Raw genomic sequence first — 72,089 nt, 5'->3', positions numbered from 1 at the left:
ACCTGCAGTCACTTATCAGCCTCATACACACGTGGACAAAATTGTTGGTACCCCTCAGTTAAAGAAGGAAAAACCCACAATTCTCACTGAAATCACTTGAAACTCACAAAAGTAACAATAAATAAAAATGTATTGAAAATTAAATAATCAAAATCAGCCATCACTTTTGAATTGTTGATTAACATAATTATTTAAAAAAACAAACTAATGAAATAGGGCTGGACAAAAATGATGGTACCCATAACTTAATATTTTGTTGCACAACCTTTTGAGGCAATCACTGCAATTAAACGATTTCTGTATTTGTCAATGAGCGTTCTGCAGCTGTCAACAGGTATTTTGGCCCACTCCTCATGAGCAAACAGCTCCAGTTGTCTCAGGTTTGATGGGTGTCTTCTCCAAATGGCATGTTTCAGCTCCTTCCACATATGTTCAATGGGATTCAGATCTGGGCTCATAGAAGGCCACTTTAGAATAGTCCAACGCTTTTCTCTCAGCCATTCTTGGGTGTTTTTGGCTGTGTGTTTTGGATCGTTGTCCTGTTGGAAGACCCATGACCTGCGACTGAGACCAAGCTTTCTGACACTAGGCAGCACATTTCTCTCCAGAATGCCTTGATAGTCTTCAGATTTCATCGTACCTTGCACACTTTCAAGACACCCTGTGCCAGATGCAGCAAAGCAGCCCCAAAACATTACTGAGCCTCCTCCATGTTTCACCGTAGGGACAGTGTTCTTTTCTTCGTATGCTTGGTTTTTGAGTCTACGAACATAGAGTTGATGTGCCTTACCAAAAAGCTCCAGTTTGGTCTCCTCTGTCCAAAGGACATTCTCCCAGAAGCTTTGTGGCTTGTCAACATGCATTTTTGCAAATTCCAGTCTGGCTTTTTTATGAGTTTTTTTCAGCAGTGGTGTCCTCCTTGGTCGTCTCCCATGAAGTCCACTTTGGCTCAAACGACGACGAATGGTGCGATCTGACACTGATGTACCTTGGCCTTGGAGTTCACCTTTAATTTCTTTGGAGGTTGCTCTGGGCTCTTTGGATACAATTCCAACGATCCGTCTCTTCAATTTGTCATCAATTTTCCTCTTGCGGCCACGTCCAGGGAGGTTGGCTACTGTCTCGTGGGTCTTGAACTTCTGAATAATATGAGCCACTGTTGTCACAGGAACTTCAAGCTGTTTAGAGATGGTCTTATAGCCTTTACCTTTAAGATGTTTGTCTATAATTTTTTTTCGGATGTCCTGGGACAATTCTCTCCTTCGCTTTCTGTTGTCCATGTTCAGTGTGGTACACACCTTTTCACCAAACAGCAGGGTGACTACTTGTCTCCCTTTAAATAGGCAGACTGACTGATTATGAGTTTGGAAACACCTGTGATGTCAATTAAATGACACACCTGAGTTAATCATGTCACTCTGGTCAAATAGTTTTCAATCTTTTATAGAGGTACCATCATTTTTGTCCAGGCCTGTTTCATTAGTTTGTTTTTTTAAATAATTATGTTAATCAACAATTCAAAAGTAATGGCTGTTTTTGATTATTTAATTTTCAATAAATTTTTATTTATTGTTACTTTTGTGAGTTTTGAGTGATTTCAGTGAGAATTGTGGGTTTTTCCTTCTTTAACTGAGGGGTACCAACAATTTTGTCCACGTGTGTATGACCCGAACAGGCTCCGTGTTGTTCACCTGTTTCTGGGCTGTTAGCCGCCGTTAGCATGAGGATGCTGTTAGCCATATGCTTACAGCTGCAGCAGCGTACAGGCGGACGGGAAAACGTATTTTACTAAATTTACCAAGGCTGCAAACTCGATGATAGTAACATTATACACCCATCGAAAGCTTAGATTCTCATGAATCCGCCGGTATAAACCACTTTCAGATGTGATTACCACAGCGGGTAATATAAACACATTTGTCCAACAAACAGTAAATAACGTAAACAGCACAACTCACCTTTGAAGGCTCAAAACTAGTCACAGATGAAAATATTCAACTAAAAACGGCCATAATCCAACCTTGGACATCCAGACAATACAAGCCAGTAAATTATTTTGTCCAAAACGTGTCTTAAAATCAGTAAACAATCCATAGTTTACGTGAATGTCCACCTCGCGCTGCGCGTCCCATATTGAGTGAATGGAAACAAAATGGCTTCAAATCCCCAGTTGTCGCCACTCTCATTATATAGGCACTCTACATGTAGTGAGACACCCTGAAAGACAGAGCCGACGGAGCAGCCTTTTATTCTTTTCCCCTGCCGTCTCTGGCCACCACAGCTGCGCTCCCCAGGAGAAGAGCGCGGGCGCGAGCCTTCCCCACCCCCGACTGCTCCAATTGATTCAGCCGGCCCGCTCTATGAGGCAAGAGTACTGCCACGGCGTCCACCTGGCTGCAGCTGCAGCGCTCCCCCAAGTGCAGTATTGTATAATAACTGTAAAAAATAAAGCTGACAACTTCACGGATTTCGCCTATCGCGGGTTCTTTTTGGAACGTAACCCCCGCGATAAACGAGGGTTCACTGTACCAAAAAAGTCTGGCAGCTCTCCTCTTGTCCCACCCCTTGATGACCAAACTGAATTTCAAATAAAACAGCTAAAATTAAATTTGATTGTTTTAACCGGTATTATTTTTTCGTTGATGTCTCTTGTAATTGTGGGAACGTTTGCGGAAAAAAATGAATCAATGTAGTGTTTTAATTAATTCCTATTATGCATGGAACATGTGTCCCACAGCATGTTAGCATAACCTTTTTAGCTGGTAAAGAAGTTCTGGTGAAATCCTTACAGTCTACCTGGTCTGTGTGCAAGTGTTATGTGTGAGCAAGTTTTAAAGTTGTTAATTTTATTTGTTTACTGTTTTTAATGTGACTATGCGACTATGCTGCTGCCTTCTTGGCCAGGTCTCCCTTGTAAAGGAGATCTCTGATCTCAATGAGACTAACCTGGTTAAATAAATGCTAAATATATAATAAATAAGAAGAAAACAGTGATCAAGATCAAGAAATCTTTAATGTCCCCGTGGGGCAATTTTTGGTGCAGCCAGCAGCAAACAACAGACAAAACACAGTAAAATGCGATACGCAACAGTAAAAACAACAATAACAATAATAAATTAAATTCAATAGAACAAGATAAATAAAAACCAAAGGAAAGTTAAAATGACCACCGAGCGGACTGCCTTATAAAGGCGTTAAAAAACGTTCTTTGTTAAGAAGGCCAATGGCCAGTGGGACCCATGATTTTTTAAATCTAACTGTCCTACATATAGGCACTCGAAACCTGCGTCTAGAAGGAAGCACCCTGAATTCAGAAGCTAGAGGGTGGCTAGGGTCGAACCGGACGAGATTTGCCTTTTTTAAGGATCTAGTCTTATGTCTTAGTCGAGTGCCAACGATTTTGCTGCACATTCTGACAATACCTTGGAGTCTGTTTTGGTTTTTAAGGTTGACTAAGCCAAACCAGCAGATAAAAGCAAATGTTAGGACAGACTCGATAAAACTTGAGTAAAACATATACATAAACTTAGTTTCAACCTTTATATTCCTGAGCTTCCTAAGGAAATACAAGCGCTGGTTGGCTTTCTTACACACAGCATCAACCTGATGCTCGAACGACAGCCTGTCATCAATTATCGTCCCAAGGTATCAATACTGCTGAACTAATTCCACAGTTTGACCGTTAATCGACGAAGGAACGATGACTGAACAGGACTTCCTAAAATCAATCGTCATTTCCTTGGTTTTCTGAACATTAATAGTGAGGAAGGACGACTTGCACCACTGAATGAAGTCCTCAACTACAGGGCCAGGCACAGGGTCATCATGGCTGAGAAGGGACACAATCACAGAGTCATCGGCGAACTTCACAATATGACGCTTCTCATATGAGCTCCGACATGTGTTCGTGTATAACACAAAAAGAAGGGGCGACAGAACGCATCCCTGGGGGAAGCCAGTGGAAGAAAAGAGAACGTCTGATAGAACGCCATTGACCCTGACCCGTTGTGATCTAACGGTTAAGAAATCCATGTAGCGTTTCATGTGACTGAATCACATGAAACGCTGGAATGAACATCATCAAGCAGTTTTCTTTAAGAATGGATGGAGCAAAGCTATGTTCTCTCTTCTATTTTTCAGATTTTCATAGCATTTTCCATCAGTCAGTTTGTCCTCTTGGTCAGCAGTAACGGCTAGCTAAATATCTACCTTCTACTCCTGAGAAAAGGCTAACATTAGCATGGATTAGCAACCCTGTTACTGTGATTAGAGTAGGGTTAGCAAACAACAAATAAAACATAGAATAAAAATGGCACCATTGATGTGTAAGCTGAGCCAATCAAGCCTTTGATAGTTTATTATCACTTATTGATCAATGTGTATATGAAAATTGAAAAAGAGAAGGGTATTTTTTTCAAAAATTTTGAAGCTTAAATGTCCTCCAATTCTGGAATGACCCAAAACTATTTTAGATGCACTTCATCAGACTTAATTTTGATAAGCAGTGTTTACATTGCTCGATGCCAGCATGGTAAGAAAGTAACAAGTTCAACTTGACTCTCAGAGTGCATATTAGAGACCCGTCTCACCGTCTCACAGCTTCAGGATGCAGTGCTTTTCTAACAGCATCTGAAACTCTCTGTGGAAAATCATTTTAATTTTGTCTTAGAGTCACTTTGCCATTAGAATAATGGTGTAAATTGCTTCAGTTGTGAAATAATTTTACGCTTAACACCCTAGTATTTCATTCTGCAAACCTGTGTGTGCATAAAAAGTGAGGAGGAAAGAGACAGGAGGAGAAATAGACGCAGAGCATGTGTGTGTAGGCAGTGTTTGGTGTGTGTGTGTGTGTGTGTGTGTGTGTGTGTGTGTGTGTGTGTGTGTGTGTGTGTGTGTGTGTGTGTGTGTGTGTGTGTGTGTGTGTGTGTGTGTGTAATTTTATGTAAAACTTGGTTGTCTATTCAGTGAAAAGAATGATCTGTTTTCTGCCAGGCTGCCTCCTCCACACTCTCAGTTCCTTGCAGATCACAGATACTCCTCTTCAGCTTGCCATAAAATAAATGTTCTTCATTCTCTCTTCCTCGGATATATGCTCTAATGCCTGTCATATGCCGTTTTCCATATGCTTTGGGGTGCAACAAATAAAGATGAGACTGTAATTCTTGTGTGTGTTGTGTATTTGCAATGTCACACACAGCTTTATGATACATGAGAGATACCGTGGCACAGTTAGATTGTTGGTGACTACTGCAACATGTTGTGTTACCTTTTTATTGCACATGTGAACATTGCAGAGGCTGTGTTATGTAACATTTTTTCTTTGCACAGATGCATGCTATAGTGACCCAGAGGACACTTCAAAAGAAAATCTTTTACACTGATTAGGTGAAGACTGTTCTTCGGAGATAAAAATGGTAGACTTTCATATGCAGCTTTGTGAGCAACTCACCATTTATGTGAGATAGAGTATATAGCAATGTCTGCAGGTACAGTCAAGGTCTGTGCTTTAAGAGACTAAAATATATAGTATTATGCAAAAGTAGTCTGCATTTTAGCTGTTTGGATTCTGACACTATTATACAAAGCCATCCCTGAGGCATTTGATCTCAGATTCATTGTTCAGCATAGCACCAACCCCAGAATATCTTCAGCAACAAGAAAAACAAAGAGTCCTGCAGCAGATGGGATGGCCCCCACAATACCCTGATCTCATTGTGAAGCCGGTCTGGGATTACATAAAGAGACAGAAAATCCACAGAGCTGTCTTCTATTTACTGCGCTTATTTTGATAATTAAAACATGTTTTTAGGATTATCTATGAAAGCATCATCACTTTGCTTTTAGTAATAACAGGTATTGCATCACATTCTATGTCATTACAGGAGGTCTTTGGTTTACGATGTCCTCGACTTACGTTGTTTCGACGTTATGTCAGAACTGATTACGGTCCGGTCCTCAGTTAAACGTAAGCAATTTCGTCGCTACATCAGAACTTGTTCTGTGGAGTTGGCGAGTGGACCGGATGAATATGCCATCACGCAGCGAGCGGAGCAGATGAATACTGTTTGTACAGTAGTCAAAAGATGGCTTTTTTTATATTTGCCACCACATTGGATTATGCTACATTTGTTAACTTCATTATGGCTCCCAAACTGAAGTCAGACTCTTCTGACGCTTCAAAAGAAAAGAATGCTGCTCCAAGTTTTATACTATGTTTTCCTATCAAGTTGTGTTTCAGTGTGAGCTAATGACTGTTTTCATTACTGTAGATGTACAAATATGTAAACTGATCGATATTTGTGATGCATGTAATGGCTTTGCTCACATTTTCACCGGAATTCCAACTTACGGCGAAGATTGACTTAGGTCTCACCGTAGGAATGGAACTCCGACTTAAGTCGAGGACCTCCTGTATATTGCACATCCTTCATTGTTCACTATATCAAAACAAGAAAAGCGCTCAGAGAGTACAGTACTCTGCCAAGGCTGCTCAGTCATTGTATCGTTTCTGACGGATGAGTCTTTAATAAAAAAATTACCCTGTGGTGAACACAAGCATATGTACATTGTGTAACGATACCAAATTGCTCAAGCTAAATATGTAGGAATTGATGGCACTCGGAAACACACCCACAGTTGTTCCTTGTATCGTTTCTGACAGACAAGTTCTGATAAGTCCGCAGCAGTGGATTTGCCCTAGGATTGCAATCATGTGATCTTCAGCAGACAGCTGAAGTAGTGTTCACTTGTTGTCATAGTTACAGTGATACCATGCTGCTATCTCGCAATGATGCAAAAATCTTTAACAAATCCATGGATCCAGACTATAAGCTGCATCACGGCCTATATTTAATCATTTGGTCCTTGTGTCATTTCTGGCCTTCCCTGAAAATTTCATCAAAATCCGTTTGTCCGTTCTTGAATAATGCTATGAACAGACAGACAGACAAACATACGCTGATCGTCACAGAAATGCATCGCTTTCGTTTAGTGGAGTGAAATTTGCCCGTTAACTTTCTAGTTATCTAAAGTTGAAAAATGTGAAAACTTATTTTGTTTAGTTTTAAAATGGTCAAAATGTAATAATAATTAATGTCAGTTTAAAAAAAAAAATCATTCAAAAACTGTATTAAAGACAAATGTGTTATCTAATCACTTCTGGGTCATTTTGAAGATTTGAGGCAGATTGTTTTTTCTCCAAAATCTAAACTGCTGCCTTCAGCAGCCTCAGTTCAGACCTCTTCATCCACCCACAGCTCCCCTCCTGCACGACACATTTACGCTTCCATCTCTTCAAACATCACATCACCGAACAGCACTTCTCCACTTCACAGATGTGCTCGGGGTTGTCCTTGGAGATTTCCCTGTGCAAACAAAGCTCTCTCCCCCCTCTTTCTCTCTCTGATTCCACCCCCTCTGCCTCTGTCTCTCCCCATCTCGACTGCTCTCTCCCCCCACGATTTCACACCAATGAGCATGCCGCGTGTAGCTCCCACTCACTGGCATCAGAAACACTAGATAGCTTCAGTCCTGAGCTGTCCAATTTCATACGAATACAAACCAGCATTGGCTAGACGGAGGCTGCGTTCTGCCAAAACGCACATTGGGGATAGGCAGTGATAAAAAAAAGAAGGGGAGAAAGAGTCCTGCAGCTCTCTCACACACCGGACTCAAGGTAAAGGATCCATATTAATTTATTGGATGACAGAGTGTTATGTAATTCTGCTGTGGACACTGAGCTACAGGCATTATGCAGGTCTTTGTTATTCTTAATGGTTCCCAGAGATGATTATTATGTGCAGAATTGAATGAAAGCTTACTGGCAAATCAGGGTAAACACTGTTGATGTAGTGATGCGACGTCTTTGTGGCTAACACTGGAAACAGCAATGCAACAATTACAGGAGAGAAATGCGAGCTTCACATAGGAATGTTCTCCTGTCAGCTGTCATCCACCTAATTTTATGCTGTTTGTGTAGACTGCATGTCCAAATTTCTCCCTAAGTGGTTGCTTATTCACGCATCCTTTCAGTACCATTTCCTGTCAGAAGTATTGAAAATCAGTTCACACCCTCCCACCTTCCCTCCCTTGATGCTGTTGCTCTGAGGGCTTTTCAGTCAGGTAAATGTCACTCAGCAGAGCTATCAAAGTTGAAGTAGGGCTTTGAAGCCCACACAAGTACTACCTCAGGATGAGGTGTATCCAAACCCTTTCCATACCACTTGTGTTTCAGTGTTGGCCCCTTCTTACCCTTCCACCCATATCCTTGTCCATGACTAACCATGATACTTGAAGGTTTAATTCAAACAAATTACAAAACTACACTGTGTTCATGTCTGTGGTAAATATGGTAAGTAGGTTGGTGGGAACTTTATTGATCCTGAGGGAAATTCAAGAGACTCATTAAACGTACAGAATATACAGAAATACGAGGAATGCACACAGGGATACTCAGAGATATCAAAATTAAAAAGGCATAATTATTTCTAGAATGTATATATTAAAGCTAAAAACTGTGTAGATGTTGTGCAAGTAGGAAGACAAATGAAAATCAAATAGAACTGTATGAATTAACATAAATACCAGAGAGAGGCAGACACATCTGACTCAGTCTACAGTCACAAAATGAATCTACTATCCCCTATAAAGCTGATCAATAATCACATATTATAGTCATAAAGTTTTAGTTATTGAGCTCTAGAGGTGCTGTTATAACTATTGTTTACCTTTAGAAAGGGCTAGGCTAGCTGCAGTAGCTTCATATATTTGAAGAGTTCATTTGCAAAAGCAGATAAATTTTCAGAAAACTTTTTTATTGTTTACTTGAGATAATATCAATCAAACTGAAGTTGAGTGGATTTTACTCAGTAGAAAAATACATTACAAAATAGAGAAAAATAAATTATTAGTGTTATTATTATTATTATCTAAAGTAAACAATAAAAACATGAGCTTTCTGAAAACGGAGTTACCTGTTTTTGCAAATTAACTCTTCATTTACTCTACAAACATGAAACCAACAGCATGAAAACATCCATCCATCATCTGTACACCGCTTAATCCTTTTTTAATGTTGTGGGGGGCTGGAGTCTATCCCAGCTGACTTAGGGTGAAGGCAGAGGACACCCTGGACAGGTCACCAAGTCTATCACAGGGCTACATAAACAGACAAAACAATCACACTCATATTCACGTCTATGGACAATTTAATATCACGTATTAAACTCAGCATGTTTTTGGACTGTGGGAGGAAGCCGGAGAACCTGGAGAAAACTCACACATGCATAAGAATAACATGCAAATTCCATACAGAAGGATCCCAGGCCTATTCCGGGACGCTGCAAGGCGATGGTACTAACCACCAACTCACTGTGCAGCCCAGCAAGAAAGCAAAAACTTTTTATTTTCTCAAAATGTGCTTTTAATTCCCTAAACATCTGTTTAGAAAAATAAAATGTAACTCATGTAGAAACAAGGAAAATAATTAAAACACACAAAGAGTGAGTATTTTGCAGATACATTCAATGTACATACAGTACGTGGTGTTGATGGGAGCAGTTTGCACACACATGTAAAATGTGTTACCTGGTTATGTGGATAAACTTTAATCCTGGAGTGCCCTTGTGCACCAGTGGGCTAAGATGAATATTATGCAATGCACCCATTCAAGCTACAGATTGTTGTTGCATGTCATTCCCTCTGATCTCTCCTCATGTTTTCCACCTATTTCATCAATTAGAGCTCAGAAAGACAAAAAACAATGTCAGCTGAAAAGAGCATAATCCAAGGCGCATTACATCTCCAGCTAAATTTATTTGCTAATGTAGTAGTTGTAAATTGATATGATTGAAATGTTTTCTCTGACTCCAGGCAAGTACATTACAATAGAGGTAATGCAGTTTTTGTAATCTGCAGAACACTATATCAGCTCCGTTTTCATCATGGTACGTTTTGTTTGGTAAAAATTGATTCTGTGGAGATCTTTGACATCCAGGTCTGAAGATTAACCAGAAAAACCAGAACACTGACTCTAGACCAGGGGTCGGCAACCTTTAACACTCAAAGAGCCATTTCGACCCGTTTCCCACAGAAAAGAAAACACCGGGAGCCGCAAAATCCTTTTGGCATTTAAAATGAAAACACTGCATATATCGCTTTTTACCTCTATGCCCTCAGTCGTGATTAATTAATTGCAAAGTCTCTAATTAGATTCTTTTTTTTTAAATTGTGTCCTACCACGAATTTCTTACTTGGTTAATGTCATTTTTGCTCTTGGACCTCATATGTTACGTAATGTTAGATGGAAATCAATAATTTGCGAATGTCTATTTAACTTGTAAAATCTATTTATCTTAAGCTAATAACTTTTCTCCGGTAAGTCGCTGCCCCATTTTCCAAGACAACACTCCTGGACGTGACATCGAGCCATGCTCTCGTGAGCAACATCATATTAACCTGACATCAAAGAGTAGATACTGAGCAAGACAATTATCCGTAGTTTACCTTAGTACTCAGGAGTACCCGACACAATGCAGGATTCTGCTGTGAAGGCGGAGATGTGCAGCGGTGGTGTATTTGCGACAATTAAAAAAGAAATTTGAAGGAGCGACGGCTAGGATTTAGGAATGATGACCCACCACTGCTGAATGAATGTAGAGCAAACACTGGGATCCGAAGATCAACAAGACTCCAGATGAATACACGCAGGGCGGTGAGTGTCGGAGATTGAGGGCTGGAACGCATATTTTGACAGATAAAAAATTAAGACGTTTTATTTTGATGTCACAAGATCACCATAATTTTCAAATTTAGAATTACATTTTTAAAATTAACAATCTAAAATAAAAGAAAATTTAATTAAATAGCCTGTTGATTATTTATTTTTGGGGCTGCTCAGTGGGGTAGTGATTAGCACTTTCGCCTTGCAGCAAGAAGATCCCTGGTTCGAATCCTGGTCTGGGCCTGGGATCTTTCTGCATGGAGTTTGCATGTTCTCCCTGAGCTTGCGTGGGTTTTCTCCGGGCACTCCGGCTTCCTCCCACGGTCCAAAACCATGCTGAGGTTCACTGAGTACTCTAAATTGTCCGTAGGTGTGAATGCGAGTGTGATTGTTCGTCTGTGTATGTAGCCCTGTGACAGACTGGCGACCTGTCCTGGGTGTCCCCTGCCTTCGCCCGAGTCAGCTGGGATAGGCTCCAGCACCCCCCGCGACCCTAATGAGGATAAAGCGGTGTATAGAGGATGGATGGATGGATGGAGGATGGATTATTTATTTTCCAAAGTTACAGGGAGCCACAACAGAGGGATGAAAGAGCCGCATGCAGCTCCGGAGCTGCGGGTTGCCGACCCCTGCTCTAGGGACACAAGTTCCTGTTGATGTTTTTCAAATGTAGTGAACATTTTTGACAAAACAAATACTAATACTACGGATTACAACAACAGCATATAAATCCTGTTGTAAAGTGTTTGAGAGACAAAGGATTGTAGGTCTACTGTCATGGTACGCAGCAGTATTGTCACCACATGCAGCAGTTCAAATAAGTGAGGAAGTGCACCAGTGTAGCTCAGCGGTACAAGTCAGGGTGCGCTTGTTACAACAGCAGTTTAAAATCCCACAGAGGAGAAATGCTTTCAGCAGACACAGTGACGAGCCTCAGAGTGAAGCCTTTTTCTGCAATTCAAAATAAATCCCTGGAACAAACTGATTACATAAATGGCTAAAGGCGGGATGAGCGATAAGAGACATGCACTCAGTCTGTAGCGCTGAGCGGCTAAAGCTGAAAGGAACAAAGCGCTTTAGCACCCTGACCAACAGGCTCAGGTAAAATAAAAAATAAAAAAATCACTAAAGCTAAACCTCCATCACAGGGTTTGTTACACAAGGTGGTGAGGGTGACTGGTTGCATGTCCTAATCCAATGCAATATTCATGGTGTTTACAAACATGTTGCAGCCGTTTCACTGTTCTTCAGGCAGCCACAGAAATGACAGATTGTTTTTAATGCTTCCTCCACCTCATCAGAACTCTGTCACTGCTCTGAAAATTTTGCCTCCAGTTCAAAATATCAAAAAGCTTATTTTTCTTTGCTTCATTGCACCAGTGTGTCGAACTCATTCCAAAATCATAATAATGACACAGTAATGAATTCTTCCCATCCACAGGCTAACACTACCCCAAAAGGGAAATTTAGCAAGGCACACATGAAAGTCCTTTCAGTCCAGTCACATCTCATCGTGTCTGGATTTAGCCTACAGTAGATGACAAGCTCTAATTTTATCACCAGGCAAAATGTTCTCCAGAAGCTAATGAAAGTCAGTGGTGTGCCCTTATCATCTTCAACACGCATGTGCTTTTAATAGAGCTGTCCAGCCACTGGCAGGCAGATTTACTTGAGCGTAATCTGACATAGTTGTGAGTCATATACATGGCCGTAAAGTGGAAGCCTTGATTGCCCTCCCTGTATGCCTGAGATGGGTGACAGCAGTTTGGGCTTCAGGCTGTCACTTTTGAGAACTGTGCCAAGTAAAAGCAGAGATGTGTAAAAGAATATTCAGATGCAGAGTATCAGGATGTTAAGAGTTATGCCATATTGTCACAGTAAGTGTAAAAACAGCTGTTCTCCACTGTTCTGTGCTGAAACAAAGAGAATCGTTTTGTGTCCGATTGTGGTTGATTTTGAGTATTTAGCTGGAAGTTACAATAATGATTTTATATTTCGAAACAATAAATTAAATGGCTGCCACTAAGAAGCCTTATCAACTTTATGAATCCAAAACATGGTTCTAAGCAGCTACAAATCTTGATCGCTGCCTTAACTATCGACATTTCTTCTTGTTACTCATCAGCTGGCCAGACAGATGCTTTTGCAACTGACACCACAGAGGGCTAGCTTCAGGCTCAGGATAAATCCGCCCTGTGATTGGTTGTCAGGACATCTGATCTATCAATTAAATCAGATACATGAGAGTTTAAAATCTAACATTTTTATTGACCTTTCTACAGTAATAAATGGATGTTGTTTGCAGAAACAACACATTTGAATGCAGTTGATTAGCTTTGCGGATGACGTTCCCAGTAGGGATGGTGGACTTTATTTAGCTGTTTTTCTCTTTATATTGTAATTTATATTGTTTACACGCTACCATTCAAAAGTCTGCCGTCACTCAGGCAATTTCATGTTTTCCATGAAAACTCACATTTTTATTCATGTGCTAGCATAACTGCAAAAGGGTTTTCTATTCATCAATTAGTCTTTCAACACCCCCAATGAAACATTAGAACAGAGGAGTGATGGCTGCTGCAAATGTTCCTCTGTACCTCTATGTAGATATTCCATTAAAATCAGCTGTTTCCAGCTAGAATAGTCATTTACCACAGTAACAATGTCTAGACTGTATTTATGATTAATGTTATTTTCATTGGGAAAAAAATGCATTTCTTTCAAAAATAAGGACATTTCTAAGTGACCTCGAATTTTTTGAATGGTTGTGTACATCTGCTAAGCTTTTACACCTCACTGGACCTGACTGTATTGTAGTGTAGAACGCTGCTGAATACCTCAATTTCTTTCAAGATTAATAAAGTATATTTTGATTTCATTTGATGTGATTTAATTTTATTTCATTTGATTTGGTTGATTACAAGCAATAACAACTGTTAAAGTGAAGACATAATTTAAATGTCATGTTTAAATTCAGTCATTCATATATTAAGACAAATCAATGATGAATTAAAAATCAGTGCTAAGTCCTGTCAGCTGATATTCTGCAGTGGACAAGAGATGTTGTTTTACATCGTATGCAGCGTGTGGACAACAAAAGTGACAACAGCAAACCACCTTCCAGCAGGACATTGATCAAAATGACTTTACCGTGGTAGAAGAGAAGACAGTTATCAACATTTGTAGAGCAAATGGGAAATATTTTTAGGTTTCCAAACAAGCTGCACTGACTGATTATGTACAGTGTCGTAAGGACTGTGGAGTGCATTTGTATTCTTTGAGAGATTAAATTATAAGCTGCTGGCGTTTGTGAAGTGGACACAGATTATGCTGATGCACAATAAATAGATGAGAAGCAGGGGGGCTACATTATTTTAAGCACACATGAATGTACCTTTCTGAGGAGACAGTGGATGGAAATAGTACCTGTGCATTATATGCTGAAAAGCTCCTGGACAGCTTTATCCCAGATTGACTCTTGCAGTGAAAAATGTGTTCAGGTGTCCTCACAGGAAGTCTCAGAGGACTGACGAACAGTGAGGTTATGGAACATGATTCATCAAATAAGGAACATGACTCACTGGACAAAGTTTTTAAATCCTTGACTAAAGTGATTTTTAATCATCCGTGTCTGAGCTCATTGCTTCCGTTTATTTTTAAAAGCAGTTTTTAAAAGAAAACTGACTGGAATATTATGTAACTAGTTCTAAATGTCACGGTGGAAAATGTATGGAAAAAAATGTAAATAAGTCTCTGGAGCATTTTGAACATTCACCATTTTCTAATTTGATTTTGTGACAAATAATGAAAGTCTGTGCAGACTTCTGACAAAACAAAGACAAAGCAGTATATATATATTGTTCTTGTTCAAATAATGCCATGTAGAATTAGATGCACATCCTTAATCCCCTTATTTTGCGTGTCAGTACTGCTGCACTGCTCATTATTCTGTCCCGTCAATAAAAAGAACAGCAGACAAATGCAATTCTGCTGATTTTGCTACATCAGCAAGGACCCAGCAAAGTCAAAAACGGCTCTGTGTGCAGCTGCTAGTCACAACCAGGATTCTTAATTCATCTCAAGTACCTGCTTTCATTGTGGTCCAGTTTTCATTAAGAAAAAAAGTTATCCGAACAGATGCTACAAGCTGCTTGAGAATATTTGCACAATTAAATGAAAAGATGACTCCAATGTCAATAAAAACAATACAAAAAACCATACAATGCAAAAGTAGTTACTAAACTTAAATGCACCTTTGACTCATGTCATCGTTTACAGCTGACACAAGGTCTTTTGTATTTTTTTTAATCTACTGTGTATTCCCAGGAGCGTTTTCTGAGCTGCCGTTGACTCGGCAGGACTGTTTGCTGTAAACAGCGATGGTCAGGATCCTCTGGCTCTTGGAAAATACACACAGCAAGAACCAAAAGTTTTAGCCAGTCTACTTCATTTAAAAGATCTGATAACCTCTAATGAAAGCTCATCATTTAACTGTTTTATTCGTAACTGCCTTCTTGACACCCAAGGATGCCTTTACAAGAAAAAGAAATGCCAACAGAGGCAGGCAAAAACGATACATTTGCACTTTTACAAATTTTCTTTCTCATTTCTGGCTTTTTTTTTTTATTGGGTAGAAGGTAGGAGCCATGCTATTTGGGCTGCAGGTGTTGCTGGATCTCCTAGTTGTGCGTGCACACACATCACATCTCCAAGTGACAGAAATAAACCCCAATCAGCTATGACTTCTCCTTCTGTCGTTGCAAAGGCTGCAAACACATCGGAGGCTGACAACGTACTTCTGTGGGCAGTTGGACTTCCGCTGTCAGGGAAGAGCACACTACACAAATACACACAGGCAAACACACAAGTGCAAGACCACAGTTTTGCTCCTGTGACTCAAGTCCCAAATCTGACAATTTGGCGGTCGAGAGGAAGGAGACATGGACAGTTTGCCAAAACTCAACTGCTGTTCATTCACCCATGATCATCTGAATCACAGAACATTTTAATTAGCCTGAAACAGCCAAACCGGACTCTGGGAATGAATGGAGAGGAAAATGTAGACAATTCATTTCATTACTTCTTGAAACATTTGGCAGCAATTACAACAAAAACTGAGAGATAGCCAGTGCTTTGGGGGATTTAGACAACCACGTCTTCTGCTTGCCTTTGTTGCATTTCAGCTATGATAATCTGAGCATTTAATAAGCTAATGCTTTTCTCTTTTGTTTCTTTTACACTCTCTCTTATGAATATAAAACAACAGTAGTAGATTTTTTATCTGCTGTAGCATATTCAAAGATACTGTTGAATGTTTTTCTGCAAAACCGTGTAATTATTTGCCACAGTCAGCATTTAGAAAATACCTCCTGAGGAACTTGATGATTCCCTGTGTATCATTTGTTTGAGCTTCTTTGACCCCTCATTCTCCAAGGAGCAAGAACTCCACACAGCAAGGTTACACAGTGTCATTGAGACAAAGCGGCCAACGCAGCTCAATGCTTCTGCAGAGATAAGACGAGCGAATTACTCTGCGAAGAAAAGTGGAGGGGGAGCAGAGAGTGAGTGAGTTAATTAACAAGCCTGTGGATTCATTAATTAACGGATGTGTGAGGCTCTGGGGAGGCAGGAGGAGTCGGCGATACTGGGATGCCTCAAAGGGAAGTCAGAAGGAATATATAAAGAATATTGGCAAAAAATATGCTGAGGTTAAAGGATAATTCTAAATTTTCTGTGAGTGTGATTGTTTGTCTCCATGTATAGTCCTGTTGACAGACTGGTGACCTGTCCAGGGTGTCACTACCTACACCCTAAGTCAGTGGATAGACTCCAGTCTCCCGCTACCCTAAAGAGGATTTTGAACTTTCTGTTAATGGTAGTAAGGAACCAATACAATTTTATTGGCCTGTAACTATAACTGTCTGTAACTATAATTTGGTAAGTGTCTTTTTTTTCTCATGAAATATAAGCTTTGTTTCAGATTTTGGCACAGTTGTAACACACTACAGTGCTATATATAAACAGTATGAGGCATGTGGAGATTGGTCTGAAGTAAAAGGGAAAAACGTGTTGGTATATTTGGGCACAGCCAAATGTCTAAAACTTTGACTTGACAAGTTGCCTGTTTTTACTTGCGCTCTGCCAGGAATGAGAGCAGGGATGTGACCTGTACTTTAGATGCTCTTTTAGAACTTGGGAGAGGACCTGTCACACACACGTGCCCTCTGCTTTTAACGTCAACACCAACGTCACTGCAGATATGTTGCACCTGAGCAATCCGTGCGCACTGAGTCGTGCCATATATAAGGTCGTCTTTTAACTGACACTGTCCACTTACTGAAACCTAGCAAATGTGTTTCACCATTTTCAAGCAGTAGGATTCTACAGAGCATGTTAATGTCAATTTGACTTGTGTAAATCAGTGTAAGCCATTCATTATTGCTTTTGTTTCAAACCCCCCTTTGCAGTGTGTGAGCATAATACAAAAATCTACTTTATAGAACTGCAGTCTCTTGTCAGCACCCAGAAATGAGGACATGGAGGCAGAAGACATCTAAAAACCTGCATTGCACCAAGTTAGTAACATCAAACAAGACATCCATACACACACACATAGACACAACTTCCATGATCTAGATTTTAACTCTTAATCCAACAACCCCACCAGGCCATCTTACATTCTCAAGGTCTGGCGGATGTTGCCCGCTACTTGAGATTCATGATGCGTACTGGTATATTGAGACGTTAGAGTGCTGTTGCTGTTTTTAGCCTCTTTCCTCCAGGAGTCGGCCTTGCTGCATGGCTGAATAGAACATGCACTTGCTTCCTCCTGACTACATGGATTTGTCAGAGATTTTTATAAATAGCTCAGCAACAGCACGTGTCTCCAGCATACTGCAGACAAAGAATGTAGCTCACAACGCAACGGAGACAGAGATTTGTCAAAACAGAGGAGAGACGAGCAGAGAAGACATGATAGCAGCAGGAAGAGCTATTGTCATGGTATTGACAGATTAGCACACATTTAAACAGACCTATCAATATGGCCACGTCTCCTGTCACTGACTTCACATGACAACTTTCACCTGCTGAAAATGGCACATAATTGCCACACATACAAATGTGGCCATTAAAATGTGTTAAAGGCTGGTTTCCATTTCCAGCACTAATGGATTAAATCTACTAAATAACGTGGCAGAATTTTCATTTAATTTCCATGTTTCAATGCCGAATAAGAATTCATGACCAGATGTGTTTGCTTTACATCAAATGCAATCTACACAATCTAGCTTTTACTCATTATCACTCATGGAAGGGGATGCCTACATGAAGGCACTGTTTTGTAGGGAAAACCAGCTTAATTTAAGCTGAGCATAGTTTAATTGTTTGACAATGACAAGGATAAGACCACACAAGCTCAGATTACTCTTCACTGGTGCAGTTTCAGTACCAAAGCAATTCTTTAGCTTTACATTTGGGCATTAAGACAAGATATATCAAACATACACTGCCACTCAAAACTTTGGAGTCACATAAATATGTTCTTTTGAAAAGAAACAAAAAACAACATTTTTCAATGAAGATAACATTAAATGAACCACAAATCCAGCCTAGACATTGTTAATGTGGTAAATGACTATTCTAGCTGGAAACGGCTGATTTTTAATGGAATATCTACATAAATGTACAGAGGCCCATTTCTAGCAACCATCACTCCTGTGTCTAATGCTACATTGTGTTAGCTATGGTGTTGAAAGGCCTAATTGATGAGTAGAAAACCCTTGTGCAGTTATGTGAGCACATGAATAAAAGTGTGTTTTCATGAAAAACATGAAATTGACCCCACTCTTTTGAACAGTAGTGTACATACAAATATAAGGCAATGTGATATATTTACCACAAAAAGACAAGATCTGAAATGGACAAACGAATAAAGCACATCAGACAAAGGAACAGAAATGCCCATCCAATTACAGTGCAGTACAAGATATGAAGAGTTATGAATGGTGAGTCAGTCTGTCCATCTATTAGTTCAATACAGACTAAGATATCTCTGTTTCTACAAGCTAGTAGGCCATGAAATGTGGGTACAGATATTCATGGTCCTCAGAGAACGACTCACATCATAGACGATTCATTTCTGGAGCTTCTCTCAGTCGTTCTCAGACGATATTGTGAATTATATGCTGGTTGATTGTGATCCACTGAGGATGATTGTATGATAACCATTTGAAACTCTTGAACAGCTAAATGTGGCAAACACTTAGCAAGCCTCCACGATCAGAAACTCATTTTCCATCGAGGTTCTCTACGATATCTATAATGAAACTGCTGAAATGTCACAAAAATTTCTGATTTGATGGCCTTAACCAACAGGTAAAGAGTCTGTCTGAATAGCATGTTCAGTCAGAGTTAGTGTCGGCGGTGCTGCCATCATTGTATCAGAAAGTCATCCCAACAACACTCTTTTAAAACTTTCTTGACAACCAATATAAAACTCAGCAACCCTCACCAGTGAACTCCGCTTAACTCAAACTCTTAAAATATGCCCACACTCAAAATAGCCCTGCGATGTGTTGCAAGCCTCTCGGAAAATAACTATTCATTAACAAAAGTAGTGCATCTTTCAGATTATGACTCACACGACATCAAGCTACTCTTCCAGTCCAGTGCATCTCTTTTATCCATAACATCCCACACATAACCTGAGTGTTTCTGGGTCAGCTGCGTCATATCTACGCCACATCTAAAAGGAGCTGCAAAGACTTCCAGTGCTTTCAGATTTATTTTTGGTGGGGCAAGAAAAGCTTTGAAAAAGCGCATAAAACATTAACTCATCACCAAACCCAAACACAGTTAAGTGCAGGAGTGATTTATATGTATAAGTCATGTTCTCCTCTGTCGAGAATATTTAATTCACTGACTTAGCTTTCAACTTGATGGCAGCAAACTGCAAATAATTTACATTAAAAGGCAAAGCTGATACATTAGTGCAGCCCAAAAAACAAATGATAAATAAAACCCTGTCAGAGGTGGGATGGAGGACACAACGTGAAAATTTAAAGAAAGCTTGAAATTCATGAATTTGACGAAGGTCTATTATTTCCAGCCAATGGTTTTGTGTTTGCTAATGAACAGTACATTTTATGCTTAGCTCCCAATTCAAGGTTCAAACATCAGCAAAAATAAAAAATAAAAAATCACTGCTCTGCTGCACTATCATCTGAGACAATGCTATGTCAAACAGGAATACTTTGAAGCAGCTGTTGTGGTGAATGGACAAATGCAATGTTTACAAGGAGACACCATACAAATTGAACACTATTCTCAAGCTTGTCCTCACCCATGAGAACTCTCTGGAGACTTTTATGTAACAAGAGTGTCACGAAAGCCAACAAGGCATTAAGTAAAGGTAGCACTGCAACAAAGTAAGCTGATATTGCAGGGTTTCTTCTTATTAGAGCCAAAAATGATTAGCGTAGATGAAAACATTGATACCACACTAACATCAATAGAATAAATATGAAACTGTAGCCAATTAACCTTAGGTTTTTGTGTGGATGAGGCAAAAGAAATGTAATTGTTCAGTAAACAGTAGTGTTGGCATGTAGATTTGTTGCCTTTGTAAACACGGCTGCTTCCTGTTTCCAGTTTTAATGCTAAGCTACATTAACCAGCTGCTCCATGATGGTTTATGATGGATATTGTATATTGCTTGTATATGTAAATTTGGGATCACCCAGACAATTTCATGGTTTTCATGCAAACTCACATTTTTATTCTTGTGCTAACATAATTGCTCAAGAGTTTTCTAATCATCAATTAGATTTTCAACATCATTAGCTAACACAATGTAGCATTAGAACACAGGAGTGATGGTTGCTGGAAATGGGCCTCTGCACCCCTATGTAGATAAAAATCAGCAGTTTCCAGTTAGAATAGTCATTTATCACATTAACAATGTCTGGAATTCTGATTAATTTTAATGTTATCTTCATTGGAAAAAAAATTCTTTCAATAATAATGACATTTCTAAGTGACCCCAAACTTTTGAACAGTAGTATATATGTCAAGGTTTCTCATTGATGAAATAGCCTGAATTTATGGTCTCCACTTTTTTTCCCTGCAAAATAGACCTACTTTTAAAGAAATGTTTGGCATTTGATTTAGCGTCGTTATAACCAGGCCCCATCTGGAGTGACCCATGTGTCCTGGAGGCAGAACGCAGACAAATTGTCCATGACAGCAGCAGTGTACAAATGAGACAGGACAGACAGTGACAAGAGATGGCGATATGGTTTGTTTTCAGCCACGTTCAAATCTCCATTTGAGAGAAGTAGCTTTTTTTTATCACATTGAAATCACAATGGTTCTTTAAAATGGGCTTTACACTATATTAGGCAATTTATGCAACAGACTACATAAATAAGCATGAAACAATCTGTTTATTCTAACAAATAAATTAATCCAGCTAGTTTTTTTTTTTTTTTACTGCTCGATGTATTCCTTTTGATCTTATCTAGCGGTTGAAGTGCCCTAGTACAATTATTAGTGTGTTGTTACATAAATTACATACAGAAATAAAATGATGTTGTATTATTAGAATGCCTCTTGGATAATGCTGGTAAACTGTTAAAAATTATTGCTGCATTCATTTGTAGTTTTCCTTGGGGAACTCAATCAGGTAATATTGTGTTGGAGGTTTTAAAATCTGCATAATGCAGTCCAACATAAAGACTAGGGATGTTTGAAGCTCCATGCTGAACGAGTCTTACCGAATCAGTGTTTTGCATATGGAGTTGCACCTGTTGTCCAGATTCATTCCTGTCTTGTCCAGTGAGCTTGCCTAATCTCTCTGTATCTTTATTATCAGTTTATTTAGCAGGTCTCCCATCAACATTTAAGAACTTATACATACTCTAAACATCTAAACAAGCAGAAGCCAAAACATACGATTATCCACCTTAGCAACAGCAATAATCTGACAGCAGCGTTCTTGGTGGTGCTGAGCTTACAGTTAAAATGCATTTTAGTTGTGCTTTAGTGTCTACAGCTACAGTCACTGAAAACATTGATAAATACACACTTTTTTCTGCCTTGTTTTTCTATATATGTATTCACTTTACATTCAAGCAGCACTGTCAGTCCTAAACAACAGTTTGCTGCTGATGGTCCCAACTCTGTTAAAGCAGTTTGAATTGTACTTCTATACTTTTTGAAGCAAGTTTTTTTTTTTCACACTGATCCCAATTTTGCTTCCTTTGGGGTGGAAAACAACAGCTATTTGTGCTGCCTGTGAACATGGAAGGTACATTTCCTTTGTGAAAATATGTGCTTTTTTTCTGCAGGATTTGCACCATGAAGACCAGACTAGGCTGCCTGTCCAACAAATCTGACTCCTACAATGACTTCTCTGAGTTCCTGCCTCCCGCGCATGAAACCACAGCCAGGTGTCTGAAGTGAGTCTGCCAGAAAACAAAGAAAAATCCTGTAACATCCTGCCTCGGCTGTTTCTTTGGGACTAAACGTTGAGACTCAACCTTCTGTTGTGTGAAAAAACTTACTAGACACCATTCTGGCTACATGTTTAAAATTCATTTCAAAATTTTTGCAGGGGGAGTTGTTTCCTTTGAGATGTTCTTTATTTTTCAGAGGAATTTTGAGTGTAATTTATTGCACTTGTGTCAGCCTGCACACCAGCCGTATACACTACCATTCAAAAGTTTGGATACACGTTCTCATTCAGTGCTTTTATTTATTTGTATTATTTTCCACATTGTAGATTAATACTAAAGATTGAGATTTTTTGTTTACAACATAATTCTATTTGTGCTCTTTTATATTCCTGATGTCTTCAGAATTAATCTACAATGTGGAAACTAATTAAATTTTTAAAAGAACTCTTAATGGAAAGGTGGGTCCAAATCTTTGACTGGTAGTGTAGATTATCAGTTTAAATTTCTACTATCATTCAAAGTGTTTGCATGATAACACTTTTTTCTTTATTAAAGAAGAAAAGAAGTTTATTTTTTATCACTACATTGAATAAAAAGCAGTGTAAAATTAATCAACGTGACTTGGTTAGTGGGCTGCACAGTGGTGTAGTGGTAAGCACTTTTGCCTTGAAGCAAGAAGATGCGTGGTTCGCGTCTTGGCTTTCCTGCGATCTTTCTGCATGGAGTTTGCATGTTCTCCCTGTGCATGCATGGGTTTTCTCCGGGTACTCCGGCTTCCTTCCACAGTCCAAAAATATCCTGAGGTGAATTGATGATTCTAATGTATGTGTGAATGTGAGTGTGATTGTTTGTCCGTATATGTAGCCCTGCGACAAACTGGCGACCTGTCCAGAGTGTCCCCTGCCTTCGCTCGAGTCAGCTGGAATAGACTCCAGCCCCCCTGTGACCCTAGTGAGGATAAAGCGGTGTATAGAGAATGGTAGTGTCTACAGATACGGAGCCGTACCCGTAGCCTGTGGGCTACGGATACGGCACTTTCCATTTGCCAGACAGATACGGACCCGTACGTGAGTCTCGCGAGTCAAGAAGCTGCTAACCACTGCAAACTGTTGAAAGGTAAGCAAAGGTTAAGGTTAGGGTTAGTGTTAGGGTTAGGTTTAGGGTCCATACCTGTAGTACCGATGCTACGGGTCCGTACCGCTAGCGTCTACCGGGAGTCACGTGACCAGATCTCGCGTATCTGATTGGCAAATGGCAAGTGCCGTATCCGTAGTCCACAGGCTATGGGTACGGGTCCCTACCTCTAGCAACAACCATAGAGAATGGATGGATGGATGGATGGAGTTAGTTAGTACTTCTGTTTGCATGTCATACATCAGCTTGAGACTCATTAGGTCAGCTTGAGTCTCATAAGATTTAAAGTACTTTTCCATTTTCCTAATCAGTCCATTCATTTCCATGCCAAGTTACCCAGTAAGGTACATTAATCGCATCATGAACGTTGCTTAAGAAACCTGCGACAATGGCTTGGCATGTTTAGGATACACTGTTTTTTTTAGCTTTCATGCTCATAAAAATGTTTTAACATATAGCCTGATGATCCACATATTATCTACCAAGATGAAGGAGTAAAATGAGTTAATGTGTCCTTTTAATCTCCAAGATGGTGCAGGATCCCACCATGTTTCAATTCTTCATGAACAGCATTAAAATGTGAACATAGGTCAGCTATTCTTCCTCTCCTCCCTCCTGTCAACATTCTGTGAAGGCAACCAGATATTTTAAGTACTTTAAAGCCTGGAAAGGAGCAACCACTGTGATCAGAAGATACATTATACATTAAACTTGACTGCCTTTCAATAATACATACACTTCCTTCCTGTGTTAAATATGTATGAAACACAGTGGTTGGTTAGCATCTGACTCAAGCAGCTCCCTTTTTTTTATCTCTTTCCATCAGACTATCAACGGATGAAGTTGTCCGATGGTCTGAATCCTTTGATCAGCTCATCTCTCACAAATGTAAGTGAACATTTTTATTTTTTGATTTTTCAGGGGGAATAGTTCATATTGCACAACGCTGCCACCATCAACAAAACAATCTTTTGGTATTTCAATAACAGTTTCTATTTTTAACTCAGTACAAATGAAGCCTATTGTCCCTCCTTCCAAGCCCAACTTATGTAAGAGTCTCATTTCTGTGTTGTGAGGACTCGTTATAACATAATGAGGTGTGTACTCGTCTTTGACCTTCCTCTCAGACCAAACAGACTCTGGCACAGATTCACTCACCCATATCAACAGGTCATGTGTTTATTTTCTGTCTGCTAACAAGCTATGTGATATAGCGTCTGTGACATCAAATCTACTGAACCGACAAATTAAAGAGCACATCAACCGTGTTGGACTCAAATCAATTAAAATCAGATTTTCCAGGCCAATCCCATTTTACCTTTTAAGATGGTTGTGTTTTACTAAGCCTCAAAGAGGCAAATATTAAAAATGGAATATACAGAAAATTGTACATTGCACTGTGGTTTTAGATTAATAAACTGATTACTAAACTGTAAAAAGTGAAAGTTCATGTCATACTGACACATATCCAAGATGCATGTACAAAGTGAGAAATAATGTGTCAAAGCAATGCCCATGGAATATGTTGCAGGTTAGGTCGCACCAGCCTGACTGTTTCTTTTGAATACTGACATACATTTTCAATCCAATAGATAATAGCATAACCAGCTCAAAACAGTTCTAGATGGATCAACCCACTTATCTCATGATAACAAGAAATCAAGATTATAGTTGTTGTACCTTAAGATCAGACTAAATTGATCTTAGTTTGGTACAGCTTCTGAAAAATTAAATACACATATAAAGAAAAGTTTGCAATATTCAAGTTCCTGACAAAGACAAAGGGAACCACAAAAGCACTCAGAGAGTACAATACTTCACTAAGGCTGTTCATTCCCTCATATGGCATTGTCAGAAATGCAGCATGTTATTTTTGTTGATGTTTCAAAATAGAGCATTTATTCATGAGTTATTGAAGATCAGAAACCAACATAGAATGTGTCCATTTTATATAAATGTACCCCCAAACAACATGATCTTGCACTCAGCACAGATGTGTGTTATACAAGTGTACATTATGTACGGATATCGAATCACGTGACCTAAATATGTACTGGGCAGCAGGAATTCATGAGATTCAGAAACATGCCCACAATTTAATCACTTGTTCCTTGTATCGTTTCTGATGGGTAAGTCCCGATAAGTCCGTAATAGTGGATTTGTAGTAGGATCCCACTCATGTGATCGTCAGCAGGTACTGTAGATGACGTAGTGTTCACTTGTTGACGCTATCTCACAGTGATACAGAAATCTTGAACAAATCCGTGGATCCAGACTATAAGCTGCATCACTACCAAAATCTGATCACTTGGTCCTTGTGCCATTTCTGACCTTCCCTGCAAATCTCATCCAAATGTGTTCGTTTTAGAGTATTGTTGCTAACAGACAGACACACCAACAGACAGACAAGTGTCGATTGTGACATAACTCCACCACGATCCTTGGCAGAGTAATTAATATCTATCATCAATTAATCTTCTGTTGTTTCTTCGTCTAATTCACATAGTTATTTTGATTTTGAAACTTCACATTAGACAAACAGGAGCTAGCGAATCTTTGCTGAATGACGAATGTGTTAAACCATAAATACACTATGAGAATACATTTTGTATGATCAGAACCAGTGCAGTGCCTGTTTATTATATGCCTGCTCAGAACACCACAAGTGCCACGTTGTGAGATATTCTGTGGTGTACAGTTTGTCTGTCCACAGGGGCCCCTAACAGCCTGAGGGCCCCATGCGGTTGTCTGTCTTGCCCATTCCCATGCTGTGATGACAGTTGTGAAACCAAAGCAGAAAGCAACTTTTAGGCAAAATTTTAGACCCCTCATCCAAACAACTTCTGCCAAATGTGAAGCAGAGCAGGTGGTTGCTGACAAAAGTGGAGAACACACACACATAGAGATACATATTTTGATGATATACCTGCTAATCCAGCTGCTGTCTTGACTGGCTTGTTTTAAAATTCACTCACTTCCGAATAAAATATTCTACTAAAAACTCCACTGGAGTTCAGTTACACCCATGTTGAATGTAAAGTCAAAATCCATCTACATTATTTTGTCATTAAATTTTCATGATTGGTGGTCCGTGTAGACTTTGAATGTTTTTATAATATCTGTTTCTAATTTAGACATGCTGAAAGTGCTTCACTCTGAGCTTCCAAGACTAGGGTGCACCAGTTTCACACAGGTCTGGTGGTCCAAGTGATTACCTCAATCATGTCAAAGGCTGCACTAGCCAATGGTTTGAGATATCCAGCCGCACAAGAAAGAAAGCTGCTTCCTCAACATTCTGTTTTGTTCAGATTGAGGTTGTGACATAACATGTTGGTTTGACATATAAACACGATAAAAGTAATGGTGCCCAGGGAAAATATAGTTTTTTACAGAGCCAGGAATAGAGCCTTCCCTCAGCAGGGAGACAGCGTGACACACCTGTGTATCCTGTTTCAATTGACTAAGCATTTAGAGAGGTGCACAACAACATGTACATGAACACACCCGGAGACACATACATAACACGAGTAATGTCAAAGCAATAGAGACACAGTACTGAATGTTCCCTTGGGAGGTTATCACATTCACACTATCCTTAATTTGATTTTAAAGGAGGAAGAGTGCATTACACCCGGATCCATTCTTGTGTAATTCTTATGCGTGTAAAGCTGTGTGTGTGTTTGCTGGGGTCTTGACCTGCACACACTGTCTGCTCTCAGATGTCTTGTTAGTACAAGAACTCTCTGTGAAGTTGACAATCAATAGTGCTGTGCTTTTTAAGCTTGTTGCATCAGGGTTACAGTTAGTTCACATCGTAGCTGAGGCTCCAGAGTAACACGCAACCAACTTTTAATGTGAGCATTTCTACATGAGCATATGGGTAATCTTTGTAGCTTGTCAAAAATGTGCTTTTTAAATAATATCATGACTGGTTCCAAAGTGCCACATGATCTCTCCTGAGTCTCCAGTGATTTCTGTAGCCCCAGCTGCCCTGCATCGTCTCTGTTACTCCCAGATGCTCCTAATTGCGCTGATGTATTTAAGCTGGAGTCTCTGGGTGATTTATTAAGTTGCAGAAAGGTTATTTGAGTTTGTCAGGTATAGTTTTTATTCTACTCTCGATTCTTGCCTTAACTCAGCCTTCACTTTTTTTTTAAATGCCCTCGTTTGTCTCCTGCTGTGAACAGCCCATGCCCATCAAGCTATTGATCTATAACCCCTTTTCTTTTTAAAATTAAACAGGCTTAATACTTCAACAGTGTTTGTCCTGCATTTGCTGGTGGCTCTGAATTGGTACATCCTGTCAAATATTCCAGCAGATTTTCAAAATGTTCAATAAAGCAAATAAATTACCCTATTACTAAAATAAACTAGTAATGAACTTTCCTGTACAAAATTGACTTCTGTTAGAGATGCAAATTCTTTTTATTGAAGTACATGCCAGATGATTTTACTCTTTTTAGGTCCACCATTGTTGATATTACACTGAAGACACAAATGGTTTTCCCTTGTATTAGGACAAATTACAGTAGACCAACATGTGCCCTGTGTCAGTGTAAACCTGTTCTTGCTGTACACTCATGAGAATATATGTTCCAGTTTGAGTAATGAACCAGCCCCTCTGCTTGGCCAAGCTTTGTTAGATAAGCAGCAGAAATGAAGAGGGTAGAAAACAGCTTGTCAACATGGCACAAGACCGCAGAAAAACATGCTCTTCCTCTGTTAACCTCAATAGGGAGTATATTAATTGATCACTTATCTTGATGGATGAAGACAAAAAAGAGAGATCTCTCTGTGGGAGCATTTTGTTCTGACTTGTTTGTTTTCTAATCATGAGACCATTTCCTGCTTTCCCGTACAAGGCTGTGCACATACTGGAAAAACATCAACATAGCATGAGGGGTTTTATCTTGTATCATATGACCAAGCTACTCTGTGTTAAAATAAGGAATAAGAAAAACATCCATTTAAAAGGGAGTTTTCAGCTGCTGTTCTTAGAAGTGCTTTTCTGTGTTTTTTTTTTTTTTTTTTTTACCTCGTCCCTTTTTTCTCTGATTAATTTGTTCTTTCCAGATGGATTGCCTGCATTTCGGACATTTCTCAAGACAGAGTTCAGTGACGAGAATATCGAGTTCTGGATGGCCTGTGAAGAGTACAAAAAACTCAAGAGCTCAACCAAGCTATTGTCCAAAGCCAACAAGATCTTTAAGGAGTTCATTGATGTTCAGGCACCAAGAGAGGTGTGTTTTAGTGTAACTGGTTTTAAAGCATTCACTAAATGACATTAGGTATGAAGACATCAATACTGACACAACCGTTCAAAAGTTTGGGGTCACTTAGAAATTGTCTTATTTTTGAAGGAAAAGCGTTTTTTTCACTGACGACAACATTAAGTGAATCATAAATACAGTCTAGACATTGTTAATTTGATAAATGACTATTCCAGCTGGAAATGGTTGATTTTTAATGGAATGTCTACATAGGGATACAGAGGAACATTTCCAGCAACCATCACTCCTGTGTTCTAGTACTACATTGTTTTAGCTAATCGTTACAATGCTAACTGATGATTAGAAAAGCCTTATACAATTATGTTTGCAAATGAACAAAAGTGTGAGCTTTCATGGAAAGCATGAAATTGTCTGGGTGATTCCAAACTTTTAAAAGGTAGAATATATTTCAAATAATAATCAAAATATTTTTTGCATTGTTTTGTTCTCTGTTTAACTCTATCCAATAACGTCCAGTCACTTCTACCCCTCACGTAAAGAAAAAGAATATTTATCTTAGTTTTTATGTAATTTTCATAAGCATTTTCGAACATCACTATGAAAAAGGTTTAGTTAAATCTATGTAGGCTACAAAACCATCTTTGTTGGATGGCCCAATGGCCAAATGATTAGGGGACATATCATATCAGCCCTAAACACATGGCATTGAAGTGCATCCCCACATGCAATTGCCAAAATGAGTGGATCTTTCTTTCTGCTCTGAAAATAAATGCATACATCATTTCCATTTGCAAATACCAAGCGTATAATTTTAAACCAGTTACTCAGATATTTCTCATGACTAGTCTGTGAAGAAGACTCCTCCTCTTTGTCATATGACTTAATGGGCTTTTCTAAATTCTCAGATGTTGTGAACAAAGCCAGCTTACATGATTTGAGAATGATTATGTGCTTACGCAGAGGACATCAGTTGACTAGTTACAGTGAGGATCATCTCTGAATCACATATCAATGCTGATGTGAACAGGAACCAACTCTACTTCCATCTTGTTTAGCTGAGAGTGCCCCATAAGCCCTACTTGACTAAGCTTAGGAGAACTTGCTACAACATGGTGAAGACCTCACTGATTGTTAGTAGAATACAAAACATTTTCAACATTTTCATTTTCAATTGCTTTGGCCCACTGGGATCTTGTCCCCAAAACATCATCACTAATTCCACCCATTGTCCTGCACAGACAAACTCTAATGCAGAAAAGCTATTATAGGTCCTGGACAGGAGTAATGAAAACACAGTTTATTATAACAAATGGGAAATTCTGCAACTGTTCTTGAGCTCCACCAAACATTTATTTCCTCTAAACAAACTATCTGACTCAAGACAGATTGTCATTCCAATTTGATTTCACTTTCAGTGTGACTATAACTTTAAAAAGATGTGTTCGGTCTTCATCCTTACATATCAGCCTTCCTTACCTATTGGCCTTCATCCTTACAGATAAACCTTGACTACCGCACCAGGGAAAGGACCAAGCAGAGCCTGGCGGATCCCACCCCAAACAGCCTCAATGAAGCCCAAGCAAAAATCTACAGCCTCATGGAGAAAGACTCCTACCCACGATTTCTCAGGTCCAAGATGTACCAGGATATAGTCAACAGGGCTCATGCGCAAGGCCAGCGGAGGTCTGTTTAACAAAATTTGAAGACCACAGCGGACATGATATTGGACCTATACTGTAGATCGTTTGTTAACCCTTTGACATCATCTCTTAATACTGTGAATCTGCAAAAATGGGGTGACATGCTTGACTGTTTCTTTTGTCTACACCAGCTCCATGCATGCAATCCCTGTAGATAATATGTGTCTCTGTGGACTGCACTGGACAGAGAAGAGATTGGTGTTGATAAGCTAACTGTTTTACCTCTGCTCAGTGCTGGGCAATATGTCTGAAAATAGTATCACAATAAAATGATATTGTGCAATAATGATATTTATCACAATACATATTAAATACTCTGTTATCTCTGTTATTTATTTAAAGTTAGTAATGCACATAAGTCATATAGCATGATTAAAGATGGGACCATTGGACCACATGTAACATAAAGTTACATAAAATACTACAACTATTTTATCTTGCAAAAACATTTTCTGAGTTATGACTTACAGCTGCCCTAATATGACTTTAATGACCATAAAAACCAGAAAATCCAAAAAGCAAAGTGACTGTAACATGATTTTCAGATTATCTTTTCTAAAACCATTTCCAACATAAAGAAACTAAACTTTTTAAGGTGAATACTCTGAGATAATACATAGTGCGTAAAAACTGAGGACAGATGAATGACTACAGATGTCCTAAAATTATGCATATATCTAAAGCAAAACACATTGTTTATCTTGTTGAGATCCATTTTTATAATGCTAACCATTTATGATAACCATTATTGATATCTTTATTCAAAGATAGAATTGGCAACCAATATGTCTTCAACCAATATGTACTCCAATGTGAACGACTATCATATTTACCCCCTGCCTTGATAAATATGAACAACAGGAGCAGCAGTAAATATAGCACAGATATTTGACACCTCCTATTACATGTAGGCGTAAAGCACACCTTGAGTTTAGAGGAAAATCTGGAGTTAAAATGGAGGACCTTTGCATTATGGTTGGAGTAAAAACCCATAGTCAGGTTATGGAAATATCAGGGTTATTGGTTCAAAATGCACATGTTTTCTTAAAAGTTTTGTGGACCCATCCGTCCACCCCAACCTTCACCCCATTTGGACTCTGTGATTCAGCATCACTTTGCTTCTTCCTTTCACTCACATCATAAGACTTTGACAACTAGAGGGTGCTCACACAATGAAGCATGCAGTAGATATGGGTCCTAACAAGCTGGCTGCACAAATGATCTGTTGGGGCAGGTTTTTTCTCTTTTTTTCTTGGGTGGAAAGTTTTATTACAGCAGATGGTTGGCGCTTTTTGGGTCAGACTGTAAAACTGAAATGGCATCAACCCAATGACTTGGAAGAATACTTTGCCAACATTTTCACTCTCTTTCGTTGAACCTGCTTCTCCTCTTCACTGCAGTGTATATATATTTGCAAAAGAAGGTGGTTGACTTCCTCTGTATACTTTGCCTCCCTTGTAAAAGTCTAGCACACTTGACCTGACTGGATTTACTCAAGACTTTGTAATGGAGTTCTCTCATTTTTCATGACGGAGAAAAGTATAATGAGAAAACCTTCATTATCGTGTGACTTGCCAGCCCTGCCATCACTCACCCTACTTTCTTTGTAAAATAGACACTGTCGTATGCAAAGATTAGACCTGTTGTGGTAGTTTGTGTTTACATCGAACAACAAAGTAAGGGACCACTTAATATCCGAAACTGTGCCAAAATAAGACGTTGAACTTATATATTGATATTGCATAATCCTGTGTATTGTAAACTATTGCAGGTATTCTATGTGATATTAAATGTTGAATATAACACAGGGTTGGGTTTGTTTTTGCTTTCAGTTCAAGAAGTGGAGATTTGCTGTCAATTCTATTCATCTTGATGTAGATTGTTATTTCAGTGCACCCTTTTGGACCAGTCATTCATAGATAATATTTTGTTTAATTGGGCCTTATTAAGCCATGTTATGGAACAAAAATCATAAATATAATAGTTTTTTTTGGACTCCTCATTAACATTGGTCTTGAAAAAATTTGATGCAATGACTCATTATCTGCATTTGCAAAGTTCAAAAGTACTACTTTAAAAGGGATTGAAAAGGCAAACTAAAATAGAAATTGCATAACTAATTTGCTAAAATATGGAATATAATCAGCAGTCAGTACTTCATTAAACTGAATATGAAACACAGGTGCCCCGGTGCTGTTTGCAGTGCTTTTAAAGACTCAGCCCAACCCTCACAGAATCTGTTGAAAAACATGTTGTGCAAATTTCCTAAAACTACTTTCAGCATGATGCAATACTCAGAATAACTATATAGATATTATTTGACTTGTACAGTATGTTATGAAAATGACTGCAAAAAAGCAACTCCCTTAGCATTTGCACTCCTTTAAATTAACTGACTGAAAACTTTCCTGCACATTTAAAGGGTGACAAATCCTTCCTGTAGTGCATGTGTACCATATAGACCAACCTGTTGGACATGCAACAACATGAACATATTGCCATAAATGGTATGTTACTGTGTTCCTTATGAATGTAGCCTCTCCTCTATATTTTGCGATTAAATATAAATATGCATCTCTATTTTGTGGAGTGTGTGACTTCTTTTTCATAATACCAAAAGGGTATTAGAGCTACGAAAATGCATTCATCCTCTGACCAGACGGATGGATTGACCCAGTTTGTAATGACATTTTATAACTACAATGAAATACGACCGGAAAAAAAAAAAAAGCATTTGATAAAATGAAAACCTGCTAGTCAGTCTGAGTGGTCCATCACTCTATTTCAAAATGCCTTTTTGGAGAAGAGATTTAGTATTACAAGGGCTGTTTCTATTTGCCAATCTGAGAGTATAATAACTGTGACTGCTGAGTGCAAAGTTAGTTAATTGCCTCTTAACATCCTAAAACTTTACATATTTTCTGCATCCTAAGTCAGATGTTTCAGCTGATTTATCAGTGATGACTTGCACTTACTGTTAGAATGAAGCAAAACTAAAAACAACACAATCATCAAACATCGTACTATTTTTACTGTTTCGATTTTAACAGCATAAGCTTTCTTAATATTTAGAGCACTGTTGCTTTTAGTGATGGACTTGCCCACTGGACCATTACATATCCATTAACTTACCCGTTGTTGTCGATGTGTTAGTCACTCAGGGAATGAAGAACAGCATGAATGTGGGACAGCACTTTGCTAGGCAGACACAACACACACTTACAGTATCTGGGCCAGTAGACTGCAAACACAGCCAACACATATGTCACTGTGGAGTAGATCACAAGCAGAGCATCAAGTCAGCCCATAATGACCCATCCAACTTATCTGTGGTTTTGAAAGGGTCAATTACTGGAATGTAAATGGACATCAGAGAGTTAATAAAGCATGTGTAGGTGCTGCTGCCTTTGGTTAAGTGCTCCATTATCAACACCGGTGCTGTCTTGATGCTCTTGTGGTTATAAATAAGCCGTCTTTCACATAATGGGATAAATCAGCTGAAAGGCAAACACATGCACTACTTTACAAGCAGCAACTGGGAGAGTGATTGATTCCTTGTTCAAACCTTGGATTCCCATAATAAAAATGAGAGCACTGTGTTTTCAGCTTGACAAGTTGTTAAAAACCTCAACCTTGTTCCCTTTAATGCACTCAGCAAAGACAAAGATTGGTGGGGTTTTTAAATTGACACTGTCTAATGTAGAATAAATACTGTAATGATCACAGAAGTGCTGCTCAGTCTCTGTGTTATTCCATCCTTTTGTCTCTCCGATATCTCTCCTCTATCTGATACTCTTTCTTCTCTATCTATTTTTCTCGTCTCTTAATAGCAACAAGACTGGAACCATAATGTCAGTTAGTGCGACTACTGAGTCACAAATGGGAGAATGCAGTGTAACATTTTTTTTTAATAATTATGGGAAACGCTATTAAGATGAAGAATAGAGTTAAAATGTATGTCATGTACATCATGGTGAATATTTTAGTAATGACTGATGCTTTAATGGTAAAGTGCATGTCCTCTGTAAAGTGTGACCTCGTGGTGATATATGATAACCTGATGTCAAGATCTGACCAATAGATTTAGAAAAGTATAATAGTGTCAAAACCGTCACGCCAATAATATACCCTATAGGCATAGAAAAAATGACCATCTCCCACAGCATAAAAGACAATGCAGCTCAGTGTCTTCAGTAGTTCTTTGGGTGTTATCACTGCAAGGAATTGTTCCCGGATTATTTGTCAACAATAAATCCTGCTGCCTCTGAATGCTGACTTCTTCTAGAGATTTTTTGAAGATCTCTAATGAAGCTTTTCAGACATTTGAACATTATTACGTCTTAGACTCTGGCCCATGACCTGGGACTTAGCTTCCATGTCCCATCTAGCAAAACAAATGTTGCAAATTTAGGAAGTTGCAAAACAGACAATCCAGTATGCTTTGCTGATTTTACCCACACTGCTTCTGTTGTTTTTCTGAGAGCTAAACAGGAGGAGTAATCAACTGTTCTCTCTTCCTCCCCATGATCCTCAGTCATAGCAGTGCTGCACCATGGGTATTGTGTTTACTATTGATTAACAGGGATCCATCAACATCAAGCACTAGAGAGCTGGATCCATAAGGGTGGATGTACTACAGTATTTTCAGAGGATACGAGGTAAAGCCTTGTCATTGAGTTACACTTCACATTCGATGCACAGTGAGTATATATGACTATTCATAAAACCACTGATAATCATGAAATTCAACGTTATCACATTGATTAAGATAATCAAATATGTGTGTAATTATAACCATAAGTCAACATGATTACAAGAATACTCTAGGTGACACATAATCAACACAAGTGATTACAAGGTGAATGTAATGTTAGAAACATATTTAGCAGTGTTCATGTGATGGCAGTTGTTCCAGGCAGGAGTACCGTCCATTGTTCAGGGGCTTGTAGGACTGTAAGAGAGAGAATACTCAATTGAAGGACACAATGGAGTCAGACCTGGTGATACAGGACCTGAACCATTGCATGCTGGCATTCCATCGGAGATGCAGTTTCAGGCCATCATCTCCAAGGCCGCCACTCTTCTACTGAGCTGATATCATTCAACACGGAGCTCGATCCCTCCCTTGATGAGCTCATGTCATAGTTGGCAGAGGTAGTCCTTTTCCTTCTGAAGGTTGTCCTTTGCTGCATAAGGCATTCCTTCTCTTCAATTAGAGCACGCTGGTTGTCATAGCATGACTGACTGCTTACACACTCCTTATCATTCTCAACATCGGCAGTCACCCTCTGTGGCTCCGTCAGGTTTTCACGAGGGGCACCTGCTGCTAGCGATGTAGATGACATCGAATCCTCAGGCCCTGGCATTATACGAGGTCCTGGCACAACCACATCCACTGAGGTGACTTCAGGATAAGATGGCCTTGGAGCCGGATGTGGTGACCGTGGCTCTTTGTGGTTCCTAGCCCCCACTAGTGGTCTCAGCGTGGTCTGTCACTCATTCCATGGGTAGTTGGACATGCCTATCTTTGTGAGTAACATTAAAGGGCATATAGTTATTCCATCCAAAGCCCTACTGCTCAAGTGATGGTCCTTCGCATGACCTTCTAAGATAGGGAACCAGCATCAGTCATCTTGTGAGCATTTCATGCAGTGTTAAATGATTAGCTTGTGAGCACACAGACATCAAAGCCAGTGGTAGTACATCTACCCAGTTGGTCTTATATTGACTATCTGCTCTGATTTTTGCAAGTTTAGCCTTTAATGTACCATTAGCTCACTCCACTGCTCCCTGTGCTTGTGGGTAGTACACACATTCAAGCTTCTGTTTAATCCCTAGCATCTTCAGAGTTATATTGACTGTATTTACTACAAATGCAGAACTGAAATCTGAGCTGATGGTATCTGGCAATCGAAATCCTGGAAAAACGTCTTTACACAAAAACTTGACTGTTGGTCTGCAGTCAGGGCCTTTTGTTGGAATTGCTTTTATCCATCTGCTGAATCTGTCAGTCACCTCTAGAATGTATCTAAATCCTCTGACCCGCTCTGTCATGTCTATGTCATCATTTGGTGGTGGGATGTGTGCATTTGGTGCTGAAAGTGCTTTCTTTACATTATGGTGTGCACACACAGTACATTCTTGTGTTATTTATATTTGTGCCATAAATGGTGATCAGACTTTCTGAGGTCATCTGATCACCTCCTCCCTTGTGCAATGGTCCACACAATGCACATTTTGAATGGCTGTTGTTAACAAAGAGACCAGTAGAACAAAGTGACCTTGTATGCTTCTCCAGAATCCATTTTGGGGCGCTTCTGGACTGTTTCTGACTGCTCCTCTCTTAAGCTAGACTGCCTGGTCATATGGACCAGCATTGTGTTGGGCTGATATGAGAGATGTTAGATTAGTGAGAGGTTCACAGTCTTCCGCTCGTCTGGTGGCTTCATCTGTTAAATTGCTGCCTTTAGCTATTAAAGAATTTGTCTTTTGATGTGCTGCATATTTTAGAATAATTAGCACTGCTGGAAGATGAATAGTATCTAGGAGAGCCAAGATGGCTTCCCAATGCGTTACCAGGTGCCATCTGTTCTCAAGAACCCTCTCTGCTTCCAAATGATGCCGTGCACATGGCAGACAGCAAATGCATATTGTGAGTGAGTATATGCATTTAGAGCCCTAATTTCTGTGAGCCGTGCGAACAAGGCTAGTTTAGTAGACTGAATCTTGAAAAAGGTATTATCGGGTTGTAATTGTATGATTGCATATCCTGTATGAACACCTGTCGTATTGTCACACTAGGTAAGACTCAAAGTATACCAGCAGTATGTTGGTTATCAACTGTTAAAAAGAATGGAGTGCAGCTTTGATTTGATTTAAAATATATTTTATTTGTAAAACCAAGATAACAAAATAAAATTAAAACAAAAAATTATCTTTATTATAATTCAACTGTTTATTGATTAATTCTCCTTTATTTGTTAATTATTTTTAATATATTATCTTTATTACAGTTTAGCTGTTTATTTATTTTCTCTATGCTGTTTTAATTAATTCACTCTAACAACTTTTTTTAATTAATTTTTTACTCCCTATATTGTTTTATTCTGGAGTTTGGATCTCTATTAACTCCACACTACTCCACTGAGAAACAAAAGAAATCTTACGAGAGTTAAGATAACCAGGACTATATGTCATCTACTTGTTTGGTTTATTATATGTTATAAGTTCTCAATTTAGATCTCCACTGTGGATTTGACTTTTATATTGATAATATAACTTCTTCAGTTATTATGAAATTTTCTTTTACAGTTTCCTAGTTGTTCTGAACTTTCAATACTTGTTCTTTTTTTTTTTAAATCTTATCTTTTTCTTTCACACTTTTGGGTCTTTTTTTCAGCTGCTTTAAGACTTTGTTTTTATTATTTTGTGTTATACAACCAATCAATCCTTCTCACTTTTAACTTTGTATCAAACCAGGGCTTGATTAAAAGTTCATTACGGTACTTTAGCAGTTTACTTTTTTCTCTTTTCTTTCTTTATCAGCTCGTTTCTCCCTGCTCTCACTTCTTGGGGTGTTTTTTGTTCTTTCTTCGATTTCTGACCTCATCTCCCATGAATGTAAATTTTCCTTTTCTCTAGATTTACGATGAGTTAGGTACAGAGGTGAGTCAATGTCTGCATTCAGACACCGTAGTAATTTGTAGATAATAAAATGCGCTGCCTACCTGTTGAAATTCAGTGGCCTCGGTGATCCAAGTGCAGGTTGTGAACATCACTAGGCGTTGGGAAAATCTCCTCAAAATGACCCTTTCCCTCTTGAAAATGGCTCGTGAAATAATGATGTGGAAACTAAGTCCCAAATCATGGGCCAGAGTCTAAGACTTGACCATGTTCAAATGTCTAAAAAGCTTCTTAACCTGTTAAAGTACGCCGGTGTTCAAGATTAACTGGTGATCCGATCAACTGGTGATTTTCAGTTAGCGAGACAGACGTTACACCGGCAATACATAGAATGATGTCTCTATGTAAAACTTTGCGTGGAATTATTATTTTTTTTGGAATGCATACATCCATTTAGCTACATGTTTGCAGTTGGCTTGAATGTTTAAGGGAAAGATAATTTTTAAGCTTCGATTTCTATTTTCTTCACCTATGGGTGACTGTGTTGATGCCTGTTCAAAACACACAGATGTCAATAAACTGTTCCGAAATGCTCTTGTTGTCAGCTTTAACATTGGCTCCAAAAATCGTTATTGTTCTTTTTTGACTCATGGCTGTTCAGTCTACCAATAAAATACGCGGTTTTATGAGGACTTCCACCTAACGGAGTGGAAATATCGCTTCGCTGCAGTAGAGTGTGACGATCTACACCAGATTAACTGGTGACAGTCTGAGGCTTCAGTCCGACGGTCAGACAGAAACAACACGAGAAATACTGTTACTGTTTTCAAAGATTACTGCAATTAAGCTGGTGGATCTGCGTTGTTTTACTTTTATACACCTTTTAAGTAAAACAACGAAATTATATAAACCACCTGACCCACATTTTAACCAACGATTTCTCATTCTTGCCTTCAGAAGCTGCTGTTTCAAACAAGCCACACAATCTCACAATTCAAGACATGCAAACAATAAAATGAGAAATAGTAAAAACAGACCAAATAAGATCATCTCACTGCATTGTTTGACAGTAAGTTTCATCTGCAGAATCTCTCCCAGTCCTAAAAAAAGACTAAGAAACACTTCTTCACCGAATACCTTTGTACTTCACTTGCTGAAAAAAAAGAAGTAACAATCCTATTACCTTCTGCACTGCCTGCAGACACCAAGGTCCTATTTAAACATTTTAACTTTTTTAATGGCATTTATCCAGACTGTTTTCTCCTGACTAGATCCTTGCTTGTGTTGTATGTATTCTCAGATGTCACTTTGGATTAAAGCATCTGCTACATGAAACTGTACAACTGTAGAAATATACAAAGCAGAAGTCCAGACATTAAAAAAATACAAACAAAATTAACAATTGTATTCCACATAAAAGCAAAACGTATCTCTCACAGGTACATATTCTTATGTAGCTACATGTATGGAACCCTACAGAGGTAAATATTTATCACAACAAAATTTGACACTATCAAAAAAATTCAAATGATTTCATTAGACAGGTGCTCAAGTAGCACTTGCACACAGTTAACCAATTTGCTCAAACTGGGCACACAGGTGGGCACACCTCAAACTGGGCACAGGCACACCTGTGTGGCCACATTTGGCTACACAGGTGGGCACACAGGTGGAGAGATTTGGGGAGTACATCTCTCTCTCTGTATAAGGTTGGTTAACCCATTACAACCTTGTGGGTTTAGTGAGGAGAAAGTTTAGACAAGGCAGGCATTTCATCAAGCGAGTTATAGTAGTTGTAGAGTGGCTGATAGTGTGATTGCAGTTTGATTGTGACAGAGTGAGTGGCTGTTTGAAAGTGAGAGTGTCTGAGGTAAGGTGTGTTGAGAGTCTGGTGTTATTGTCTTTTTGTGATTGTAACTGTTTTGTATGTCTGTTCTGTAATTTGTCTGTCTGTGTATCTGTTAAGCGTTTGTGGCATCTATAGGTAAGTGTGAAGGTAGTTTTATAGTTAAGTGTGAAGGTAGATAAGTTAGTAGATAGGTAAGCGTAGGACTTAGTTTAATTTACGTTAGTTAGGTGTTAGTGTAGCCAGTGCTAAGAAAGGGCAACACAGGAAAATCTCTCTTAAAAAATGGACCCCAAAATGGCACAAGAGGTCCTTGACCTGAAAATTAACAACCGTTACCCTGAAGTCATCACTACAAAACAAATACGTGATCAGAAGAAGAGCTGAAACCTTCACGGTAAAGGGTAAGGTGTATAATAGGGATTTGTAGTTTGTCAACTACACTTTCTAAACTCTGTAATTTCACGTTAAATGTGCTTCACATTCACACACTAGATGTGAACTGTACTACATACGTAGGCGGAAAAAAAACTCAGCCTGATCACCTGGCAAAAGTTGTTTGCCCTGCCAAAGAGGCAGATGACATCGTTTATGAATTTCATGAAAGCCATTTTGGGGGTCACTGTGGCTGGGAGAAAACACACAGCGCTATAATCAGCTGCTGTTACTGGCCTGGCATGGAGAGTGACATTAAGAAGTGGGTACGTTGATATCTTCATAATGACTTTTAAAATGCACATGTAAGTTCATTGTTAGTGTATATTTGTATCTAGATAGAATGCCAATCTAAGGTTTAAATACTAACTAATGCTCTGCAGGTGTAAGCACTTATTTTACTTCTCTGTCTTGGTGATTCTCAAAATTGTACTTTTAATTTTCAACATTTCTCATAATTTTGTGCTCTTTGTGTGACATTTTGGTCGTTATACATCATTTGTGTAATACTTTGGCCATTTTATGTCTTTATGAGTTAATTTTTTATCTTATTTTGCTTATTTTATGTCCTTTAGTGGTAGTTTAGCGTCTCATTTTGGCATTTTGGCTAAACTACCACTAAAGAATATAAAACAACCAGAATGAGACGCTAAACTACCACTAAAGGATATAAAACAGCCAACATGTGATGCTGAACTACCACTAAAGGATATTTTACCACACGGTTTGAACTTATTAAAAGACGTGCGCACCGTGTCCTGGTCTCCTGTCAGCTACTTTAACGGGTTTTGACAGTGAACAGTGATCACAGCTGCACTAGTTTCATCCGCGGTTATGTAGTTTTCTTTCTTGTTGCCTGACAGCGCATGACTCCTACGATGAGAACGCGACTTATTTCCAGATATTTTGTCAGGACCAAAATGAATAAAACAGCAGAAATCTCATTTTTAGAAGCGAAGTTGTTCCATTGTTTATTTCCTGGTTAGTCGGTAAGGGGTCCTGAAAAGCCACGCCTACGAAACATCTGTCTCAGAAACGCTAGAATCACCAGTTGATCGGATCACCAGTTAATCTTGAACAACGGCCCGCCCGCGGGCCGTTTTTATATCGGTATACGCTTTTTTTTTAAAATAGAAGGACACTGCAAACACGATTATACAAACACTATACACACATAGAAAGCTGAGATTCTCATGAATCCGCCGGTATAAACCACTTTCAGATGTGATTACCACAGCGGGTAATATAAACACATTTATCCAACAAACAACAAGTCATGTAAACGTGCACAGCTCACCTGTCGACGCAGTTTGGACGCTCGTTTCTGGTCATAAAAGAAAATAATCCACAAAAACCGGCCAGAACCCAAGTTTAGCCATCCAGAGGAAACAATCCAGTATAATACTTTGGCCAAAACATGTCTCGAAATAAGTAAAAAATCCAGAAAACGATTGGCTCCGTGCGCGTGCACGCGGCGCGTGGTGGCGCTGTGCGTTTCATATTCACTGCATCTTTCTATTATAACTTTATCATACACGGTCGTATTCCCTTTGTTCGCGATTCAAAATGGATACTGGAGGCTTCTCCTCCGCTTCAAACCGAACTTCAACCAATCAGGTGACTCGTTTCCGCCTACTTCGGCGATATAGCCAACCATGGCCGAGTCTGACAGATATCGATTACATCACTTGATTGACTTATTTCTCAGCAAATCACGCCGGAGGAAACGTTAGATTGACAGGCCTGGTAGCCAATGAGCTTGCTGAATGGCTTGAATATAAATCCCGCCTCTGCCAGCGGCTTTATATGATATTTCATTCGTGAGCTCCGGGCTCCACCTGCTGTTTCTCTGTATTCCTCTCAATCTGTGTGTGTGATCGACACTGAAGCCTATCTGAAGTGATTTTTTGAGTTCTTTATGAGTTTTTGGAGTGAAAATAATGTGAAAATGAAGTGAAAATGAATTTATACCATTCTGTAGAGAGTGTGTACAGTGTATAAAGATTGTATCCAACATTGACAGGGGCGGAGCATATCAGTACAAATACATGTGTGAAACACTCATTTCTTGTAGTATTGCTCTGAAATTTTGACCTGAACTATGTAAGACCCCAGGCTTTTGCAATATTGTGTTTTCAAGCTCTTACAGTGCTGCCACACTGATTTTCAGGTGTTTTATTAGGGAAAAAATGTAGGCGAGAAAAAAATTCATCCTAATTCAGGATTTTGCAATATTGTGTTTTCAAGCTCTTACAGTGCTGCCACTCTGATTTTCAGGTGTTTTATTAGGGAAAAAATGTAGGCGAGAAAAAAATTCATCCTAATTCAGTGTGTGCCAACATGAAATACTCTGTGCCAGTAAAACCTAGAGTAATTCTGACTGCACTGGGTGAAAATTCAGGTTGTCAGCTTTCAAATGAGACCCCAACCATGCATGTACTCCAAACAGTTCAAGAACAGCATTCAATTTACTTTCTGTACATCTCAGTAGAAATTTCGGGCGGAAATTGCCTGGACATTAAAGGGTTAAAGGATTTTTTCTTTAAATCCCCAGAAGCCAGCATTCAGGGGCAGCCTCCACAGACACAAACCATACCATCTCAATATCAGTCATTACTAGAATATTCACCGTTATGTATTTCACACATGTTTAACTCTGCTCTTCAGAGGAAAATTTTACTGCTCAAAGCTTGCTCTTCTACAGCTCAGGAGACAAATTTGAGATTCTCATGTCAGCCTCATTTTAGTTTCTATTTTGTCTGAAGGTTTCTCACACGTTTCTCCTAAAATTCACTAGGAAAAATAGGTGAGACAGGATAATTAGAGGGAGTCATACTTCAGACTTGTGGGAGATACCCTGCTAATCTCAATACAGTGTTTTTAATGGCTCCTTTATTTCTCCTCGGGAAAAGAAAATGAACAATAGTGGAGCAATATGTGAATCTCGCTCACTCACACCTCCACATGAGGACAACAGACTTGGAATTGAACCACAACCTTCTGGGTGTGAGACAGCCACTCTACCCACTGAGCTATGCCACCCTATGCATATATTAATCTGCACACACACACCTTACAAATGCTGCAACAAATAAGAAGTTGCCAGGATACAGCCTAAACATCTTGAGGCACTTATAATAATATATGGTGACTTCAATCATGTCACCCTCTCCTCCCACTTGACTGGATTTATCATTCTAAACACCACGGATCATCCACTCATAATATCATGATGGGCCTCTCTCTTGACTGCAGGACGGAAAGATATAGAAGATCTTTGTACCCACAGTGATCAGGCTTTATAATTCTATAGCAAATAGTAGATGAGCTGACAGACAAATGAATTTCCCTTTTGGGATGAATAAAGTAATCTGACTCTTTATTAAATAATTAAAAAATATATCATGTGGATTACAATAAAGTCAACATGCTAGACGATTAAAAACAACCAAAACGTTGATCTGAGTCTGAGAATTCAATGAGCGCTTGTGGAGATCTCTTCATTTGTTCTCTCTGAGCTTAGTATGAGATGCATGAACTGAAGCTGGGATGAGAATAGATTGAGTTCTAAGAGAGAGCTCTCTGATTTCTCTGCCTGAGATCACAAAGAGACAGAAAAGTTGAGAAACTCTGAGAATTATATGAGAGCTTGTTGAGATCTCTTCTGAAACTTTAAAGGAGACTAAACTGAGATTTAGTGCATCTTATTGCTCAGGAGAAAAAAATGAGACACAGGAGAAATAAGCCTTAGTCTCAGTTTGGTGTCACGCAGATCTCAAAGTTGTCTAGGAGAAGTAAATGAGACTTTTTTGAGATCTCTTTTTGAATTTTCTTTTCCTATCATGTATTACTTTTAACACATCATACCCAAGAAATCTTACTTTACAGATGTTTACCCCAGTTTCATTTGTGATGTCAGATGTCAATGTGAAACTATTCCACACCATCGTCTGCCCACAAAAATGATTAAACACTGCAGCGTGAAACTTTTAAGGCTTAGTTATTGTTTTGATTTCATGACACATTTACTGTATTGTAAATAGACTTGTTCACTCTCAACTTGCACATCAAAACTGTTTTTGTTTACAGCAAGCAAACATGGAAAATCCACTGCTCACTGTTACAGCAAGAAACATCGAAGCTAGCAACTAGCAAACGTGACTGTCTATTAATAGAATTAAATATTTCGGTATTTTTTCTTTGCTGGGGCTGAAAGAGACCAAGCCAGAGCTAAACCTTCTGAACCCCAAAACTTTCGGTGAGTTTGAAAAGCATATTTTGTTTTTAAAATCTACCAAAATTACATCATATTTATTTTTGGCAAGCACAGCTGAGAAATAATGATGAACTCAACAACAGCCAAGAGTGATGAGACACAAATATAATGAGTTTTCAGGTGAACTGCAGGCTGAGCTTCAACAGACAGAGAGGACATAGCAAGATACCCGATCAACAAAATAAAAACAACATGGCTCAGTTTTTCCATCTGTGAACACTTTAAAAATTGTTGGACACACTGATTCCAAGCTTCCTCAGTTTTTGTAAATTAATTCAATTCAATTCAATTCAATTCAATTTTATTTATATAGCGTCAATTACAGTCAAATCGTCTCAAGACGCTTTACAGAACCCATATGCCTGACCCCCAGAGCAAGCCCAAAGGCGACAGTGGCAAGGAAAAACACCCTTTTAACAGGGAAGAAACCTCGAGCAGAACCCGGCTAGTCAACCAAATTCTACTTTTGTTTTTTCTTTTGTTAAAATGCACAAAAAAAACCATTTTGAATTCTCCCTACTTCCAGCCCTGGTTAGAAACATTTATATTGGGGTGAAAAATGAGCTCGCAGTGACAGGAGCAAACACTATCTGGAAATCACTTGTGATTCAGAAGATTCTTATACAGCAAACTTTAAATGATGTACCCAAAATTCTAACTACTGTATACAAAACAGATCTGAATTTTGGAGAATAATACAAACAAGATTTATTTTCTGGTTATTAACTACATTCTCTGAAATAGAATAAATCCTCCAGCATTCCTTTTACAGCTTTTATAGCTTTGTTGCAATTATCTAAATGGTGCGTATGCAGAACAACAAATATGCTAATTGTTCCCTGTAACGCCTACAGCTTAGAATTAAAAGGGGCACAAAACATGTCAATAAGGTACAACCTTCTAAACAATACTGTCCAAACAAAGTAGCATTTCAGTATCTACCAAAACAAAAAAATGTCTTTTTTCATTTTTCACATTTTTGGAATTTAGCCAAACTAGCAACTTATTGTTTAGGTGTTAATCTGATGCACATGATACAAAGTCTAAGTATGAGGTCTTCACAGTTTATTTTCAAAGTCCAATTGCAAATGAAATGTGAGAAAACATTTTTTGGCAACTCACTGAGCTATGTGGCTGATTTTAATATTTTATTTGTTTGATTTTTATTTTTTTCAATTTGGATATATTTGTATCAAAGTTCCAAGTGCAATTTTAAGATTGTACCTCTTCATTAAGCTTCTTAGCTAAACAAATTGTCCATATGTGCCTTATTTTTGGTCACAGTCTGTGGGAACAACAATACCTGCTGCTCCCTGATATTGACATTGTTGCTTGTTTGTTATGATCTCCAAGGCAGCAGGTACATTCATACTGTGTAGATGTGATGTTGACTAGAGTCAAATATCAGGCCTGTTGTTGTCTGAGCGTGACATTTTGCAACCTCACCACTGGGGCACAGCAGAAAAACAAAGCCATGCAGCTTCAAGTTAATGATTATCAGTGATTTCTACAGAGCCTGCTGTACTGGTAAAGGACCACCTACAAGTCTTTGTCATTTAACTGCTGGAGGTGCTTTTGTTGGGAAGAGCATCGTGGCTGTATTTTATTCATGGCTGGGAAATCTTATAAACCTGCTCCTCTCTATTTACAGTCCACTTTTTGCACCACACATGCCGACAGACAAACAAACACATTTGTAATATTCAATATCATAATGAATCTATAGGGCCTCAAAGACATCTGTGGAAAAAGCAACAAGACAGGTGAAAGTACAGACATAAAATGTAAAAGTCTGGACAGTTGATTTCCACAACAGTGTGGAAGGGTTTGATCCCTGAAATATTCTTCAGATATGTAGCACAGCTCTAAAAACAATGTCCTTGTTAAATTAAAAATGACATTGTACTGATGTAACCAAAAACTAGAGCATTCATATTCATAGAAGCGCCACGTGCTGTGGTACATGTGCTTGCTCTGTTGGACAAATACTGTATGTAAATATGTGAGCACCAGAGGAAATGATGAATGCACATGTCACACTGTTAAATAGAACAGACAGTGGTAGCCAGGAAAGGCAGTAAATGAGATTCTGTAAATACTGCTGACAGGAGACAAGGCACTTGTTTGAACTGTGTGATAAAAATGGACTTTTAATGACGTTAAAAACACCCAAATGGACTATCTTTATTATTAATGAATATGCACTGTAGCAGCACAGTGTTGCTGATGCAGGAGAGCTGAGGAAACTGACTAGAGTTTACAATAAAAATGTTCAATATCACCAAAATGTCAAATGATTCAAATGGCATCGCCTCACCTTGGTAATTACATCACTTCTGCTTCAGGGTCATTCCAGAAATGCAGGGCATTTGGGCTGCAATTTTTTTTGAAAAATACACCTTTTCTTTACAACTTTCTGCCACATATTCATCAAAGGTTTGATTGGCTCAGTTACACATCAATGATACAATTTTATTCCATGTTTTATTTTTTGTTTACTAACCCTACTCTAGTCACAGAAATGGGGTTGCTAATCCATGCTAATGTTCGCTTTTTGTCAGGAGTAGAAGCTAGAAATTTAGTTAGCTGTTACAGCTGACCAAGATAACAAACTTACTGATGGAAAAAAAGTTAAAAGAATTCGTCTTTCCCTGATAATATGAGGTAAAGTGAGACATTCAATGAAGGCTGACAGTGTTGTGAAGTAATGAAAAAAAGGACAGAAGGTATAGCTTTGCTCTACCCATTCTTTTGGAAAACTGATCATTTTCATTCCAGCGTATCATGCAATTCACTGTTTTCTTCTTTTTCTACCAGCTCGAAAGGTCTTGTTTACAGGGTTGCTGAGGGTCACACGTTCCATGCATAATAATTATTATTCCAAATATTATATTGATTAAATACCTTTTCCCACATGAGACATCAATGAAAGAAATAATACCAAAAAAGGAGATTTAAATTTAATTTTAATTGTTTTATTTGATACTCAGTTTGGTTATCAGGGGGGTGGGACAAGAGAAAAATGGCATTTTGGGTGAATTCCAGATTATTTGGTATTTTAAAAATATTTTCAAACATTCTTTTCTCCTTATTTTTTTTATCTAGATTTGGTCTCAGGACAAGTACATTTACACAACAACTGCATGTTTTAGTTTTTTTGTACTTGGATTATTTGAAATTTGATGAGTGGAATGTAAAATGTCCTCCAATTCTGGAATGACCTTTAAACAGTATAGGCCTTTGCTCTTCTGTGAAATGAAACACTAACAGTTAATATTTACAAAATGAAACACTGACAGTTAATATTTGCAATATTAAAACTGCAGGACTCAATGTAAAAACTAAAATGGTGTACTCACTTCTGTTGAATACTGCATAGCAATGTTTAGCAATGTTAGACCACTATAAAGCTACTGATTAGCAGTTGACTGGCTGGTCAGTTGACTTGTCCAAACTGCAAGATTTATTGACAAGTAACAACTGTTTCATAGGATGCCCTGACATTTTGCACAGAATGATTCAACAATGTTGACTAATATTACCTGCAACTGAAATTTTAATGACAATGATAATAAAATAGAGCCTATTACAACCTTTATTAGCCTGTTAGGTGAAGACAGAGTATTTAATGACAACTTTCAGAGGATATTTGGAGAATGTTCCATGAAAACAAAGGAAGAATGTTATCAAACCAACATTAAAAAAAAAAGCCTAGATGTTTATCGAGGCCTCAGATGACAGAAGTTTCTCTATAAAACATTTGTGCAAAATTCCATAAAACTCTTGTATGATAACACAGGAAGAACACACTCAACACAACATTTAGTGTTGTGAAGGTTCAGTCATAACAGTTCAAAAATGTTTACAGCATTTCTAGAAAATGTTTTCTACTGATAAGAAGAAAATTCTTGGAACTGGAAAACCACTTCCTACCAACCTGCTAACACAAACATTGCTACCTTTCTCAAATGTCCAATCATCCATTATCTATACACCACTTAATCCTCATTAGGGTCAGAGGAGTGCTGGAGTCTATCCCAGCTGACTTAGGGTAAAGGCAGGGGACACCCTGGACAGGTCACCAGTCTATCACAGGGCTACATATACAGACAAACAATCACACCTACAGACAATTTTGAGTTACTAATTAACCTCAGCATATTTTTGGACTGTGGGAGGAAGCCGGAGTACCTGGAGAAAACCCACACATGCACAGGGAGAACATGCAAACTCCATGCAGAAAGATCCCAGGCCCAGGCCGGGATTTGAACCGGGGATCTTCTTGCTGCAAGGCGAAAGTGCTAACCACTCTTCCACTGTGCAGCCAAGAAGTTAAGATGGTTGTGTGATGAAATTCAAACCAATGTATTTCAAGCGGAGGACTTTTCATGCCACTCAGAACGTATTTCAAGCAAATATTTTTAATGTAAAAGCGTTGCGAATCCAATGCTATATTTTGCATTACATCGTCCCATATATATAATGTGATGCCTTTATTTTTGCTGCAGGATTTGGGTATTTGAGATTAAAAAACGTTAGTGTTTGTTTGTTTGCAAACGGGTTTGATTTTGTTTTCATATCTGAATCTTAATCACACCTGAATAGAACGTTTAATTAATCAAATATTCCTCGTGTGTCATGTTTCTCCTCGGTCAGATTTAAGCGAGTTACGTAGGGCATTTTGAATCGGTATATTATATTTTTAATGTAAAAGCATTGCGAATCCAACGCTATATTTTGCATTCGCAGGGGCCGGCAATTAGATGTGGCTTTGGGCCAAAATTTGTGTTTTGGCCCGTCGGCCGTTTGACCGACGGGCCAGTGCGCTGGTATTTATTAAATAATTTTGATGAGTGGGTATCCGATGCCTGTATAGCTCAGCATGTTAAGCAGGTGACTTATGTACAAGAGCTGGTCTCGGACGTGGGTTCGATGAACACATATTTCTATATAAAACTATATATATATCATTTTCTGACATATCTTTTTTAATATATATGTATGAATTATATTGATAGTCTATATGTGATTTATGTAATAATTTTCTCTGATATATAACTTATCTATTACACACACACATATATATATATATATATATGTGTGTGTGTGTGTGTGTGTGAATGATGTTGATACTCCATCTATGATTTATATGTATTCATTTTCTCTGATATATAACTTCTATCTATTGTTTTATATAAAAATATGTGTTCATTAGTCAGTATTTCGTTTATATATGTATATATAGCGTAATCATATATTGTCTCTTCAAATTATTAAAATAATTGACTTTACTGCCATTATCTGCTCCTCTAACATATATTAGTGTGTATGTGTGTGTGTTTACAGTGTTTGCAAAATACCTGTCTCCAGTCGAGCTTAATTTCAGAATATTCTATTACCTATTATTATCATTATTATCTATTATTTCCGCTATGAATATTACTATGTTCAGCACCCCATTGATTTACACCTGCATTTTGTGCTTCATGGCGCTAGGTGTGCTGTTTGCATGTTGGACATTGTTTTACACAGACACCCCCGAAGAAGAAAGGTGCCGAAGTGCTGCACGTTTTGTTTTGTTTTGTTATTTTAAATTGAAACAGGAGTCTGTCCGCATGAATGTCCAATGGGTTAGGAGTTGTCCATGAGTTTGATATCTTCAATCATGTTAAAAAGTTTTACAGCAGTCCGTTTAGAAATCTGCATTTGTGAATGAAAAACTTCCCAAATATTATAATAAAGCAGACCGGAATCGAACTCGCGTCCGAGACCAGCTCTTGTACATGAGTCACCTGCTTAACGTGCTGAGCTATACAGGCATCAGATGCTCACTCATCAAAATTATTTAATAAATACCAGCGCACCGGCCCGTCGGTCAAACGGCCGAATAATGTTTACACAAATTTTGGCCCGAAGCCACATCTAATTGCCGGCCCCTGCGAATGCAAAATATAGCGTTGGATTCGCAATGCTTTTACATTAAAAATATAATATACCGATTCAAAATGCCCTACGTAACTCGCTTAAATCTGACCGAGGAGAAACAGGACACACAAGGAATATTTGATTAATTAAATGTTCTATTCAGGTGTGATTAAGATTCAGATATGAAAACAAATCAAACCCGTTTGCAAACAAACAAACACTAACGTTTTTTAATCTCAAATACCCAAATCCTGCAGCAAAAATAAAGGCATCACATTATATATATGGGACGATGTAATGCAAAATATAGCATTGGATTCGCAACGCTTTTTTAATAAAAATATTTGTTTGAAATACGTTCTGAGTGGCATGAAAAGTCCTCCGCTTGGATTCGCAACGCTTTTACATTAAAAATATTCGTTTGAAATACGTTCTGAGTGGCATGAAAAGTCCTCCGCTTGAAATACATTGGTTTGAATTTCGTTGTGAGCAACACGTAAAACATGAGAAATCGTGTTGGTGCGCACGTAACCATAGATTAATTTACGTGACAGTTTCACGAATCCTTGTGAGACCGGGTTGTGTATTAACCTTGGGAATCATTAAAAGGCCGGTGCCGGAGGACCTCAGGGTCCGCGGTGGCTCATAGGGTAAAATTAGATCTGAGAGGTAAGATGGCGCAAGACCGTGAAGACATTTAAAAACCATTAAAAGAACCCTAAAATCAATCCTAAAGCACACAGGGAGCCAATGCAGTGATTTTAAAACCGGTGTAATGTGAGTCTGCCTTCTGGTCTTTGTCAGAACTCGTGCAGCTGAGTTCTGGAGTAATTGGAGATGGGAAATAGTTTTTTTGGGAAGACCAGAAAGCAGGGCATTACAGTAGTCCATTCTACTGGAAATAAAAGCATGCATCAGAATCTCCGTGTTTGCTCGAGAGAGAAACGGGCGGACTCTGGCTATGTTCTTGAAATGGTAAAAACCTGTTTTTGTTACTTGTTTAATTTGAGGAGTAAAATTGAGGTCAGAGTCAAAAGTAACGCCCAGATTTTTTACATAGTCAGCTGGTTTAAATGACAGTGAAAGCAATTTTGATAAAAGTTTCTCTCTTAGCTTTAGGACCGACAACTAAATCCTCAGTCTTGTCCTGGTTGAGTTGCAAGAAATTCCCTGCCATCCATGATTTGATGTCTGACACACAGTTAAAAAGAGCATCAATAGGCCCTGTGTCATCAGAAGACATGGCGATGTACAATTGAGTATCATCAGCATAGTTGTGAAAGGTTATGCCATGTCTCCTGATGACCTACCCAAGTGGCAGCATATATAAGTTAAAAAGCATTGGGCCTAAAATTGAGCCTTGGGGAACTCCATACTTCATTTTGTGGATGCTTGATGAGGAACTATCCAAACTTACCATAAATTTTCTATCGGAGAGATAGGAATCAAACCAGTTTAAAACAGTTCCAGAGAGGCCAACCAGATGTTTGAGTCGGGATAGAAGTATCGGGTGGTCTACTGTGTCAAAGGCTGCACTCAGGTCAAGTAGCACCAAAACTGAAAACTTACGGAAATCCAAATTGCATCAGAGATCATTGACGATTTTCATTAAAGCAGTCTCTGTACTGTGGTTTGTCCTAAAACCTGACTGAAATATTTCAAATGTGTTGTGTTTGATTAAAAAGCTGTTCAGCTGAATAAAAACAATTGGTAACACTTTCTATGAAGCCCACATTTATAATGCATTATAATGCCTCATAACTACACTTATAAGCAAACATAATGCTTCATGATGCTTTATATTAACGGTCATAAAACATTATAATGTCATTTATAATGAATTATAATGACTTGTTCCATGGATGCTCATGAATACTCATGAACACTACATTCATAATGCTTTATGAGGTATGAAGCCCCGACAATCACAATGCATTATGAGGGCATTCATAATGCTTCATAACTACACTCATAATGCTTTATGATGCACTATATCAACAGGCATAAAACATATCACTTATAATGAATTATAATGGCTAGTTATATGGATGCTCTTGAGTACTTATGAACACCTATATTATGCTTCATGAGGGCACTTACAGTGCATTATAATGCACTCTTCACTGACTGCTCAGAATACATTATGATTACCTATACACACAACTCAAGTCAACTGTAGTGACAACTCATAGTATGTAATAATAGCCTATGAAGTATCATTAGTCATCATTGTATGCATTAAGTAAAGTGACATACATATGGATGCATTTATAATAATCCATAATCCATCATAACACTTCATTGTAGGGGCTAAGTAAAGTGTGATGCATTTGGATGCATTTATAAGAATATATGTTGCATCTTAAGTGATTAGTATGCAAAACATAACACAGTAAATGCGGGTTCTGTAGAAATGGAAACTCAAGGTATTCAAAATACATATTCAAAGTAAGAAAAAGACCAAATATATTTTTACAGTTTATTCAGGGTGTCAAACAAACTAGCTACTATTATAAGAGATATAAAATACAAAATTTAACCGAAGAACGCCCTCCCCCCAGAGGGGCATTAAAGGACGTTTGCTTGAAGCAGCTTTTTAAAGTGCATCTTAACACTTACAGGTAAACAGTATACATATGTAAACACGATCACACTAAAGTATGTTTGCCAGCTGGGATATGACCATGCCCTAATAGTACAAGCAAATAAATTTATTTACAAATACAAGTTTATTCAGGGTGCTCGAACAAACAAGCAACTATTTAAAAAGAGGTATAAAACAATACAAAGAACCTTTCATAAATCCATATCAACACTCATGAACATTAAATTTTCTAATATCATGAAAAAGGCACCCGAGAATGCCATTTCTATGCGATCTCCCAAGCCAGTACTAACACTCAATTACTCTTAAATGCTCTTTTAACAGCTTGGTCGTTCGATTGCCTCCATGACGCCAAATCTCACATTTAAATGTTTGCCAGGCCCTCTCTAAGTTTTGTGTATGGGCTCTGGTTACAGAATCTACAAAGTGTCTCCTGTGGCAGACAGTATGGTGATCATAACTTTCCTCTGACAGAGCTCTTCACTCATCGGTCACAATGCTGGATCCCCTCCTAATATGGCGCCGTATGATGGGAAGAAGCTGCTCTTTGGAACGCTTTGCGAGGATCTTGAAAATGGGTCTCCTGGTGGTCTGCACAACTTCCAGCATACCAAATACCCATTTTTTATTCCGTCTCCATGCTGGTCCCATTCTCCCCCGGTTGTACTGTCAAACATATTTTTTGTAATTTTCGGATTAATAGTTACATGCACAGGTAATGACATTTCCTTGAATAGAAACACACACACACACACACACACACACACACACACACACACACACACACACACACACACACACACCTTACCTTTCTTTTGTGTGAGAACTTGCTTTCGTCCAGCATAACAAAGCAATGATGGCCACCAACTTTCATTTGACATTGAACTCAAAGTTTGCACACAGCACGACTGCAGACCTGCATGTAGGAAACAATGACAATTCAGTTAAGCTTTGTTAAAGTGTATTACTATATTCACACATCCAGCCTCAGCTATGGTACTCAAAAACTAACTGTAAAGCCATGGTAGGTTTTGACAAAATTTCAAATCATGCAGCCCATCAGCATGATTTGAAATTCTGTTCCTGTTAACAAAGGCTTCAATCATATTCCACTTTGGAAATTTAATTTGAGATGTTATTCTCCTTTTCACGTTATACAAATTCAATTTTGAATGGCCTGATTATGGTCCCTGCACATTTGATTCAAGTAGGTTAAATAAAAGCAAATATGTGGTCTGTTTTTATACTTTTCTCAGAGATGAAGCCATCTTGGTTAAGGTCCTGCTACTGCCTGTAACACCATCTTCAATAAGATCTGTCTGCTTCAGACGTAATCCTTGGGAGAACCTACAAAGAGATGAAAACAACTTCAAAACCACTTGCCCAATGGACAAAATATTCCATTAACAAAAGGTGGCTCATTGTTATTCTTATGAGTGAGCCACAGTGGCTTTTCATTTCAAATTCCTAGTGCAAGCATAGCTTCCCTGTAGTTGAATGAGAAACATTTAGTTATAAAGTAGGTAATCATTTGTTTCATAGAACACAAATACCCTTTTGATATTGACAGAACTTGCTAAAATGTGTAGCTTTAGGAGTCCTTCATGATTCCATTTTAAACCAGCTAAAATAATTATTGCATAAAATAATTGTTTTCCTAATGTCACATTTGCTAATGCTTCCCAAAAATGTGTAATATTGTGGCAACTTCAATATTAATCATAATTTAAGGAAATTCAAGTAAACTGAAAAATGCTTGGAAAAAATAATTTCAGCAGTGAATCTAGAAATAATCCAAATTTTACATTTTCACATCAAATATGGTAAATGCAATTGCCACCTATTTTATACACCTGACTTGAAAACCTTAAAGCAGAAGAACAGTAAGATCAAAATAAAATATTGAGACTTAACCACCTCTAGTTTTTATACTGTGTTTGTTCAGCATATGGCTAAAACACAAAACTTCATAGAAACTCTTCTCAAACAGAATAACATTAAGCAATGGTCGATACCACCAGCAACTGGACTGCTTGAACGACCACTGAGCCATCTTCTGTTGTTTTTTTAATACCGTGAGACCAATATCGACCCTCCCCCACCCCATGCACCTGCGATTTCAGCACAGAAATGATTCCCGGTTGAACTCCGGTCACCGTAGGAAAACGCTATGAGCCGCGGTTGGTGTCAACCGCCCTGCCCGCAACAGCTATTTCCTAAATGGAGATATCGTGCCCGCTTCAGCCCCGGTCGCCGGTCCGCCGCCGGACAACACAATAAGCCCCGGGAGTCGCCGGCGGTCGGGGCAAATGTCAACCGGGCTCATTATGTCGTCCGGCGACAGACCGCCTCCGCCAACAGCCGCGACGTAAGGCGGCGGTGGCTGTGACCGTGGCTACTTTGACATAATGAGCCCCAGAAACCGTCACAGCGACTTCTAGCTGAGAAACGTTGTCACCTTAAACTACTAACGAATATCAGGTTCAGTTAGCCAGGTACTTGCTAGCTAAGGTTAGAACAATGTATGCTAACATTAGCGCTAGCTAAAACATGCTATCACACACACGCTCTCCATCGTAAAGCCAAAGGCAGATACACATTTACTTGAATTTAAGTTACCGTCGTCGGTATATAATGTCTACTATTTAAATACTCACTACAAAAGTTGCTTTTCGTGCCACGGGCTCTCTGAAAACAGTGAGGTTGTGCTGGTTACTGTCCTCCGTCTCTTCACTTTTGCCGCCACTTCGACCTTTTTCGTATCAATCCTCCGTCTTCTTTCATTTTCTAGGTCAGGCAGGTGCAACCACCATTCTGGCGCGTTACCGCCCCCTAGAAATACGTGTGTACTACACCCACAAACCACATTCAATTTAAAACAATATCCTGATCAAATGAAGAATTCCAGTTTCATGTCCTGCGGCAAATTTTACATTCATTAAATGTAAAAAATACTAGATTCAAACCTAAAAAACATTTGATTCAGTGATCAACCAAATAATTTTCAGTTATTCGAATGTGAAAATATACATTAAATGTACAATAGCTTTGTTTTACTTTTTCAGTGCATAAAGCATTATGAGTGTAGTTATGAAGCATTATGAATGCCCTCACAATGCATTGTGATTGTCGGGGCTTCATACCTCATAAAGTATTATGGATGTAGTGTTCATGAGTATTCATGAGCATCCATGGAACAAGTCATTATAATTCATTATAAATGACATTATAATGTTTTATGACCGTTGATATAAAGCATCATGAAGCATTATGTTCGCTTATAAGTGTAGTTATGAGGAATTATGAATGCATTATAATGCATTATGGATGCCATTATAATGTATTATAAATGTGGGCTTCATAGAAAGTGTTACCAAACAATTTTCTCTAAAACTTTGGTTAAAAATGGTAAGTTGGTTACTGGTCTGTAATTGTTTAAAACATCAGGGTCCAAATTACTCTTCTTTAGAAGGGGGCTCACCACTGCTGTTTTAAAAGCAGTAGGGAAGACTCCTGTCTGAAGAGAACAGTTGACAATGTTTAAGAGCTCATCTTTGAAGGATCCATAAAATGTTTTAAAAAATGGTGTAGGGATTGGGTCTAAGATGCATGTTGTAGGGTTCGCTTGAGAGAAAACTCTATCAAGAGTCCTTGCATCAACCAGGTCAAAACTGTCCATTGTTTCCTCAGTTAAAAACAAACCCTCAGAAGCAGCATGGTTACAAGTAGTCTTTTGGTTTGATAAAATACTGGATCTGATGGAGTCTGTCTTCCTTCCGAAGTGGTCTGCAAATTCTTCGCACCGTGAATTTGTTAACATACAGTTGTGTTTATCAAAATTTGGATTGAGTAGTTTGTCAATTGTTGAAAAAAGAAATTTAGAGTTATTTTTATGGTTTGCAATGAGTTTTGAAAAGTAGTTGTTCCTTGCCTGTTTGACTGCAGCATTGTAAATTTTGAGTTGTTCGCAGAGAATGTCATAATTTATGGTTAATTTATTTTTTCTCCATTTTCTTTCAGCCGCCCTGCAGGTCTTCTTTAGTTTTTTGATGTCCTCGTCCCTCCACGGGGGCACTGGCTTTATGTTTACCCTTTTTGTTACTAGTGGAGCTGCTGAGTCCAGGCTTGCTTTAAGTTTACTGCTAAAATCATTGACAATAAAATCACACGGTGCAGGTAAAATAACTGGAGGACTTTTTTCTAAAAAATGTAAAAAATTTGAAGCCACTTTGGAAGTCAGATAGAGCTTCCTCACAGTTCGCACAGGGGCCTCCTGTTGGATAAAACCAGTGACTTTAAAAAACACACAATAGTGGTCAGACACAGCCAAGTCAACAACAGCGGACACACTGATGGACAGCTGACCATAGCTTATGACAAGGTCCAGAGTGTGTCCCTTGTTGTGAGTTGGCTGTGTGGCATGTTGTCTAAAATCCATGCAGTTAAGAACATTTATAAAATCTTTGGACATGATGTCTGACAGTTTGTCTAGGTGCAAGTTAAAATCACCGGTTATAATTATTTTGTTGTAGGTGTTGTAAATTACTGATAAAAACTCAGAGAACTGATCAATAAAAGCAGAACATTGTTTAGGTGGTCTATAAACTGTGACATATAGAATTGGGGGGTTATTAAAAGTAAAGGCATGATACTCAAAGGTGGTGTACTGATCAAATAAGATTTGTTTAGCAGTAAATGAATTTGATGTAATTGATGCAGTACCACCACCCCTCCTCTCATTCCGATGTGTAAATAAAAAGTTAAAATTTGGGAAGAGGCCTCTGTGAGAACCGCTGATCCATCTGTGCCCAACCAAGTTTCGGTTAAAAAGAGACAAATCAATCTTGTCTAAAATCAGGTCATTAATAATAAAAGTTTTGTTGGACAGAGAGTGCGTATTTAAAAGTGCCATGTTTACAGATGCTTCTGTCTTGTGGTCTGTGATGGTTTGTGGTATGATGAGATTGCCCTTGGTTGCAGCTCTGAAGCTGCGATATTGATGTGATTTCTGATTGATGTGTAATCGGGTTGAGTGCAGGGGGAGCTACTGTTGTTGTGGGTCGGAGTAGTGACAGTACCTGGGTTGTGTGGGGCTGGTAGTCAGGCACGTGAAGGAGAGGTTGATGATGACAATCCAAGCTGACCAGACGGATGCTGCTTGTCCATGTGTGTCTGGAGAGTGAAGCTTATGTTGGATGAAAGCAGCCACGAACCTCTGGCGTTTAAATGGAGACCATCCTGTTTAAAAGCGTCCCTGTGTTCTCAGAAAAGATTGAAATTGTCAGTAAAACCAACGGCATAATCCAGGCAGGACGCCATAATCCAGTTTCAGTATGAGACAGTAAATGAGAGTACAGAACACAACAAACATATGACATGATAATCTGATTTAAGCAGCAACTCTAACAGAGACCCAAGAATAAGAGTCCCATGTGGAATGCAAACCCTGATGTCCTGGGTGATAAAGTCCTGTTGCTGACCTGCAATGCCTTTTTCAAAATGAAATAACTTTTTAAACAAAATATAAATGAAAATGCACTTTAATTGCATATCAATTTAATTTTGGGGGGACAAGTTTGTGACATTCACTGTGAAATGAAATTGCTCACTACCTCAAGCAGCCCTATTGTACCAGGATAAATACTGAAATGTGCAAAGCATAATTATCATTATACATTATACTACTAAAAGTATTGGGGTGTTGCCTGTACATGCACATGAACTTTAATGACATCCCATTCTTAAGTCAAAGGGTTTAATATGGAGTTGGCCCAGACCATAATCCCTCTTCCACCAGACTTTACTCTTGGCACAATGTAGTCAGGCCTGTACCATTCTCCTGGCAATCATTAAACCTAGACTCATCCATCGGATTGCCAGACAAAGAAGCTTGATTTGTCACTACAGAGAACACTTCTCTACTGGTCTAAAAGCTCTAAATGCTTGGATGCAGCTGCTCTGCCATGGAAATGCATACCATGAAGCTCTCTACACTGTTCTTGAGCTAATCTGAAGGCCACACGAAGTTTGAAGATCTGTAGCTGTTGACGTACTTTGCTCCTCAGCATCCGCTGACTCTGCTCTGTGATTTTACGTGGTCTACCACTTTGTGGCTGAATTGCTATTGTTCCCATTTTCTCCCACTTTGTTATAATGCAACTAACAGTTGATCGTGGAATATTTCAAATTAAGGAAATTTCACAAATGGACTTACTGCACAGGTGGGATCCTATCAAGATACCACGCTTGAATTTACTGAGCTCCTATGAGCGACCCATTCTTTCACAAATGTTTGTAGAAACAGTCTGCATGTCTAGCTGCTAGATTTTGTACACCTGTTGCCATCAAAGTGATTGGAACACCTGAAGTGAATTATTTGGAGCGTTAATGTAGTGCATCTGACATTAATGTCACCAACACTAATTTGATACCAAACAAACTTTAACACTACTCAACTATTAGCAGTTTTACTAAGCTTACTTGCTGGAGAAATTGTCATTTTCACTATTTTGTAAACTTATTAACTGAGAAGTTCAACTTGCTCTACTAAAGGTAGTCTTTTGAGATTAGCTCCAACTAATATTATCCTGTCAGATGAAAATGCACAGAAACCAAAGGACAAACTTCTAAACCACAATGAGTACCAAAAAACAAAACAAAACTAAAAACAATATCCATCCACCAGCTATACACCGCTTAATCCTCATTAGGGTCATGGAAGGCTGGAGTCTATCCCAGCTGACTTAGGGTGAAGGCAGAAGATACCCTGGACAGGTCACCATTCTGTTACAGGGAAGACAAGCAATCACACTCACATTTACACCAATAGACAATTTAAAATTACCAATTAACATCAACATGTTTTTGGACTGTGCACCCACACGTGCACAGGGAGGACTCCACACAGAAAGGTCCCAGGCCCAGTACAGCCCAATATGAGTAATTTATATTAGCCCTTCAAAAATCAGTCTTATCAACAAAATACTTAGTCTAATAACAAAAGTTTAAGTTACTGCTGCACTCTCACAGCGCTGTAAGTTAAGAGGACTGTATGAAAGTGCTGCAAGTCTACTTCTATGCCTGTCATCAATCAGTCACACTTTGCTTACAGATGACTGCAGTGGACAAACATGGACAGACAGAGAAAACGTGTCTCAAATTATCATAGAATTTCTATGAAATTGCAACGTTACGATGGATAATCTTTTAGAAGAAATTGTAAATGTGGCTTCACAACTTTGTGTTCATTCACAAGGCCTCCCTGTCACTCATCCTAAAATCAGCCCTAGGATACTAAACTATTCCCACTATGTTGCAGTATGTTATGGGAAATAACAAATATTACTGAGACAGCAATGTTTCTTACAGTACAGTACCACTTTAAATGAGACATATTGTTATTGTCAAAATATGTCTGTTTTCTTACCATAATTAGTTACAGTGAAATGAACACCAGCAATGAAAAACAGAAATCATTTCACAGATTATCATTTCAATTCTCAGGACAATTTGCATATTTTCAGCTCGGCTGACCTCTGTCTAAACAGCCCCTTGAGGGTAGTTATAGATCAAAGAGTTGCTGAGGGGAAGCACACTCCAGTGGTTATTGTTTAACAGCCACAGTAAGCATATGGCTGGGCCTGCGGCAGGCTGCTCCTCTTCTCCCCAGAGGACCATCTGACAGATGAGCAACCTGAGGCTCCTGCATGCTCACTGCCAGACGCTCTCCACAGAGACCAAACATGGCCACTTCACAAGTGTCCAAGCACAAATCCCCACACTTTTGGTTCAATTAGTGAATGTAAAGTTCTGCCTGAATGGACTCACACATTTGGCATTTTATCCAAAACTGTCATGTATCTTTACAGCTTTCAAATATTCTAATCCAAAACATTTAAACTCATTACAGAGATATGTTTCATGACTGAATCCCTACTTTTTAAGCCAGCTCATGAATCATCCCACCATCACTCCCACCTGCCAAACTGCATGTTAAATAATACAGTCAGTTACAGTGTTAATAAAACATGTTATGAAATCCAGCAGAGCCCTGCAATCAATTTACAGTATGGTGCAAATATATAATCACTGAAAATGCATTCGACATTATTGGTCCATTACCAGTCTACTCAATCTACTCCCGATTGTGTGGCTGTGTTATGAAATGCCACATTTTCAGAAATGACGGCTATTAAATAATGTGAAATGCTTTCTGTGTTCACAGAAACAGTATGTTTATAGAACTGCACAGCCAATTTTTCAATGTATGGGAAAAGTTCAATATTTCTTGCTGACAGTTGGGTGAGAAGATCAATACCACTCTCATTACTGTAGGGTAACTATCAGCAACTGCCAGCAGCCAGTCAGCCTAGCATAAACATTAAAAACAGTCTGTCTGGCTCTATCCATAGGTAATAAATCTTCCTTCAACACATCTAAAGCTCACTAGGTTTAATCATTTGTTTAAAGTTGGCTGCTCCGGTTGTAGTCAGTTACACAACTTATATTTTTAGTCTTTCAGTTTTAACTGGTACATACATTTTCATTTAAAGTCCGAATGGATGTAATCTTTTTACATAATGTTGGTGGAATATCCATATATAGATGACACTGTCTCCTTTGTACTGGGGCATAACGCTTTACGTTGATGATACGCTGTTTTGTGCATACTGTACATTTTGCTGTTAAACTCCCTTAGCAACACTTTGCCATGTTACACATTACACTCAGTGATCATAACTGGTTCATATTGCTCTTAATGTGGGCTCTTACCATACATGTTTAAATGACTTGATTACACTGCAAGCGCTGACTGTTTCTACTGAAAAATGAAATGTTGTTCAACCTGGAAATCAATCTACACCTTGATTCATTACCTGTAGGGCAATGCTTTTAATTTAATCTTACATTACCTCCAGGCGCTCTTGTTTTAGGTGATTTGTTTGTAAATTTACTGTATTATTTTCCTTTCAATATTATTGCTATTCAAATTTCTTGATTGTGTGCCTACATCTGTAATTGTCTTACTTGACTACATTGTAAATTTGTGCTCCATATACTGCTTTCATTTAATTTTATTACCATGTGAGGGATGAAATAAGTTTTAAAAATCCATAAATGTTAAAAGGAGAGTGTAGCGTACCAGTTGAAATCAGTGAAAGCCAGGACTGATGGTCGAATGTCTTTTATTACAGGTCATAAACCAGGCTGCAGTTTGCACGTCCAACTTAGACCAAAGTAGCTCAACATAGGACCAACGTAAGAGCTACAATGGAAATAAACACAGAAATATCACATTAGCTTGTCACACTAGCTTCAAAAGTAACACCGTATTTCCTTTGAACCACAACCTTGAGAAGATATATTTACTGTACCTTGTTGCCACTTTCAACTGGAGCTAAATTCCTTATTACACCTTACTCTCCCGTTTATCCGTGCCGTTTTTATCACTCCTTACTCTCTGTGCTTCTTGCCGTTTTTACCGTGTACTGTTTTCCTTTTTAGCTCAGTATGCGCGCTAAGTGACCTTTCAAAATAAACTTCCTTTATAACAGGAAATAACATAAAACACATTTCAAAATACAATCCGCATATTTTGACCATAATGAATTTGAGTCCTTTACAGAGAGTCTTCAATTCATCTAGACTGAGTGGCATATGTGTTAAGAACTCTGTATTTGTCTGTATTTATTTCTGTATCATCAGAATCTGCAGAATTTGCATGTATATTTCTGTACATTGTAGTTGTCTAAACAAATTAACCTGTTGAATTTGTTTAACTGCATGTGTGTGTTTTTTGTAAGTACTGTGAGAGCAAAAGGAACACTGAGTCATATTCCTTCTGTGCTTATACATATTTGGCCACTAAAGCTGATTCTGAGATTAATAATACAGTGTGATGTGGGTTTATCCAACATGTTATACAGATCATGTTGCTGTTTTAAGCCAAGTCATCCATGTGCCTCAAACACTCAGTATTAAAGATATTTATGGGAAGGTTATTGCAGGCTGCTCTGTCTGCACAAAAATAGTGTTGGAACACGCCGTGACACCATACCCTTCAGAGCATTATGTGAACAGTATTGTACTGCAGAAAGTAGTGTGTTGCTATAAAAATGACAAGGAAAAGGCACTAAGAAACTGGAGGAAACTCTGAAAGGAAGTGGTCCGGAAGACCCAAAGCCTCAACAGAATCAGAAGACAAGTTTCTGAGAGTCAACAGTTTGGTGATTGGTGGTTCACAGAACAACAGCTTCAAGCACAGCTTAGTAGTGGTCGTAGTAAGAAGTCTCAAGACTTGGAGTTGCAGATCTGACAGGTCGAGCTGCAGCAAGAAAGCCATTGCTAAGACATCAGAATAAGAAAAAGAGGCTGGGCTGGGCCATGAAACACCACCAATGGACTACTGAAAACTGGAAGAAGCTATTATGTATTGATGAATCAAAATTCATCATGCAGGATTTTTCTACGCAGTTGAGTAGAAAGGATGGTTCCCCAGTGTGGGATAGTAGGTGTCAAACATGGAGGAAGAAGCATGATGGTCTGGGACTGTTTTGCTGGATCCAGGGTTGGTGACTTGTACAGAGTAAGAGGTACCCTGAACCAAAATGGCTACCACAGCATTCTGCAGCGCCATGCAGTACCCTATGTTCCTACTTAGTCAGGGGTTCATCCTACACCAAGATAATGACCCTAAACATAAGTCCAAGCTATGCTCCAAGCTATGCTCCAAGCTAAGCTATGCCAGAACTACCCTAAGGTAGTTCTAGCATAGCTTGATGGTAAGCTTGAAAACACGGAGTGGCCAGCACAGTCTCCAGACTTAAACCCCGTGGAGCTGGTTTGGGATGAACTGGACAGAAGAGTGAAAGCAAAGCAACCTACAAGGGCCACACATTTATAGAAACTTCTGCAACACATTTGGGAAGAATTTTCTAAAGAACACTTGGTTTCCACTGTGGAAAGAATGCCAGGAGTGTGTTCAACTGTTCTATCTGCCAAAGGTGGCTACTTTGATGAGTCAAAGTTAAGAATACATTCTGGTGTCTAAATATATTCATTTTTTAAAGTTGTTTGTTTATTTGCTCTACTCTTTCATTTCGGAGTACAATGAGACATTAACATGCAGAATTTCCAATAAAAAATTTAAAAAAAAAATTGGGGTGTTCTAAAACTTTTGACTGGTAGTGTATTTATATACAGTATATAAAAAAACGAGTTTTGAAGATGGAGTAAAAATTGCACAAGATAATAAAATGAATCTATCCAGCTTCATGAGGTTGTTATAAACAGCAGATGATGCAGCTTTTGTGAGCTGAAATATTTGTGACCATAGAGCCACATCAAGATGCTCTGAGCGTGTTTATCACAGTAAACAACCAGCTTCAGTTAATCCCCTGCTTCACTCATGATAGCCATCAACAAAATAAATAAACACTTTAGATACATCAGAACCAGAATAATCTAATTATCTGCCCCTCTTTCTGGATTTCTATTTGATGCATTCATCTCTTTTTTGTGCAGTTTCAGTGGCACGAATTTCCCAGCAAGTCATCGTTCTGTTTGGATGTTTCCATTCACTGGCTGTCCTCTTCTGCTCTGACTCACCCTTCTGAGAGACCTTCGCAAAAAACAAACAAACAAGCCAGAGTAATGCCAGGAAACATTATAGGTGCTTTCTCCAGTGATGATCCGTGTTTTTTTTTTCTTTCTATCTCACCGTCTTTTCTAAACACATACTGACCATGAACACAGAAAAACAAACAAACGACAAAATATAGGCAGGAAACACAGGGCTGTTACTTGAAAATGACTGCTGCTGCTGCGTTTTCATCATCTCTGTAGGTGTCAAGTCACATAGGAGCTGCAGGGAAGCTCACCCACGTCTGTCTCCGTTTAGCTTTGACTGCACAGCGAGGTTGTGCACATGCATCACTAGCCATTGGAAGTTTACACAGAAGACAACTTGTTCTGTTAACTGGGAGCGTGTCATCAGAACATCTGCTCTCTGTGTTTGTTCTGCAGCCTTATGTGCGCATTCGAGGTTGTGGACGTGATTTGCAATCGACAACACAAAGCAAAGTAAATTTAACAGCTGCTTAATGCCTCCTGTGGAAACAAAGGGCCTCGATCTCCTTGTTGGAGCATGTGGAGAGCTGAATTGCTCTCACGAGCACAATGTTTTTAACTGTGTAGTCATCATCAGTGCATACAAAAGGAACTCAAGATGCTTAAAAGTCTCTGTTCTAATGGAAACCTCATTTCATTTCAGTTCATACTCGACATTCTGGTTCTATCCATCAAAGGAAAAATAGCTGCTGAGCACACTAATATTGCAGTGTAGTATAGTGCGTGTCAAAATATATTTTACAATATTTTTTAAAAATACAACAGAATATTGTCGTCATGTTACTCCAATCAATCAAACGACGTTTGCTGAAACCTAAATGTTTGTTAGCCAGGCTAGCACTGCGGACTCAATTGTCATGGCAGAGTCAGGAAAATGTAAGCACAAATAAGAAAGGGAGTGTTAATAGCAGGAATGGAATTTTTGAAGAGAAAAATGAGAAATCCTTTTGTTTAAGACGCCAGACTTCAACACCTGTGAAAATTGAAAAAAAATTAAAATAAAAATCTTTTGATTTTTTACACACAATATTAGTTTGAAAAACATTTTCTGAATAAGCTCTGGAGTAGAAAAGATTTAACTCTCGTGACTGATCAGCTGTTTCTGCTTCTTTTGTTGTCTTTGCCTCCAGACAGCATGAAACACATCCAAACCAGAAGACATGAAAGAACAACTACAACTGGCCTGACTGAAAACAGGATTTCTCTTCATCTCAAAGCTGTTATCCTGACATTTGAAAATGACATTTGAAGCTCCCTGTGTTCTTCAACCATTATGAAACACTGCTGAACATGAAATATTGGATATTAGTAGTTCACTTGAAAGACTTGCATGACCGTTCAAAAGTTTGGGGAGACCCAGGAAATGTCATCTTTTCCATGAAAACTCACACTTTTATTCATGTGCAAACACAATTGCACAAGGGTTTTCTAATCATCAATTAGCCTTTCAGCACCACTAGCAAATACTATGTAGCATTAGAACACAGGAGCAGAGGTGGGTAGAATAGCCAAAAATTGTACTTAAGTAAGAGTAACGTTACTTCAAAATAAAATCACTCAAGTAGAAGTAAAAAGTAGTCATCCAAAAAATTACTCAAGTAAGAGGAAAAAAACATCTTTACAAAATGACATATTAAGGCACAAAAAACACACATTTCCAAATCTCAATTTTTCACAAAATAAAACTTTTGAAACAAATACCTGTAGTAAGGTAATGTTTGTATGTTTGAACATTGCAAACTATTTCCAGCGATAAGACATACTGCATGCTCATAGAGTATCTGACATAGACTGTATGTGAATGCTGTTTCCCCCTGTATCACGTGGACCTATCAAGCCTGACGTCACGCTTCACTTCGCCCGTGTTAGTAAACAGAAGACAAAGGCTGTGTCCGAAATCGCATACTAACGTACTACTCATACTAAATGTGACGTCAAAATAAGTATGTAGTGCGTTCACACTGGATAGTATGAATAGATTTTAAGTACGCGAGAAATACCCGGATGTATACTATATCCGGAAAATTTTTAAGTATGCGCGGTGACCACACTAGTCATACTCAACCGCCCCATAATGCTTTGCGAGCTATCCACCAAAATGCAAGCCTCCGCGGGATATGTGGTTGGACCGCGGCGATTTTTATTTTATTTTATGTGGTTAAGTAGTCATCCTAATCACCCCACAGATTTGAGAAATAGGCGTTTTCTGACCAACGTTTTAAATTTGTCAGACGCCTCACAACGTGCTACTGAATGCTAGCAGCTAGTTGCAGCAGCTCGCTTTGCATACAGAACAAGTAGCAGCTACCTCCAGTAGCCTGCAGCTACAATTGAAACGATTTGCATAATCTGGCTAATAACTGCATAGGAGTGCCGGCTTGAAATTGCCACATTAATTATGCGACTGTTTGTTAGCGTAAAATTGACCTGAAGCCGGCATTCAGCCGAGATATTTGACAGCCGTACTTCCGTTTTTTGTCGTCGGAGGTTTGAAATTCATTATGGGAAACGTAGTAGTATACTACAGTGTGAACGGTCGGCATTCTAATCATACTTATAGTACGTAGTATACAGTATATACTCATTGAGAATGTAGTATGTAGTACGTTAGTATGCGATTTCGGACACAGCCAAAAGATGGAGATATCCATCTAATCCAGTTAATGCTATGCTAATGTTTTTGGACTCCAAAGCAAGATCAAATTTCATGAAAATGCCTCCATTTTTCATTCCCTGTCTGCTACGTGTGAAGAGTTTGTGCCACTATTCCGTTAATGTGACTGCAGGGCGACGTATTGTGAAACGGAGTCAAACTTCAAACTTCAAACTTTATTTATTTATATAGCACTTTTCATGCAGAACAACACAAAGTGCTTCACAAGAATTAAAAACTAAGAAGACAATAAATAAATACAATTAAAAATAGATATAAAAATAAAAAACCCAACTCTCCATTCTCCCTACATATAGACAGCCATTCACATGCGCACACCCACGCAAGCACACACACACACATACACAGACTCACACACCCACACAACATGACATCATCAAGACATGATGAGGCACTGAGGCTAGAAGAAAGGAAGGAAGACACTGCCTTGAAGAAGGGGAGGGCAGCCACACTGAGAAGGTCGCAGACCAGTGGGGGTTTTGGGGGAGGGGGGTGAGGTAGGGGTGGGGCTGAGGTAGGGGTGGGGGGTGGGGGCATTGGGGAGGGGTATGGGGACTAGAGAGTGACACAGGAGTGGATTTTCACTCCTGTCTCATCCCACTCCCACTGAAAAAAATCTTGTCCCGTCCCAATCCCGGGCCAGATTAAAAAAAAAAATCCTGTCCCATCCCACTCCTGGTAAAATGGCTCCCACTCCCATCCCACTCCCGTTCAGAATGACTCCCACTTCTGTACCGCTCCCTTTTTTTCCCCCTTCCTCTAGTTTTTAGGCAATACAATGAATTTGATTTGATTTTCTCTTTTTTAGATTACTTTGTGTTCTGCAGTTTCATTTCAAAAGATATGGCAACAGGAACAGTTCATCTCTGGTAAAATTAGGAGCCATTTATAGACCCTTTATTTGTTTACAAACATTGTGACGTTTTTTGTGGGCGGGGCTTAAGCTGGAGGCAAAAGCGGAGCGAGAAGTCAAGCAGGACTGGGAGTATTTTGTTTGCGCTGGGAGTTTGCGCTGCAAACTCGAGCATTTTTAACCCGTTAGATTTAAGTGTACCGCCGGCGGTACACTTACTAATTTGCATAGGAATTTAAAGAATGTCCGAAGGCTGCAAACGCGATTATACAAACACTATACGCCGATGGAAAGCTTAGATTCTCATGAATCCACCAGTATAAACCACTTTCAGATGTGATTACCACAGCGGGTAATATAAACACATTTGTCCGACAAACAACGAATATCCATCCATCCTTTCTCTGTACACGGCTTTAACGTACACAGCGCGACTCACATTTCCGGGTTCATTATTACACACAGATGAAAATATTCCACAAAAACGGCCATAAGCTAACCTTGGTCATCCAGACAACACAAGCCAGTAAACTATTTTGTCCAAAACATGTCTTGAAGTCGGTATATAATCCACGAATCGGTCATTTTCAAGGAAATGCACCTCGCGATGCGCGTCCAATATTCCCTGTATTTCTCGTCATATTTAACGGGTTATTGTTTTTGATTGTATTTTTTTCTGTGTCTTGTTGTGTCCTTGTTCTTATGGTGTGTGTATTTGGACCCAGTGTCTGGAATAAAGCTGAATTCAATTGAATTGAATATTTTTTATTTACAAATAGAATATTAGCGATTTTTTTGTACTGAAAATGGCTGGAATTGACTGCAGCTCATCGTCTCTGTCCAGTCTTTTCGCCTCAGTGCATTTAACCACAACTGTCTTCGTTCCCTCTGAGCATGAGTGTTCGGTGGAATCCTATAAAACTTTAATTTGCGTTCGCCAATGTCATTCCTCCTATTCTGGCATCCAAAAACACAGCAGGACGACATTTTAGAAAAGTTGATAGAGTCTAGTCCCTCAGTCTTTCGCCTTTCTGTCCGGCCGCGGGCTTCCTCTTTTGCCTCCAGCTAAAGCTGTGATGTCATTCGTGACGTGGATCATTAAAGGGTCTATTACCTCGGTCCAAACAAAAGTGCCTACCTTAGTGTAATAAACCCAAACATATGAAGCTTCATTTTACTTATTTATTGAGCAATTGTTCCCTTTGAATGAATGAATAGACCACTCGTCCCTGACTCACTGCTGTACTTAACTATGGTTAAACACGTTTTGCAAGCGGCATACGGTGTGTTAACGCTGTCACACTCGACTCTCGGGAAGTTGAGCAATATTTCCGACTTCCCTGCCATTTCTGTCAGCTTAATAGATAGGTCCTTACTTCTTACTTTGCGTTGCAAATCAGTTTTTAGCACATCAGATTCTACGCCAGTGCTAACTCCCTTCATTGCTGTTCTTCTTCTTTGAATTATGGCGGAGAGCAGCGGCCGGAAGCACTGGCTTCTGGGCCGTGTAGTTCTTTTCACTTCCATTACAGTGTAGGCTTATTGGCAAAAAAACTACAAAATGGCGGCGCATGTTATAAATTATATTTTGTCTTATTGATTGGTTCCCGCTCCCGTCTGCTCCCGTTAACTTTTTATCCTGTACCGTCTCAATCACGTGATCAATAGTAAAGCTGACTCCCATCCCGCGGGAATCCCACGGGAATCCCGTGACCCGCGGGAATCCCGAAAAAATGTCAGTCTCTAATGGGGACCAAGGGTTAACACCCCCATGCACAGAAACAGCTCTCTGTGTTGGAGCCCCACCACTGGGAAAACACTGGAGAATTAAAACACTAGAACTGAAATAAATAAATAGAATAAAATAAATAATATAAAATAAGTTAAAATAATGGTTAAAATATGTAAAACCATAAAAACCTAAAAGTTCAAAAATGGAGTAATAATAAATAATAATAATAATAAAAAGCATAAGAAGAAGGGTTAAGAATTATCAAAACAAGTTGAAAGCCTGGTTAAAAAGATGAGTCTTGAGCCTCTTTTTAAAAATATCAACAGTCTCTGCAGCCCTGAGGTTCTCCAGCAGGCTGTTCCACAAATGGGGACCATAGTAACCGAATGACGCCTCCCCGTGTGTTTGTGGTATAGATAAAAGGCCTGCACCAGAGGACCTCAGGACTCAAGAGGGTTGACATGGTAAAAGTAAGTCTGATAAATAAGAAGGCCCAAGACCATTAAAACATTTATAAACTAAAAAAAGAACCTTAAAATCAATCCTGAAGCGTACGGGGAGCCAATGCAGTGATTTTAAAACTGGTGTAATATGCTCCCGCCCTCTGGTCCTCGTCAGCACTTGTGCGGCTGAATTTTGTAATAATTGAAGATTCGATATACTTTTTTTGGGAAGACCAGAGAGCAGGGGCCTCATTTATAAAACATTGCGTAGGATTCATACTAAAGTTTGCGTACGCCGAAAATCCGAAAAGGGCGTATGCCCTTCGCCCCTGATTTATAAAACTTTGCGTAAGCACAGCTGCATGCAATTTCTTGATAAATCACACACCAGCTGGAAGATTGCACAGGTGGATCCACCTCACATTCTGCCCACAACACACCCACATTTTACCATGAATGGTCAATGCAAAGTAACTCATGAATGTATCTGTATATAAATAAGCTGCTGATCCACGGCATTTTACGCAGCGCCGGCCGGCAGTCTTTTCACTGCTGTGTGTCAGGATGAATGAATCATGTGCTGACTCAGGCCACCCTGCCACTAAATTTGTTATGATCATGTCCGATGTACAAATAATTTGTACACTGATTGAATGTACATTTTTTGGTTCACATAGACAAATTCATTTTCACTTGAGGGTTGTGGTGTGAAGCATGTGTGCCTGCTTGCCTGTACAGGGCTGATTAATGGTTGGACGCTCATCCCATTTGGCCGCATATGGATAAATAAACAAAATTCTTTACTTTTTTTGCCTTTTTACTGTGATAGTGACACTAAGGAGTGACAGGAAATGGGGAGAAGAGTAGGGGGAAGACATGCATAAAAGTGCCGCTGGCAGGAATCGAACCCGGGCCACTGCGTCGGAGACCACCCCTACAAATGGATGAGCCATACAGGCGCCGGGTGATCAGTAAACAAAATTATTATTATTTTTTATTTTTTTATTGTGAAACTGTGTGACAAACAATAACAACAACAGTGATGTAGACAGTGAAGATACAATGAATGGAAATATTAAAAAAAAAAGAGACAGAAGTAGACAAATTCAAACAAACAGATCCAGCACAGAAAACAAACAAACAAACAAAACAAAACAAAAACAAAACAAAAACAAAAAACCTGCATTTGTCGATAAGTGGCAATTGTGTTTCAGTGATTCGATGTAAGTTAAATGACCATGAGTAATAATGTAGACTGGCGGGGACTTGATATGTGCCCCACTTGTTCTTGTTAGGGGCCCGAGCGTGCCACCGCGGGCTGGTGCGCGGTGTCATTTGCTCGCCCCCTGGTTCCCTGATTTACCCCCTCGCCCACCACTCATTGCTCGGTCGTTGTTTTTTTATTACAACATATATAGTATTGTTATATATTATTATTAATAGTATATTCAAACAAATTATATTATATACTATCAGTTTGTCTCTTCACTAGACCTTATTGTATTATATTCACTGTTGATGTTATCACTATTACTATTATTATGGTTGATATCTTATTATTATTTTATTCTTCTTAGTATTATATCATAGCATTATTTTTAATATTATATTATAGGTTGTGCATCGCCCCTCACTCGTCACTGCTTGTTCGTCAATTTTTATTCTTTATCTTTATTTGTTTTTTTTTATTTTTCTATTTTTTTAAATAATTTTTTTTTTTTGTTTTAGCTTTTTCTTGTTCCCTTCTCCCTCCTCACGTAAACAAAATTATTTAATAAAGATCACCGCACCGGCCCCAGATGTGGACC

The 72,089-nt window shown here is 38.8% G+C and overlaps 1 protein-coding gene and 1 long non-coding RNA gene across 2 annotated transcripts; one reads left to right on the top strand and one right to left on the bottom strand.

Moving 5' to 3' along the window:
• Positions 1 to 7,453: 7,453 nt before the first annotated feature.
• LOC110960014 (regulator of G-protein signaling 8-like) lies at positions 7,454 to 32,821 on the top strand. The gene is made up of 5 exons (XM_022207057.2): positions 7,454 to 7,675; positions 22,069 to 22,179; positions 24,137 to 24,198; positions 28,384 to 28,550; positions 30,040 to 32,821. The coding sequence occupies exons 2-5, from the start codon at positions 22,079 to 22,081 to the stop codon at positions 30,232 to 30,234; spliced, it is 525 nt and encodes a 174-aa protein (XP_022062749.1). The 5' UTR covers positions 7,454 to 7,675; positions 22,069 to 22,078; the 3' UTR covers positions 30,235 to 32,821.
• A 19,990-nt stretch (positions 32,822 to 52,811) lies between these two features.
• On the bottom strand, positions 52,812 to 55,926 carry LOC127533669 (uncharacterized). The gene is made up of 4 exons (XR_007941427.1): positions 55,609 to 55,926; positions 54,199 to 54,298; positions 53,760 to 53,867; positions 52,812 to 53,617 (listed from the first exon to the last, which is right to left on the bottom strand). It is a non-coding gene; the product is annotated as an uncharacterized LOC127533669 (long non-coding RNA).
• Between the last annotated feature and the right edge of the window lie 16,163 nt (positions 55,927 to 72,089).

This window comes from Acanthochromis polyacanthus, chromosome 4, assembly GCF_021347895.1.
Source record: "Acanthochromis polyacanthus isolate Apoly-LR-REF ecotype Palm Island chromosome 4, KAUST_Apoly_ChrSc, whole genome shotgun sequence".
NCBI classification, from domain to species: Eukaryota; Metazoa; Chordata; class Actinopteri; family Pomacentridae; genus Acanthochromis; species Acanthochromis polyacanthus.
This window is presented reverse-complemented; position numbering and strand designations above follow the sequence as displayed.

What these genes read in the sequence shown, in the direction of transcription:
- LOC110960014 (XM_022207057.2), top strand. Translation starts at nt 22,079, where the DNA reads ATGAAGACCAGACTAGGCTGCCTGTCCAACAAATCTGACTCCTACAAT. An exon ending in ACCACAGCCAGGTGTCTGAA is followed by an intron (nt 22,180 to 24,136) that starts GTGAGTCTGCCA and finishes TCTTTCCATCAG; the next exon opens with ACTATCAACGGATGAAGTTG. An exon ending in ATGTTCAGGCACCAAGAGAG is followed by an intron (nt 28,551 to 30,039) that starts GTGTGTTTTAGT and finishes TCATCCTTACAG; the next exon opens with ATAAACCTTGACTACCGCAC.